At 35.1% G+C, this 66,757-nt stretch overlaps 1 protein-coding gene across 1 annotated transcript; it reads left to right on the top strand.

The window, feature by feature from the left end:
• Positions 1–23,922: 23,922 nt before the first annotated feature.
• LOC131166574 (probable polygalacturonase At3g15720) lies at positions 23,923–45,563 on the top strand. The gene is made up of 11 exons (XM_058125164.1): positions 23,923–24,070; positions 24,198–24,343; positions 24,956–25,009; positions 41,896–42,024; positions 42,261–42,398; positions 42,618–42,773; positions 43,233–43,440; positions 43,583–43,664; positions 44,026–44,134; positions 44,273–44,401; positions 45,336–45,563. The coding sequence occupies exons 1-11, from the start codon at positions 23,923–23,925 to the stop codon at positions 45,561–45,563; spliced, it is 1,527 nt and encodes a 508-aa protein (XP_057981147.1).
• Positions 45,564–66,757: the final 21,194 nt, after the last annotated feature.

Here is a 66,757-nt window from a genome sequence, read left to right as displayed (position 1 = left end):
TAAATGGGGTGATTGGCGATCTTCATTGTTGGCTAAATGATGCGTAATTATAATGTATGGGGTATGTCAAGTCTCTAACTTATATCTTGGGGATGTGGTCTCATATTCTGAGTGGAATTTCATTTACCGAGAGAAAGCTATTGTGAAGTGAGTTACAAAAATTGAGATGCAGGTATAGTCGCTGGTTTTGCTGCGCGGACATCATGGAATTTTGAAGCCGAGATCAATCGATTGGGATTTTTTTGTTTTGTTTTTTTTTTTTTTTTTTTTTTGAGGAATTTCCTCATGAGGATCACTACATTCAGTGCTTTAGATAAACTTATTCTTATTAACATTAGATTGATATTAATCATCATTATGTAATCCCTAGATGGATTAAGTTTGGGGTATCTTCAATTGATAGTGTAAAACAGTCGCTGCTCCCGTTGATGTAGACAATTTTCAAAGCACTTAAATTCTTGTGTCTTTTTGATAATTACTTCATTGATTCGCATTGTTTGAGTGATTTTCTAGGTTCATATAGTTCATCATCAATTGCTCGCTTGCTTGTTCATTGATTGTTCATGAGAGTTCTGTGTTGAGGTCTTCCACTGCGCACACTCAGCCACCTACAATTGGTTTTCTGAGAAATGATTTTTGAGAACAACAATTAGTATCAAACCCGGGTTTGTTGGTGTGGTGAACAACAAGTTTGTATCAGAGCTATTGGTTTCTCATGGCTGGATTTTCATTGCAAGGTTTTCAAGGTTTATAAGTTTGATGGAACAGGGAGCTTCAGGTTGTGGCTGAGGAGGGTGAAGGACTTGTTGGTGCAGCAGGGATGGGGTGAATGGTCTATATGGAAAAAAGTCTAAAGAAATGGAGATCGCAAGTTGAAGGGAACTAGATAGCGAAAGTTGTGTCCATCTTTCAGTGTTAGTCTGGCCATTGACGTTTATATCACGTCATGGATGAAGTGAGTCGCTAGCAGTGGTCTCATCTAAATTGGCGCGCCGGGTACATTGTCCAAGTCATTAAAAGCAACAACTGTATCTAAATAAAAAATTATATTGGCTAAAAGATGGAGGGTTCGGTACTTGACTAGCACAGCAACACATTTGTATTCAGATCATTGGTGATTTGGGGCAGTTTATGTGAAGTTCGAGGACGAGGACTAATTATTGATTGCTTCTAATTCCTCCTACTCGTCTACATACGAAACTTTTGGTTACGACGTTGACCTTGGGGTAAAAGAAACCCTTGAGTTGTGGAGGACATCATAGTGCATGTCTGGGGGTTCCATCAAAGGAATATGGACAGCGATGAGTTCACATAGGGATGGGCTCTGTGCGCAGGGTTAATTAGATTATGAGATGCATTCTTGAGTGATAATTGTATAAATACCTCAGTCCCGGAGGAGGAGACGTTTGCTATTTTAAAGTGGGCGGGAAAACTAGTGCACATAAACCGGCCAAAAGCTGACAAGGGTTCATCAAAATCTACTAATGTAGTGGAAGAAGGTGACTTAGGGAGCGTGATTCTGAAATGCTTTCTGTTTCATCAGTGTTTAGAATGCCTCCACGGGTTCTTGGATCCTAGACTCGAGATGTGTCTTTTCACATGCATGCCGAACAAAGCTTGGGTTCACACTTTAATAGATTGGTGAGTCCTGATTCCATTCTGATGGGAACGTGCGATCTGGTCAAAGTTTTCAGAATAGTAGATGATATCAGATCAAGATGTACGAAGGTGTTGTATAGGACCTTGTGTGAGGTAGGACATGTACCTATCTACAGAAGACGTGATATCATGGTGCTTTGGTTGGTAAAGAGTATAGTTACAAGTCTAAGGCGGGACGATGGTGGGTGATGGCGTATTGGTGGTGCTGAAAGGACAGAAATATTAGGGAATTCTTAGGCATGACAGGGTTAACCATTGTAGGTGGAATTGCAGCTGAGGTTCGGAGTCGTGTAATAGCGCTTTGTGTAATTATACAACCCAATGGGGGGTATTCTTAACTCCATTGTTTAAAGTTTGGAGACCGGTGAGGGAAGTATCACAATTTTGTACATGGGGTAATTTCATGAGGTTATCATGTAAGGTCTAGGGGGGGGGGTTTTATCTCAGCGACACAAGTGAGAGATGTTTTGCCAATGTAATTGTGGTTGATGGTGGAGTCCCAACCGAGAGAGAGTTCTTAGGTAAGATATTTGTGGTTTGAGTAGGCTGGTGTTTCAAGGATTTTTATGAGCAGGGCTGGTGGTCGTGGAGGGCTTGTAAGGAAGTGCGTGGTAAAGTCAGCGACTATGACGTCTGTCGCAGTAATCACTCACCAAGGTAGCATTAGATGGGAGAGTTGGTAGTAGGGGATTGGAGAGGGTTATGCCGTCTTATTCCTGGTTTGAGAGAGCTCCAGCCATGCAACGTTCTATGTGGAGTTGGGATCTAGCTTGGTGGTGATGTACGACAGTGGCATCTTTCTTGGTATATTAAAAGATGGGTGATCCAGGTCAAATAGAGTGATGATCTGGTCGAGACATGGTTTAGGTATAAAGCCATGGGACAGCAATATTCAAGTAAATAAGAGAAACGGGTGCCAGAATGTTCTAGTAACATCAATGAGCCTTGTTTGTGGCAGGTGGATTGGAGTACTCAGGGCACAAGTGCATGGAGTTCTTGCTCAGGAGAACTTGCATTATGCCACAGGATAAAGTGGAACAGAAAGGTAGTTGTGATGCAGGTGACCTTTGAGACTCCTGGTAGAGATGACATTGGTAATAATGCAATGAGTTCAAGCCCCTCCGGGAGAATCTAGCAAGATCACATGGGCTCAGGTGCCTATTCCTACCGCACATGTATAATATATGTCTTATGCAACCATTACAACAAGAAGATCCACTAACTCAAGAGGCAGTGCACGTCTAGGAGAAGGTAGGTGATAGTTGCCTATGGTGGAGGATGATTGGAGTTATTGTATAATCTAGAATCAGTCTGGGAGTGGTGGAGCTCCTATATGGGGAGAGGGAGATAGGATGCAAGTGGGCAATAATTCTATATATTTTATGTGAGTGACAATGTCGATTGTTTGGGACGGTCTGATTAGGTAAACCAGCTAGGGACTTTGTGAGAAAGGAAGTTGACATGCAGTTTTGGGTGCTGCCAAGAGTTATTCGTGGGTTGGATATTTCTAGGTAAATTACAAGGATATTGTAATTATCTCGAGGTGACTTTGTTGGTTCATAGCTGCAGGGAGATTTTGTGTTGTTTATGTAGGGTGGTTTTTTTTGGACAAAACTACATAGAGATTATGGCTTACTCAGGTTGGTAGGTCGTTTTGTGGATAAGGTGTTGGAGAGGTTTAACATGGTTAATGTTGAACCGGTTCACTTTGTACACCTTTGGTGAATCTAACTAACCAATCTTACCACTCGTACGCAGGACCACGATATTGTTCGGTTTTTGCATGTCAAGGTTTCCTACACTAGTGCAGTTGGGTATTTAGCATGTAATAGGGGATCCGTCAGTATCTAGGTCGTAGATGAGGCTACACAAGGTGACTTCGAATGATATGAGGCTTGTAACGGGGTAAATGTTGTGGGAAGGCCTAATTGTTGGAAGTCTAGGATATAGTCCTCAGAGTGTGCTATTACACTTAGATCGAAGTTCTTGCAGAGGTAGAGACTGCCAAGGTGCTTTGTGGTTCGATGATTCATTCAGCGTTGAGTGTTTAGTTATGTGGAGTTGCTATTACAACGTCAAATTCAAGCGTTTCTTGACTTGTTTACGTCTACAAGTGTTAGACGAGATGGCGGTCCCAATCTAGATTGGCTCTAGGTGGAGCAACGGGATTATTGCTTTTCAATTCTACAAGTTGTTAATATTCGCCAAGGTGGAGATTGTTGGGGATGTGCTTATATTTTGAGTGGACACTTGTACTAGCAGAAATGCATCGTGAAGGTGCAGCATTGAGGGCAAACCATTTCACGTTTTGGGTTTAACCATTGAGGGTTTCAGGCAGTGCTGCAAGGGCACTTCTTCTTCGGCTTCAAATCACACGGTTTGATCCTAATGTCTATGGTTTCGCTCACGACGTTCACGGCAGTTCAAATCCAAGATCAGTAGCTTGAGAGTTTTTTTAGAAAATTTCTTTTCGGGGGATGGCTACAAAGTTTTTTTTTTTATAAGTATAGTCTTCTGTATGCATTAGATTGATATAGACTCATCATTATGTAACGCTAGATGGATTAAGCTTGGTGTAAGCTTCATTGATAGTGAATACAACTGCTACTCCCATGGACGTAGGCAGTTACCGAATCAGTAAATTTCTTGTATATTTGGTTATTGTTTCATAATTCTTATTGTTGAGTTATTGTTAGGTTCGTATAGTTCCATCGTCGAGTGCTTGTTTGCTTGTTTCATGATGTTCGTGTGAGGTCTTCTGCTGCGAATACTCCGCACCGATAATTGGTTTCTGAGAGCTAATTGTTGAGAATAATAATTGGTATTAGACCCGGGTGATTGTTTGGTGTGGTGAACAATACTTTCCAATGCACATATAATTATGCAATCACCACATTGCCTCAAGAGTTCTATGCAACGAGATATTTCTCACCTATCTTTGTTGGTAGGGTGGAGTACTTATTTATGATTGGAGGAAAAGTTTATGAATTTTTTTTTTTCTTTTAAAAGTGAATAGGCATGGACATTGAAGAGAAAGCACAAAGGATTCTATTTTGACACTTCCATTAAATGAAGGATCATTAACCTTCAACCATGCTACATATAGGTTATGAGGATTTCAATTGCTTAGGTTAGCATGGGAAAGAGGGGTACTCATTGTGCCAATAGTGGACTAGGGTTCGAGAGTTTCAATTTAGGAATGACAATAGTGAAAATAAGAGCGAGAAATAAGTTAATATGAATCAATGGAATATATTATCACTAATCTATTAGTTATTTTGGTGCGACTATATCATATAATATTACTAATTATTTGACCTTTAAACTAAAATTACTTTCAATGAATCAATAGTTTCACTCTACTAAATTATAGGAAAGTTTAGGAATGATGAGTTTTTACAAAATTGGGGTTATGAAAAAAACTAAAAATAGAAATGAGGTTGATAAAAAAAATTATAAGAGTGGGGTGGTTTGCACTTTCAAAATACTGAAATCTAAAAAAATAATGGGTTTCTTGTCAGCATGCTGAAGTCGTGAACGCCAAACAGTCGTCCGCAGTTCCAAAATGCGGATAGAACATGCTGCTCCAGCTAGTTTTTTATATTTATATCATTAAATATAAAAGTATAATAATATATTTTAATTTTATATTATTTAGTACAATATAATATACAAAACAATATAACACTATTATATAATAAATTATAATGTTATGATATTTCTTTATTATATTATTATTTAATAAAACTACAAATACTTATAAGATATTTATCATTAATATAATTAATTTAATATTTTAAATTTAAGTATATTAACAAATAATATTTTATTTTTGTTAAAAATATCATTTAAAATGATCCAGCACACTTATAATGATATTGACTTTTCATAATATACGAGCCAAACCTATGACCATTTAAAAATATCGAGTAATGTTATAGGCCACAACTTGTAACTATTATGGACCCACATTGGAGTAGAAGAAAATATTAATAGATATATGAGTCACATGCACCATCTTTTTGAGCAAAAGAGCACCGAGCAATACACAGATAAGACTTATTTAAATAACTTGAAAGTTCAATACATAATAATAATATTGTTCTATATTATTTTACTATTAAATTTAATTAAATATTTAGACTTAATTATATTAATAAATAAAATTTTATTTTATTTTAAAATTATATATATAAGGATATATAAATCAATAATCATATCACAGTTATATGATTATATTTATTTAACTACTTGCATTGATAAATATCATAATTACTAGAAATTGACTTTTTAAAGAAAAATTTTTTTTTTATAAAATCTTTTTTAAGGGTTGCTTCAGTGTGAAAAGAAATTTTTATTTTTTTTATTTTTAGTTTCCCAATAATTATAAAGATTTCTATTTATTTTTTGTATTAAATGATTCATATTAAAAGGATAGAAAAATAAAGGTCCTTTTCATTGTACAAATTAATTTTTATTTTCATTTTTAGATTTTATTTTTTTTTTAAATTAATAAGGCAATGTATAGGAACGTAAATTTTAGGTTTTGGATTTAGATTTATTTGGGTTTGGAAGGAATTCAACATAATTGTATACTATATTTTGTTAATCCATATAAATTTAAATTTAATATCTAATTTCGTGCCCTTAGATGCAAGGTAAGAAATAAAAACATAAAATACAATGTAAAAAAAATATTTTTCAACTTCCCTATACAAATTTAAAAAATAATGTGGTTTTTGTAATTATTTAAATTATTAAGAATAAAAGATAAAATTATTTTCACACACAAAGTGACAAATTTTTTTACTTTTTATTTTTTATATAAACCATGCACAACTAGAATTATCTAGTTCTTTTATAATTATTTGAAAATTTTAAATAAAAAATAATGAAAAAAATTTTCCACAACCATTCTAAATGGGTTCTTACTTTTTTTTTTTTTATAAAATAATTTTTATTTTCTAAATAAAGACATGTTTTATCTATTTATTTATTTATTATATTATGTCAAAATGGCTATTTGTTTAATGCAATAAATTATTTGTCACAGCAATAAAACGACAGCAATTGACCTACGATATGTGAGGCACATCCCATTTCGATATAATAAAATTCAACCATATTTTGTTATGGATATATATTTTTAGTAATAATTAATAATTGTTGATTTTGTACTTCTCATCGGATCTTATTGCTACGAATGGGATTTTGCGAATCAATATAGAACTATTATGCTCTATTTTCTTTCTCATGATTCCAAACCAAAAAGAAAAAGTGGTGTTCCTTCACATTTATTTCTTTTTCTTAATATTTTTTTCACCTTCCAAACCCGGCTTTAATTGCATATTAGTTCCTCTCTTTTATGTCCCTAGTGTTGGAAGCCTCGGAACGGATGGAGAAAATGCTGTCCTAGAAAGGGTATATGTAACACCCTAACCTGGGTTTGTCAGGGAGCACTGCGTCTCTCCCTCCTCCACCTAGACTAGACAATAGGGGGTGGATCTATCAAGACTAATGACTGGCCCCACAAACCAGTGTCATTTTCAGTGTGTGTTGTCCTCACTTACACACTTCCCGAGAAAACTTCCCAGGTGGTCACCCATCCCAAGATTGCTCCAAACCAAGCACGCGCTTAACTATGAAGTTTTTATGGGAAGGCTCCCGAAAAGAAAGGTACGATATGGGTAGTAATATCTAATCATTTTAAGTCTTTCATCCATTAGGATATCATATTCTCCCCACTTATAGAATGCAACGTCCTCATTGCGAACCAACATTTCCAAATCCAGGAGATGTGAATCTAATCACACTTCTGGCTCGTGTTTGCTCTGATATCATTGTAACACACCAACCTGGGTCTGTCAGGAAGCACTGCGTCTCTCCTCATCCACCTGGACTAGACAACAGGGGGCGAGCCTTATCAGACTAATGACTGGCCCCACAAACCAACATATGTCCTTTTTAGTATGTTTTGTCCTCACTCACACACTTCCTGAGAAAACTTCTCAGGTGGTCACTCATCCTAAGATTGCTCCAAGTCAAGTACGCTTAACTATGAAGTTTTTATGAGAAGGCTCTCGAAAAGAAGTGTGCACATTGTTGATATGGCTAGTAACATCTAATCCTTTTAAGCCTTTCATCCATAGGGTATCACAGTACATGTGCAAAATTGTACTTTCAGTGGGACTCTAAATGGAGCAAGGATCAAGACACTGGCCAGTAAAGCTCTTAATAAAAACCCATTAGAATAATTAATTAAGAACAATACTCTCTTAATTGTGTTGCTACATATGAAATTTTCTTATGTCGCCATTTAATTTAATACATTCTCTTTGATTAGTGTAAATATCTTGATTCCCTTTCTCAAGTTTTGAACCCGAAGAAAATTTGTTATTTAGGGAGGAGTAATAAAGAGAGAGGTAAATGGAATCAGTAATAGAAGGAGGCAGGCGTTCGTCGACGACATTGCATTTTGGAGATAAAAATTTTAAGGAATTTCCAGGCTTTGTTGACGAATACAAGGGTTCGTCGACGAAGGTTCTTCAGGACCTCGTCGACGAGTTCCCGTCTCGTCGACGAGAAAATACAGTGAGAAGAATTTGGGCTACTCTGAATTTTGTCGACGAAGGATAAGGTTCGTCAACAAAATTACTTAAGGACTCATCGACGAGATGACTTGGCTCGTCGATGAATCCTGCAGTATAAATAGCCCTAAACTGATTTTAATCGTAGAAATTCGCCACAGTCTCTCTCTCTCTCTCTCTACCCCTACTGCTCCTCCCTCTTCTTCCTTCGATTTCAGCCCCGTCAGTCGCTGGATCGATGATCTGAGGCCACCACAACGTTCGTGGTAGAGTTCTCTTCAAATTTGTCAGAGTGGATCGTTGGTGAAACGAAGTTGGAATTCATCCCAAATCCAGGGTAAGGTCTTTCATTCAGTGTTTGGCCTTCTGGTAGTTGTAGGAAATAATGTAGGCCAAGAAATATTGATGTTTTGTTCTGAGATTTATGGTTTTAGGGTGTTGAGTGGAGAACCCTGCAGGTGTTGGACCCGTTATAGTAGGGGATTTTTAACAGGAAACCGGTAAGAGAAATATGCTATGCTAGGTTATTCGAGCATAATTTTAGTATAAAATTATATATATATATATATATATATGTCGACACCCCAATTTTAACCAGGCCTTTCCGAGGAGACCTCATGTCAAAACCTTTCCACATGGTTTGTGGACCCCACTTCTCCTGGTACGCTAGCTCGGATTCCTACATCCGATGCACGTTACCTCTTTTGGCATGCTTGTGCCTGCTAGCTCGGGTCCCTATAACCCTTAAATGGCTTGTGGACCCCACACATCTTTTTAGGTCCCACATGGCTTGTGGGCCCCACATATCTCAAATTGGGTCCCACACGGTTTGTGGACCCCACTTCTCCTGGTACGCTAGCTTGGATTCCTACATCCGATGCACGTTACCCTCTTTGGTACGCTAGCTCGGATTCCTACATCCGGTGCACGTTACCCCCTTTGGTACGCTAGCTCGGATTCCTACATCCGATGCACGTTACCCGCTCTAGTACGCTAGCTCGGATTCCTACATCCGATGCACGTTACCTCTTTTGGCATGCTTGTGCCTGCTAGCTCGGGTCCCTATAACCCTTAAATGGCTTGTGGACCCCACACATCTTTTTAGGTCCCACATGGCTTGTGGGCCCCACATATCTCAAATTGGGCCCCACACGGTTTGTGGACCCCACTTCTCCTGGTACGCTAGCTTGGATTCCTACATCCGATGCACGTTACCCTCTTTGGTACGCTAGCTCGGATTCCTACATCCGGTGCACGTTACCCCCTCTGGTACGCTAGCTCGGATTCCTACATCCGATGCACGTTACCTGCTCTGGTACGCTAGCTCGGATTCCTACATCCGATGCACGTTACCTCTTTCGGCATGCTTGTGTCTACTGGCTCGGGTTCCTATATCCCTTAAATGGCTTGTGGACCCCACACATCGTTTTAGGTCCCACATGGCTTGTGGGCCCCACATATCTCAAATTGGGCCCCACACGGTTTGTGGACCCCACTTCTCCTGGTACGCTAGCTTGGATTCCTACATCCGATGCACGTTACCCTCTTTGGTACGCTAGCTCGGATTCCTACATCCGGTGCACGTTACCCCCTCTGGTACGCTAGCTCGGATTCCTACATCCGATGCACGTTACCTGCTCTGGTACGTTAGCTCGGATTCCTACATCCGATGCACGTTACCTCTTTTGGCATGCTTGTGTCTACTGGCTCGGGTTCCTATAACCCTTAAATGGCTTGTGGACCCCACACATCTTTTTAGGTCCCACATGGCTTGTGGGCCCCACATATCTCAATTGGGCCCCACACGGTTTGTGGGCCCCACTTCTCCTGGTACGCTAGCTCGGATTCCTACATCCGGTGCACGTTACCCCCTCTGGTATGCTAGTTCGGATCCACATATCCGGCGCCTTGCTAGCTCGGGCTTTTGTAACCCTCAAACGGCTTGTGGACCCCACATGGCGCGTGGGACCCACACATCTCCAATGGGCTCCACACAGCTTCTAGAACCCTCATATTATTATTATTATTATTATTATTATTATTATTATTATTATTATTATTATTATTATTATTATTTATTTATTTTAATTTGTCAAATGCAAGCATACTTTGTTCCCCCATCATCACTCACCACATGTCATGTTTCCTCCCTTTATCAATCTTCCCATACTATATTCCCTTCATAATTCTTCATCCCATACTTTGTCCCCCCATCATCACTCACCACATGTCATGTTTCTTCCCTTTACCAATCTTCCCATACTATATTCCCTTCATAATTCTTCATCCCATACTTTGTTCCCTCCATCATCATTCACCACATGTCATGTTTCTTCCCTTTACCAATCTTCCCATACTATATTCCCTTCATAATTCTTCACCCCATACTTTGTCCCCCCATCATCACTCACCACATGTCATGTTTCCTCCCTTTATCAATCTTCCCATACTATATTCCCTTCATAATTCTTCATCCCATACTTTGTTCCCCCATCATCACTCACCACATGTCATGTTTCTTCCCTTTACCAATCTTCCCATACTATATTCCCTTCATAATTCTTCATCCCATACTTTGTCCCCCCATCATCACTCACCACATGTCATGTTTCCTCCATTTATCAATCTTCCCATGCTATATTCTCTTCATTATTCTTTATCCCATACTTTGTTCCCTCCATCATCACTCACCACATGTCATGTTTCTTCCCTTTACCAATCTTCCCATACTATATTCCCTTCATTATTCTTCATCCCATACTTTGTTCCCTCCATCATCACTCACCACATGTCATGTTTTCTCCTTTTATCATTCTTCCCATGCTAATTTCCCTTCATCATTCTTCCTCCCATACTTGGTTCCCCCCATCATGACTCCCCTATGTCTTCTTTCCTATGCTTGCCCCAAGCTAAGCCTATAAATAGCCCTCTCATTTCAAGCACAAAGGGGGAGCTCTTAGTGGTGGTAAGGAGAAGATTTCAAATATTGAAGTTTTCTATCACGAGTTTGTGAAGTTAGTCTTTTTTTTTGAGTAAAAATCAAGAGGTCGACTAATCCCGTTTCCTATCGGTGTTGAGTCACCCCATTTGAAGAAGGCACCCCGTAGTGCCTCAAATCAGAGCTCAAGAACAACTCTCGGGAAGACGTTGTAGAGCGGCCCTAGTAGACTCATCAGCAGGAAAAGAAGACCGGAGCAGAGGAAAACGAAAGAAGATCAAGCGATCGATTGATCCCTTTTCCTACCGGTACCGGGTCACTCAATTTGAAGAAGGTACTCCCTAGTGCCTCAAATCAGAACTCAAGAACAACCCTCGGGAAGGCGCTGTAGACTAACCTTGCGGATTCACAGACAGGAGAAGAAGACCGAAGGAGAAAAAGACGATAGGTAAGACCAATGAACTTTCTCTTCCTATGTTACATTTCCGTCCCCCTTTCCCTAATCGGCCTCTGTTGGTTTATTTGACTTTATTTCACTTTTCTTTACTTTAAATAGCTTCCTTTTAACTCATAAAAAAACAAAAAACAAAAAAAATTTCATAAAAGACACAAAAATTCAAAAAAAAAAAATTTCAAAGAAAATTCAAAAATTTTTAAAGCTTTGAAACTTATTTACCTTTGAAAATTTTTGAAGAAAATCCAAGAAAGTTTCTAACATGTTTGGCAAAGGTTAGATTTGTTTCCCTACATTCAAGATTTTCAAAAATACATTCTAAAGGCATATCTTTAAAACCATGACTTTCGTGATTGTTGTCTAAAATTCTGTTGTATTCGGAAGGACATTGGAAAATTCCGGAAAATCATTGGTCTCGACCAAGACCTTAAACTGGTTTTTCCCCCCCCACACTGGTCAACGTTTGACCGGCTCACCATTCCCAAACTGGTTCACCCCAGTTTTCTCCATTTCGCTTGCATATTATTGTTGTATCCATAAAATTCACAAAAATCATGAAATTTTCAAAAATTCCAAAAGTATTTTCACATTTTGGTTTCAATTGATTTCATTTGTGTTATTTTGAAAGTTTGGGAAAAATATCAAAAATCATTTTCACACTTGGGAAAAATCACAAAAATATCTTTTTAGGCATAAGAAAAATTCATTCCAATCCCGAACCAATCTCAAAAACCTCCCGAAATAGTATTTTTGATACTTAAAAAAAAAAACCTATAGATTTCAAAATCCTCGGGAGCGTATTTTGTATCCTATTTTCGATTTTCCTTCCCGATGATTGCAAACGAGAACATTGACTCTTCGGAGTACTAGATTGCCCCGGTTCTGAGGGAATACCTATATAGTATTTTCATTTTGTTTTTGACTTTTGAAAGGGAGTGATCTTTAAAGGCTTATTACATTTATTTCGGGAAAACTCTTTATTAATCTGGTACCATTCGTAAGAACGGGCGTGTAGGGGGTGCTAATACCTTCCCCTTGCGTAACCATACTCCCGAACCTAACTTTGGTGACGTAGACCGATTCTACCCCTAACGGGGTAGTAATCAAGTGTTCTAACCACACTTCAAAAGGTTAGTGGCGACTCCACCACACATCGTTTTTCACGAAAATTCACATTTTCAAAATACACATTCATTTTTCCCAGTTCGCAAGCCGAACCCATTTTTAAACCAGAGATTGGTTCTCTGGGCCGGGTCCGGGACGTCGCGACAATATATATATATATATTCTACCAGAATATTATTCACCGTAGAGATTTATACAGTTTATCAAGTATGATTAATATGTGTTAAAATTACTATATGGCTTGAGAATATAAATATAGTATAGAAACATGGTTTATAGTATTTTTCGGAGATGTGTTTTACAAAATATACAAATAGTGAATGTATTTTATAGCAATTATAAAAATACCATGATTATACAGTTTTACAGTACCATGACATACAGAATTATAGTTAATTACAGAAACACAGTTGATATAGATATAGTTTTCTATAGGGTCATGGTTTATACAGATTTACAAAATCATGGTAAAACAGGTAGATGTATATAGAGATGTATTATATAGTATCAGACCCTATTGGACCATATAGTTTACAGAGCACGGTTCCGTAACTACATACAATTTATAGAGTGCAACCACCTATTCAGATAATACGTGGTATAAAAGTCGATTGCATAGAGCCCACGAGTGGACAGACTCCCCATTAGATATGGGTTGAGGAGGGCTGATCAAACTATGGAGTATAATGATTTATTTTTGGTAGGACAGCCAGGGTAAATCTCGTCTACGAGCCGCACAAGCCTGTCATAAGGGATTAAATCATGACACACAGTTATCCACAGGGAAGTTTACAGTTATTACCATGTTTATACAGGTTTACAGAAACAGAAAATATATATATACATAATAGCAGTATTTTGAGTATAAACCTAAAGTACAGAAATGTTAAGTAACAGGTAAAAGATGAAGATTTATATTACTGGTATTGTACTGTACAGATTCAGTGATACATAACTATGTAGTAATAGATTTTCACAGTATTGTAACTTATTACCACACACTGGTAATAGCATATTTTGTCTTACTGAGCTTCGCCTCATCCAGTGTTGAATTATTTTTCAAGTGAGTCAGTTGGGCGAGCAGACCAGGCTCGCAGATAGAGGGGCCACAGTACTGCCCTCTCAGAAAGAGTGAGTATATTTTTGGGAGTATTTTTGTATAGCCCTCACCAGTTGATGATATTTGGGGAACAGTCATATATGTATATTTTGGGAAACCTGTTAGCACTCTAGTATTGTATATAATTATATATGGATATGTTTATTTGATTTCCGCTTCTCGCTGCTTAGGTTGATGATTGGGTTCAATCCAGTGTGGTATGAGAGCATGTTAAATGTTATAGTATATATATATATATATATATATATATATATATATATATATATAAACCCATTTAATAGCAGGTTGTTACAGAGAAGCCTTATACTGGGGAACAAATTCCTATACTCGGGAACAAATCCCTACTGTGCTCATAAAGAGCCTTCGCCAAATGGTTCACAAAGAACCTTACAACAACCAGTTCATAAAGAACCTTACAAGATGATGGAAATACAAACCAATGCTCCTCAAATGAGCTAATATGAAATACAAATCAAATCTCTCACTTTTCTCTCAAGGAATGAATCAAACACAATTAATGAGCAAGAGAGAATGAGCACATGTGAATGAATAACTAAATACAAAGTGTTAAGTGCTTATATTTTGGTATTTAAAGATATATTTCGCTAAAATGATCAAGAACGATACTAAAAAATTCTATGGACTTGTATTTATAGCCAAAACACCCAACTAGTTGTTATTGGACCATTGGGAACAACTTCGAAAACAAAACTAGCTAGTCGTTTTCTGCGCGTTGTTACGCTGTTCATGAGACCACTGGTCGACTAGTCACCTTCACCGGTCGACTAGTCACCCCCACTAGTCGACCAGTCCCTTATACCGGTTGACTAGTCACCCCACTAGTTGACCAGTCCCCTGCACTGGTCGACTAGTCACTGGCAGAAAGATATGTTTTAGCTACTAGATATCCCTGGTCGACTAGTCTCCTGCTCTGATCGACTAAACCCCTGAATCAGAAAAAATTCATCAACATAAAAGTTGTGATATTTTTTCTTAGCTTTCCATTGACACTAAGATCGTTATTTTTGGACTTTTCTAGCAAAAGTTATGCTTCAAATACCAAAAGGTGTTCAGAACTCAAGGCTGCACTACATTAGTCGATGATTGCTCTGTTTTCTTTATCAAAACCCCTTGTAATCTCTTAAAACATTCTTGAACAAAAGTCTGTAAAATATATTAAGTCTAATAAAGTTTAATACTTGTTTAAAAGAGTTTTCCTTTAAATATAAGATAGCTTGTTTTATGAAAACACATTTGAAAGTTCATTTGATATCTTATATGCTTAGTATGTCCTTTATAAAAATATGCTTGACTTTCTTTGAACCTTTAGGACATAAATCTTGTTTTGACACGATTGAGACCAAATATGTAAATGTTTATAAAACCAAGATGTTTGAAAAATTGTCCCTTTAGAAAACATATTTGAGTTTATGATTCATTTGACAAACTCTTTAATTTAGCTTTGAGAACTATGAAAGTTGAGTTTTGTGACTTAAAGGTGAAATCCTATAAACTCATGTGTCCTAGTATGCATGCATTTGCTCAACTCTTACTCAGAAATCATGTAAGAAACAAAACAAGCAAGAGTTATAAAATAGACTACCTCAAACACACCCTATTGTCAATAAACAATTTAACATTAAGCTTCCTTAGGTGCTTAAGTCCTTTCGAGTGAGTGTCCATTTGATCTTTCCTTCTCGACCTCAATTCGGTCCGATCTTTGCCTTCGATCCAGCACTTCACGAATTCGTCACTAGAACGTGTACTGAACATGATTAGCAAAGATAGGAGACATTAGGAACAACATATAGGTTAATATCATCAAAACATATGAAATATGATTATGTAGCCTACGAAAGCTAACAACACTCGCTCAAAAGAACTCAAGCACATCCAAGGAAGAAGAAGACCCTTGGTACTAAAAAGTCGAACTTGTATTCTTGGAAATGGGAGGATCCAATTGAGTTCCGGTCTATTTCAAAATTAAGTATCGGAATTTTTAATTTGAGTTTCAGTATCCGATCGAGTCCCTACTATTCTGGTCATGTTAAAGTCAAGCCGGCAACCCAACACGGCGACGTTGCCTCTTACTGGCCTGAGAATTTGAGTTTACCATTAAAGTGATACAGGGAATCTCCGGTGCCTCTGTTCGGGTTGCGTTTGAAGGTGAACTGCTATCCTATGCTAGTTCAGATGAGAGAACTGTAGAGATACATGCATGTTCGCCTTGTTGGAATTTTAAAGGGGGTAAATTCTCATTTTCCATCTCACTCAATCTCGCTGTCCACTGTCACACTCATGCAGCACCCACTGTAAGCACCACCCATGCACAACGCACACAAGTGCACGTATAGTTTTTTTTTCCTTTCTTTCTCTTTCCTATTTTGATTATTTTCTTGTTTTGATTTAATCTAATGTTGGGGTCTTCATTGTATATGCAGCTAGGATATGCTCAGGTTGTATTTATTATATATATATATATATATATATATATATATATATATTAAATGATTACTATTCATCTTGCAGGGTTTTTATATTTATTTTAATATTTAATATTTATGGTAAGTTTTTTGTTCTATTTGTTATATAGGTTAATTGTTTTATTATTATTGTTGTGAAATTTTTATAGTTGGAATTTGTTTTGATACCTTTTGTATTCGTTGAATTATTAATATTATTATTGTAGGATCCTTAATGTTATAATATGTGGCTCTATTTCTAGTATTCATGTTGCAGGTTTTTATTATTATTATAACTATTTTAATATTCAATTGTCATATTTACAGTCGTTTTTATTATTATTGCATATTTAATATTTATGTATTTAGAATAGCTGTTATTATTGTACTTATTTACTTAAGGACGTTATTGTTTGATATTTATATGTTTAGGGCTTTTTATGGTATGTTATACGTAAGGTTCACATTAGGGTTATATCCAATATTAGAATTTAGGGTTCTTGTCATAATTAATGTTCACATGTAGGATTATTATTATTCATATGTAGCATGGTAATTTTTAGGGTTGTACATCAATCTTTGATTTGATTTATTTCCATAATTTTCCATTTAATGGTCATATTGAATATTTACATATTAGCATGAATTTTAAATTATTTCCATAATTTCACTATTCGCTTACCCTTGTATAATGACCCACTAAATTTAGAGTTAGTTAGTTAATTTATAAAGTAATTAACCGTGCATAGAATGAAATCTATGTTACTACTTCCACGTATTAAATACTATATTGCATTATGGGACAAATTAAATGCACCAAAAATGTGAAATATGAATTTAATTATTAAACAAAGTCAAAAGTTACATAACAATAAAATTAATTAAAATAAATTTATTAGATATATAAGGAAATGAAATTACCTAGCTGAATTTGGCTTTAAAGCAAGTGGTTCTAAAGATTTATAGAAAATCAATGACTTTGTTGTATGTTACATAGCTTCCAAATATGTTTCTGGTTTCAATTTTTATTCTTTTTTAATTTTTAATTTTATATTTTCTACTTTCATAACTTTTGGTACGGACACCAAACAATACTTTAAATTTTAAATAACTTTCAATTAATGATTATCAATTTTTTAGGTCACTAAAAGTCCATTAGGAACATGAAAAATATTAAGGCATGGACATTAAAGAAATATATGAGAGAATTCATTTTTTAAATGTCTAGTTATCAAAGAAATTGAAAAATAAAATAAAATATATATCAAATCAGTAAAAAAAAAAAAAAAGAATTGATTTTACACTTCATTAACATGTCATTTTGTCTTAATTTTTAATTATATTGCAACAAATTTTTTTAATTGTATTTAATAAAAAGAGAAACTATAATGAAAATAGATTTATTTTCCCTAAAAAAAAAAAAATCCTAGACCCAATGGATCCTAAAAGGCGTAGAATATTATTAATTGTGAAAAATATGTGTTTGCATAACCTAATAATTTCTCTATACATAAGTGTATTTAAGTAACAATTTTCGTCCCAACTACAGTGAGGTATTATCCACTTTGATTTATTAGTTTCACAGCGTTGTCCTACAAAAGCCGTCCCACATAATTGGAGTCTAAATTATCCTTATAAGTCCTCAAAACAGGATCTCATATCATAGTACCCCAAGAGTGGCTCTAATATTAAAAGTAAAAGTCTTGAATACAACTCCAATAAGATATCATCCGCTTTAACTCACAAATTTGTCCCATAATAATTGTTTCATGTAATTATAATCCAAACTATCTTTATGAGTCCAAATTTTCCTTGTGTGACTGCGACAACAACCAAGTCCAATGCTAAACTTACACTTCGAGTTATTTTGGAAAAAAAATTACCTTAAATAATTAACTTACATTGAAAATAACAATCACCAACCACATTTTACACTCTTTTACTTAGGAAAAAAAAAAAAGTTACCTTAAATAATTAACTTACAATTAAAAATATTTAAAATCAAAGTATTCAATTACTTACCCAAAGTGCAACATGATTAAATACTTCAATATAATTACTTCCATATTTGAATGTGTAAAGAAAAAAAAATGGTCAATCTCCAAATTTGGGTCCAGAAACAACGTCTAAGAGACAAAATGAAACCCTATAAATAGAGAGTTGAAATTGATATACATGTGCAATTAACTTCATCTTTTATTTCTCGACTGCCCTACGTCTATTTTCAACAGAAAATGGTGAGAATGAGCAAAGACCATTGCTTTCGCTCATTGAGTTAATCTTTATATTCTTTACTAAACTCTTTTGTACTCGATGATGCAGGATGTATTAGCAATTGCTCTCCTATTATGCATCACTCTATTTAACGTAAGTAGCGGGCTAGTTTATTCAAATGTATTCGACGTGATGGAGCATGGAGCCGTTGGAGATGGCCAAAGCGATGATTCCCAAGTAAGTTTTTTATTTGTGTCGCAATGGTAGTTACATGCATTTTGATTTCTTTCTTAATCAATCTTGGCCTGATTAATTTTTTCGCCTAAGTCGAAAACAAATTACACTTTACAAAAAACTAAATATATGTGTTTGACAAAAAAATAGTTATTTAATTTTTTTATAGTAATTTCTTAAGTAGAATGACCTAATTATGTTTTTTTTTTTTGGGTTATTTGTACATTTTGAAAGGCTTTTGCAAAAGCTTGGGAAACCTTATGCTCTGGTTCTGGAGGGAGCAATGCCTTAATCGTACCAAGTGGGAAGACATTCAGATTGCAGCCTACCAGGTTTGCTGGTCCGTGCAGGGCAGAGAGAGTCCATGTGCAGGTATGTGAGACACCAGACAAGAGATTTCAGCATTTTGAAATTTAAATTTTTACAAAGCTAAGAAATTTTTTTAAATACACAATAAATTAATAAATTCGGAGGATCCAAGATCCCGTAATATTGCATGTGGACCGGGACATGGCATTAGGTTATTCTCAAATTTAATTTTTTGTTACCTTTGCATTTCATTCGGAGAAATTATTAGGTAGACTGATGGGTCTTTGATCAAGAAGTTTCTTTGGGAAAAGGAATAAAAATAATATTGAAAAAGGAAGTGTCCCTTTGATCAAGAAGTTTCTGGGAAAAAGGAATAAAAATAAATAGGAAATTCATTTTTATTACATTTCCTTCCAAAATCATATACAATTAAAGATAAAAATTTATTCTAAATGGTTAAAAATTAAGAAAATAAATAAATAATTATGTACAAATCAATTTTTGTTGATTGATTTAGTATTATTGTTTTCCTAAATTTGAAAAAAATAAAATTATTCATATATTTTTCTTAAATTTTAGCATTGGAAGCCTTGGGCACAACAGACAAGAAGATACCGTAGCAGGGGTATACGTGGGAAATTGTATTTTCACTGGGACTCAAAATGGAGCAAGGATCAAGACGTGGCCGGTAATTTAATTTATAAAAATAATTGATTATGAACATTAATCCTTCTAATTATTCAATTACTATGCATAAATTTTCATTATTAATGTTAATTTTTGCTTAATTTAATACAACTTCTTTGATAAATATTTATATTTACAGGGCGGTTTAGGGTATGCCAGACAAATCACTTTTGAGCACATTACATTGGACAAAGCTCAAAACCCTATCATAATTGATCAAAATTATTGTAATGGTTTACACAATTGCAGAACTTCCGATGATGCGAAGGTTTGTTCTATTCCCTTTTATGTTTTTCTTTTTCATCTTTTTAAAAATATATATATATATATATATATATATATTTAGGTTAAAGTTACGAAAATTAACTGATCCTAATCTTGGGAGAGTCCGTACATTTAGATTCATGTCGATTTAAATAAAATAAAATATGAAATTATGTTGAACTTTATTCAAATCTGTTTCAAGATCTAAAATTCAGGCTAACAAATGTAGCATAAGTTTTCTATGATAGAAACCAGATGACCAATTTTGACTTGATGTGAAAAAGACTCATTATCCCGCACCCACTAATTTTGAATTGGTTAAAAAAAGTTTACAAAATATCCAAAGTGATTAAGTTAATCCATGATCACATGTAATTACTATAAATTATAAAATTTAATTTATAGAAATCTATTAAACTTCAAATGAAATGATTTTTCATTATATACATGCTCGATCTCATGTTATTATATTAAATCAAGCCAAACACTTTTCATTGGTTTAACTCGATTTCATATTATATTAAGGTTTGGTTATGGTTTGATATTTTTAGAAAATGAATAATTTGATTCGGGTTGCTATTTTAAATTCAACCAAATCTCCAAACAAACATACATATACCTTAAGTATTTTAAATATTTTTTTTTTGCTGTATATTTGTTTGATCTATGTGTGCAATTTCATATATAAAAAATTAAATTAATTAAAATTCAAATTTAAGGCCTAAATCAATAATATAAACCAATAGTTCATAATTTCTCCAAATCATAAAAAATAGGTTTGGTTTTGATTTTATACTGAAAGTGACCCAAACCAACCGAGGCTCACATTTATCATGATCAAGACATTAAATTATTCTAAAAAAAGGTTCTCATATATGATTTTATGTTGAAGCAAATTTTGTCAATGCACTAACTAAAATGTATATTAAATCAATGGTTCAGCAATCGGATGTGGAAGTGAGTGACGTGACATTCAATGATTTTCATGGATCATGTGCGGGTGAAGAAGCTATTAGCTTTAAATGCAGCTCAAGTGTACCATGTAGTGGTATTAAAGTAAGCAATGTTCGCATAAGCTCAATCGATGGACAAAAACCTAATGTCATCTGTAGTAATGCTAAAGGAACATGTACCTCTTCTATACCTGAAGTATCTTGCTTGTCCTCTTAGTGATTTTGAAAAATCGATGTATCAATATATAATAGTCATCAACATTTCTCTTTTTTTTTTAATCCCTTTCAATAATGTAGTGGCCCTCTTCAATAATGGACATTTAGGCCCTATACAATAATTTTTGACCAATTCCTAATTTATATATTATAGTAGTAGCCACACTTCTTGATGTGTATTCTTTCTATAATCTTATTATTATTACAGTATAACTGAGATATCCATGTTGAAAATTATGATATATCTTCTGTTGTGCAGTTTAAGTTCAACATAATTTTACTAAAGAACCTAAAAAAAATTAACTAGTAAGTCAGACTTTAGGGAACTAATATAATCCTAATCATCAATAGTCATTAAAATTCATGGGTCTTTCTCAAAAACTAGATTATAGTTGAAAATGATGGAAATTCTATAGTGGAGAAAATTCAAGAGTTTTGAAAATGCATCTTATAGGGCGATTGTAGTTATTGAACTACGTTGTTATGGAGAAAATGAGGTGATTGGCGATCTTCATTGTGGGCCAAATGATGTGTAATTATAATGTGATGAGGTGTTGTCTAGTCTCTAACTTTATGTTGGGGATGTAGCTCATATTCTGAGTGGAATGCATGTACCGGGAGAAAGCATCGTGAAGTGAGGGACAAAGAGAGAGAGATGCAGGGTATAGTCGACGGTTTCGCTCATAGACATCATGAAATTTTGAATTCGAGATCAGTAGATTGGGAGTTTTTGGAGGAATTTCCTCATAGGGATCACTACAGAAGCGCTTTAGATAAACTAATGGTCTTCTGTATGCATAAGATTGATATATAATCATCATTATGTAACCTTGGATGGATTAAGTTTGGTGTAAGCTTCATTGATAGAGAAAAACAGTCACTGCTCCCGTGGACGTAGACAATTTGCCGAACCACGTAAATTCTTGTGTCTTTTGATTATTGTTTTCATTGATTTTCATTGTTGAGTGATTGCTAGGTTCATATGGTTCATCATCGAGTGCTCGCTTGCTTGTTTCAATGATTGTTCATGAGAGTTCGTGTGAGGTCTTCCACTGCGCACACTCAGCACCTACAATTGGTTTTTGAGGGTTGATTGTTGAGAACAACAATTGGTATCTAACCCAGGTGATTGTTGGTGTGGTGAAAAACAAGTTGTATCAGAGCTATTGGTTCTCAATGACTAGGATTTCTTTTGCAAGGTTCAAGGTTAGTAAGTTCGATGGAACGGGGAACTTCGAGCTATGGCAGAGGAGGGTGAAGGACTTGTTGGTGCAGCAAGGGATGGTGAATGGTCTATATGGAAAGAAGTTAGAAAGAATGGATGACGCAAGTTGAAAGGAGCTAGAAGCGAAGTTGTGTCCACTTTCAGGTTATGTCTGGCCATTGACGTGTTGTATCACGTCATGTATGAGGACTCACTTGCAATGGTTTGGTTGAAACTGGAGCGCCGGTACATGTCCAAATCATTGACGAACAAATTGTATCTAAAGAAAAAATTATATTGGCTAAGGATGAAGGAGGGTTCGGACTTGACTTCGCACATCAACACATTTGATTAGATCATTAGTGATTTGGGGCGAGTTGATGTGAAGTTTAAGGAAGAGGACAAATTATTGATGCTTTTAAATTCCCTACCTACGTCGTCTACATACGAGAATTTGGTTACGAAGTTGACTTGGGGAAAAGAAACCCTTGAGTTGGAGGACATCATGAGTGCATTGCTAGAGTTCCATCAAAGGAAGACGACCAGCGATGAGGGTTCACATAGGGAAGGGCTCGTGGCGAAGGGTAATTAGGATCATGGGAGAGGCAAGTCCTTGAGTGGATCAAGTGGTAATAAAACTCAGTCCAGGAGGAGGAAGGACGTTCACTATTTTAAGTGTGGGAGGGTTCATCAAAATCTACTAATGTAGTGGAAGAAGGTGACTTAGGGAGTAGTGATTATGAGATGCTTTCTGTTTCATCAGGTTTAGAACGCCTCACGGGTTCTTAGATCCTAGACTCGAGATGTTCTTTTCATATGATGCCGAACAAAGCTTGGTTCACCACTTATAGATTGGTGAGTCCTGATTCCATTCTGATGGGAAACAGTGCGGTCTACAAAGTTGTCAGAATAGGAGATATGAAGATCAAGATGTACGAAGGTGTGGTAAGGACCTTGTGTGAGGTATGACATGTACCTGATCTACGGAAGAACGTGATATCATTGGGTGCTTTGGATTGTAACGAGTATAGTTACAAGTCTAAAGGCGGGACGATGGTGTGTGATGGCGTATTGATGGTGATGAAAGGATAGAAAATATTAGGGAATCTTCATGCATGACAGGGTAACACAGTTGTAGGTGGAACTGCAGCTGAGAGTTCTAAGTTAGGTAATATCGTTTTGTGTAATATAACCAACACAAAATGGTGAGTATTCTTAACTACATTGTTATAAATGTTTGGAGACCGATGAGGGAAGTATCACAGGTTAGACATGGGTATTTTATGAGGTTATCATGAAAGGTTTAGGGATATCTCATGCGACACAAGTTAGAGATGTTTGTCAGATGTAACTTGTGGTTGAGGTGGAGTACCAGACCGAGAGAGAGTTCCTTAGGTAAGATATTGTTGCTGAGTATGCTAGTGTTCAAGGAGTTTTATGAGCAGGGCATGGTGTGTGCAGGGCTTGTAAGGAACTTCTCGGTAAAGTCAGCGAGTATGACGTGTTTCTCGGTTAATCGATCACCAAAGGTATCATTAGATGGGAGAGTTGTAGGAGAGGATTGGATAGGTTATGCGGTAGACTTCTTTGGTTTGAGAGAGGGTCCAGCCATGCACGTTTCTAGTGGAGTAGGATCTAGGCTTGGTGTGATGTCCAAATAGTGCATCTTTCTGGTATATAAGAAAGATGGGTGATCCAATGGCAAATAGAGTGATGATTGGTCGAGACATGGTTTTAGGTATTAAAGCCATGTGACAACATATTCAAGTAGATGAAGAGAAACGGGTGCCAGAAAGTTCTAGTAGCATCAATGAGCCTGTTTTGCAGGTGGAGTTGGGGACTCAGGACACAAGTGCAGGGAGTTCTAGCTCAGGAGACTTGCATTATCACAGGAGAAAGTTGGACAGAAAGGAGATTGTGATGCAAGTGGAGTTTGAGACTCAGGGTAGAGATGACATTGGTCATAATGCAATGAGTTCAAGCTCGGGAGACCAGCAGGATCACAATGGGTTTAGGTGCACTATTAGGCTACCGCCCAGGTATGATATGATGTCTTATGCAACCATTACAACCAAGAAGGATCCTACTAACTTTCAAGAGGCAGTGCACGTCTAGGAGAAGGGTAGGTGGACAGGTGCTATGGTGGAGGAGATGGAGTTATTGTATAAGCTAGAATCAGACATGGGAATTGGTGGAGCTCTTAGAGGGGGAGGGGGAGGGGGAGATAGGATGCAAGTGGGCAATAATTCTATTATTTTATGTGAGTGACATGTCGATTGTTGGGAAGGTTCCGATTTAGGTAAACCAGCTGGGGACTCTTTTGAGAAAGGAAGTTGACATGCAGGTTTTGGGTGCTACCAAGAGTATTCTTGGGTTGGAGATTCATAAGGATAAATTTACAAGGATATTACAATTATCTCGAGGTGACTTTGTGGTCATAGCTGCAGGGAGATTGGTGTTATCATAGGGTGGTTTGTGGACAAAACTACATGGAGATTGTGGTTAACTCAGGGTGGTTTTGTGGATCAGGTGTTGGAGAGGTTTAACATGGTTAATGTTAAACTAGTCACTGGTACACCTTTGGTGAATCTAACTAAACTATCTACCGCTTAGTACTCAAGGACCGACTGTGATGTTGAGGGTATGTCAAAGGTTTCCTACACTAGTGTTGTTGGGTACTTTAGCAACTAATAGAGGGATTTGTCAGTTGTGAGGTTCGCAGATGGAGGCTACACAAGGGACTTAGAAGACAGGAGGCTTGTAAGGGGGTATGTTGTGGGAAGGCCTAATTGTTGGGAGTCTAGGGTACAGTCTTAGGGTGTGCCAGTTACAATTAGATCGAAGTTCTTGGCAGAGGTAGAGGCTGCCAAGGTAGCTTTGTGGTTTATATGGTCATTTAAGGAGTTGAGTGTTTAGTTAGGTGGAGTTCCTATTACCACGATCAAGTTCAAGCATTTCTTGGACTTGGTTTACGTCTCCAAGTGTTAGAAGGGAGGCGGGTCCCAATCTATTGGCCTGGGTGGAGCAGTGGGATTATGCTTTCAAATTTCTACTAAGTGGTGAATATTCGCCAAGGTGGAGATTGTTGGGGATGTGACTCATATTCTAAGTGGAACACATGAATCGGGAGAAAGCATCGTGAAGTGAGGGACAAAGAGAGAGATGTAGGGTGCAGCCTTGAGGGCAAACCATTGACGGTTTGGGGTGTAACCATTAACGGTTTTAGGCAGTGCTTCCAGGGCAATCTTCTTGGCTTCAAACCATCGATGGTTTGACCTAAGCTGTTGACGATTTCTCTCACGAACGTCACAAAATTTCGAATCCGAGATCAATAGATTGAGAGTTTTTAGAGAAATTTCCTTTGGGAGGTCGCTACAAAAGTGTTTTATATAAATTATAGGTCTTCTCTATGCATTAGATTGATATATAATCATCATTATGTAACCCTAGATGGATTAAACTTGGTGTAAGCTTCATTGATAGTGAAAACAACCGCTGCTCCCATGGACGTAGGCAATTTACCGAATCACGTAAATTCTTATGTCTTTTGGTTATTGCTTTCATTGATTCTCATTATTGAGTGATTGCTAGGTTCATATAGTTCATCATCGAATGCTTGCTTGCTTGTTTCATTGATTGTTCATGTGAGGTCTTTTGCTGCGCATACTTGGCACCGACAATTAGTTTTTGGGGGCTAATTGTTGAGAACAATAATTAGTATCAGACCTAGGTGATTGTTGGTGTGGTGAACAACACTTTCCAATACACATATAATTATGCAATCGCCACATTCCCTCAAGAGTTCTATGCAACGAGATATTTTCTCACCTATCTATGTTGGTAGGGTGAAGTACTTATTTATGATTTGGAGGAAAAGTTCAAGAATTTATTTTTTTATTTTAAAGTGAATAGGCATGAACCTTCAACCATGCTACATATAGGTTATGAGGATTTCAGTTGCTTAGGTTAGCATAGGAAAGAGGGGTACTCATTGTACCAATACGCAGACTAGGGTTTGAGAGTTTCAATTTAGGAATGGCGATAAGTGAAAATAAGAGCGAGAAATGAGTTAATATGAATCAATGGAATATATTATCACTAACCTATTATTTATTTTGGTGTGACTATATCATATAATATTACCAATTATTTGATTTTAAATTAAAATTACTTTCAATGAATCAATAGTTTCACTAAATTGGGGTTATGAAAAAAACTAAAAATAGAAATGAGGTTGATAAAAAAAAAATTATAAGAGTGAGGTCATTTGCACTTTCAAAATATTGAAATCTTAAAAAATAATGGGTTTCTTGTCAGCATGTTGAAGTCACGGACGTCAACAGTTGTCTGTAGTTCCAAAACGCGGATAGAACATGCTGCTTCAGCTAGTTTTTTATATTTATATTATTAAATATAAAAGTATAATAATATATTTTAATTTTATATTATTTAGTACAATATAATACTATTATATAATAAATTATAATGTTATGATTTTGCTTTATTATATTACTATTTTATAAAACTACAAATACTTATAAGATATTTATCATTAATATAATTAGTTTAATATTTTAAATTTAATTATATTAACAAATAATATTTTATTTATGTTAAAAATATCATTTAAAATGATCCAGCACACTTAATAATGATATTGACTTTCATAGTATATGAGTCAAACTATGACCATTTAAAAATATCGAGTAATGTTATAGGTTGTAACTATTATGGACCCACATTGGAGTAGAAGAAAATATTAAAATAGATATATGAGTCACATGCACCATCTTTTCGAGCAAAAGAGCACCGAGCAATTCACAGTTAAGTCTTATTTAAATAACTTGAAAGTTCAATACATAATAATAATATTGTTTCTATATTATTTTACTATTAAATTTAATTAAATATTTAGACTTAATTATATTAATAAATAACATTTTATTTTATTTTAAAATTATATATAAGGACATATAAATCAATAATCATATCACAGTTATATGATTATATTTAATTAACTACTTGCATTGATAAATATCATAAATTACTGGAAAATTGACTTTTTAAAGAAATATTTTTTTTATAAAATCTTTTTTAAGGGTTGCTTCAGTGTGAAAAGAAATTATTATTTTTTTTATTTTTAGTTTCCCAATAACTATAAAGATTTCTATTTATTTTTTTGTATTCAATGATTCATATTAAAAGGATAGAAAAATAAAAGGTCCTTTTCATTGTACAAATTAATTTTTATTTTCATTTTTAGATTTAAATTTTTTTAAAAATTAAAAAGGCAATGTATAGGAACGTAAATTTTAGGTTTTGGATTTAGATTTATTTGGGTTTGGAAGGAATTCAACATAATTGTATACTATATTTTGTTAATCCATATATATTTAAATTTAATATCTAAATTTCGTGCTCATAGATGCAAGGTAAGAAATAAAAAACATAAAATACAATGTAAAAAAAATATTTTTCAACTTCCCTATATAAATTTAAAAAATAATGTGGTTTTTGTAATTATTTAAATTATTAAGAATAAAAGATAAATTTATTTTCACACACAAAGTGACAAAATTTTTATTACTTTTTATTTTTCTTATAAACCATGCACAACTAGAAATTATCTAGTTCTTTTATAATTATTTGAAAATTTTAAAATAAAAAATAATGAAAAAAATTTTCCACAACCATTCTAAATGGGTTCTTTCTTTTTTTTTTAAATAATTTTTATTTTCTAAATGAAGACATGTTTTATCTATTTATTTATTTATTTATTTATATTATGTCAAAATGGCTATTTGTTTAATGCAATAAATTATGTCACAACAATAAAACGACAGCAATCAACCTACGATATGTGAGGCACATCCCATTTCGATATAATAAAATTCAACCATATTTTTTTATGAATATATATTTTTAGTAGATAATTAATAATTGTTGATTTTGTACTTCTCATCGGATCTTATTGCTACAAATGGGATTTTGCGAATCAAATAGAACTATATGCTCTATTTTCTTTCTCATGATTCCAAACCAAAAAAGAAAAAGTGTGTTCCTTCACATTTATTTCTTTTTCTTAATATTTTTTTCACCTTCCAAACACGGCTTTAATTTGCATATTAGTTCCTCTCTTTTATGTCCCTAGTGTTGGAAGCCTCGGAAGTGATGGAGAAAATGTTGTCCTAGAAAGGGTACATGTAACACCCTAACCTGGGTTTGTCAGGGAGCACTACGTCTCTCCTCCTCCACCTGGACTAGACAACAAGGGGCGGACCTTATCAGACTAATGACTGGCCCCACAAACCAACACGTGTCATTTTTAGTGTGTTTTGTCCTCACTTACACACTTCCTGAGAAAACTTCTCAGGTAGTCACCCATCCCAAGATTGTTCCAAACCAAGCACGCTTAACTATGAAGTTCTTATCGGAAGGCTCCCGAAAAGAAAGGTACACCTTGTTGATATGAGTAGTAATATCTAATCCTTTTAAGTCTTTCATCCATAGGGTATCGAATTCTCCTCCACTTATAGAACGCAACGTCCTTGTTGCGAACCCACATTTCCAAACCCAGGCAATGTGAATCTGTTAGCTTTACCGTGATCCCAAGAGGGGGGGTGAATTGGTATTTTTTAAAATTTAAACCCTAGGTATTCCTCCTATCAGTAGTATGTTCACAACCTTATGGTCAATCTAATGCAAATTATATAAATATATCAGAAATTAAAATAAGCAGTTTAATTAATCGCACAAGCACCAAAAAGTAGTAAATAAAGGGTGACACAAAGATATGTTATCGAGGTTCAGCCAACTGCCTACGTCCCCACCTTGGCTAACTAGCACAAGGATTATCACACTAACTTGCTCACTTGAACGGGTGGAGTGACACCTATACAAATCAGGTCAAATTATCACAGGGCTGACCTCAACCTTAACCAATCCTTATCGATTTGGATTACCGCCCCCTTAGACCACGCCTGGAATCTCTCAGATATACAATCAAAAGGTACAATGTATGAGTGCTTTCACATAAAGTAAATTTGTATCACAAATGCGCACAATCACACACACGACAAATGATTTAATAATGTAAGATCAGTGTGGTCCAAGTAGTTCAACTCTCAAATAGATTTTCTATCGGTGTAGTATGCACGGAGAGTGTCAATAATAATCTGTGTATTTCAAAATATTCAAACAAACATGTTCACACAGAATATCAACCAAGCCTTAAGAATGTCAATCAGTAGAATATCTCAATCACACAAATATGTATATGCTTGGACTTGCAAAATATATATGATCTTTGTTTTTAGCAAAAATATATGATGAGTGAATAAATATTGCAACAAAGATGTTTCACTTCAACCACAAATATCTCCTCAAATGGTTTTCAAAATAAAGAGAAATAGATATCTGTAAATGATTTTAAAAAAAATATTTCGCAACCAAAAGCAAATATGAGCTTCTCAAGATATTGCAACGAATATGCAATCTTAGAAGACCTAGTAAAGTCTTCTTAGGATGAACTTATTGGCTAAGTCCCCTAAGAATCTTTTTGGTTCAGCTCTCAATAAAAATAGATCAATCTCACAACCAAGAGAGAGCAAACCTACCTATCTAAACACTCAAGAACACTTACAGATGATTTAATGAGTTTTGAATGTAAGCTAGAGTGTATTTGGAAGAGTATGAGCAAATGGGAATTAAAAGAGAGTATTTTTGCTTGAGAAAAATTTTCTTAATCTTTTTGCTAATACCTATTAATTCTCCCAAATGAAAGAGTATATATAGACATGCAAAAATATTTGACTGTTGGGGACCTATTAGGGATTGTTGAAAAAGTTTAATGATGTTTAAAGTATTTTAACCCTGTTTGAAAATATTTAACCCGCGGTAAAAAGGATGGCAACCCGAGAGGTTCGATCGACCAAAAATGTTTCGGTCGACCAAGTCTCAAATGGTTCGATTGACTAGGGAAATATTGAACTAAGGGCACGGTCGACCAAAAGAGGGCGATTTCCCAATTTTCAGAGTTTCGGTTGACCAGGCCATTTTGAACTGGTTGGTTCGGTCTACCAAACAGCTAGGAATTCTCTCGAGGACCCTCCGGTCGACCAGGTAGTTGGAGAACAAAAGTGCTCGGTCGATTAGATGGTCAAAATGTTGACCAGGGAGAGTTTCGGTCGACCAGGGATTTTTGAACTGAGTTAGTTTGGTCGACCGGGACCTTGATCAACAGTTGACCCAAGTTAGGTTCGATCGACCAGGCCATAAATGAACTGATTTGGCCGGTCGACCAAAAGTGCACCAAGTGTGCATTTCAGTCCCGTTTTGACACAATCAAACCCTATTCTAGTGCGTAACAAACATATATGCAAATTTGTGTGTCTTAGGGTCATTTGGGGTCCAATTTGAAGACACCGAAAAAGTCTGGTGTCGGTCGACCAAAGGGTACACCCTAAGGTCATTTTGCATTATGATTTAGTTTAAGCTTACAAGATAAACCATGCATGTGTTGTGTGTGCTTATTACAAACCAAATGTCCTAATTACTATTACAGACCAAATAGACTACTAAATATATTACAACTGAAGATACGAACTGGTCTTCAAGCTTTAAGCTTTTCACATGTCATTAATGATCTGCTAATATAGACCTGCACATGAACTGGATATTTATTAAATATAAGTGTATTTGTCATTATCAAAACTAGGGTGTGACCTATAAGGTCAACAGAATCTAATCACACTTCCGGCTGGGTGTTTGCTTTGATACTATTTGTAAAACCCCAACCTGGGTCTGTTAGGGAGCACTGCGTCTCTCCTCCTCCACCTGGACTAGACAATAGGGGGCGGACCTTATCAGACTAATGACTAGCCCCACAAACCAACACACATCATTTTCAGTTGTTTTGTTCTCACTTACACACTTCCGGAGAAAACTTCCGAAGTGGTCACCCATCCCAAGATTGCTCCAAATCAAGCACGCTTAACTATGAAATTCTTATGGAAAGGTTCTCGAAAAGAAAGGTACACTTTGTTGATATGGATAGTAATATCTAATCCTTTTAAGTCTTTCATCCATAGGGTATCACATTTTCCCCCACTTCCCACATTTCCAAGCCTAGGCGATGTGAATCTAATCACACTTCTGGTTAGGTGTTTGCTCTGATATCATTTGTGAGGCTCTCGAAAAGAAATGTGCAACTTGTTGATATTGGTAGTAACATCTAATCCTTAATCTTTCATCCATAAGGTATCACGGTACATGTGCAAAATTGTACTTTCAGTGGGACTCTAAATGGAGCAAGGATCAAGACATGGCCAGTAAAGCTCTTAATAAAACCCATTAGAATAATTAATTAAGAACAATACTCTCTTAGTTGTGTTGCTACATATGAAATTTTCTTATGTCGCCATTTAATTTAATACATTCTCTTGATTAGCGTAAATATCTTGATTCCCTTTCTCAAGTTTTGAACCCGAAGAAAATTTGTTATTTAGGGAGGGTAATTAGCGATGAGTATTGATTTGGTCAAATCGTAAAATCAACTAAACAAAGCATTTTGCAGTAGTTTGATTGTTAAACCTTGATGACATGTATAACTTAAATATTTTTAAATATATATTTTAAAAATAATAAACTATTTAATGTGATTTTAACAAATCAATATATAGGAAATATGAAATTAAATATGTAACTTTTTATTGCATGTCTATGGACGCTAAGTTTTAGATCTCATTTAACTTCAAGGTTATTCTTTGTATGATAAACTATTTATTTATGTACTAACTTGAGAGGATTATAATACAAAGAATAGATAATTTTTTTGTTTTTTTGAAAAATAACTACTTATTTGGAGTGTTTTTAGTTATATATTTGTTTGATCAACTTTGTTAAATGAAATTTTAATAGAATGAAACTTCAAATTTAATATCTATCTATTGATCTAAATTAATCATATTGTCAAATTGCCAATTTGAGCTGTAGCAATTTTGTTACAGTTTATAATTTCTTTACACCATCGAAAGTTGGTTTGTTTTTATTTTGTAGTGAAATTGATATAGATAGACTCACGTTTACTTATATTGTGATCAAATTAGTAGATTATTCACAAAAACATTTCTTATCTATTAGGTAGAACCAAAAAAACTTGTCTACGCACTAACCAAGATGTCTATTAAATCAAATTCAGCAATCAAATGTGGGAGTGAGTGGCGACATACAATGATTTTCAAGGCTCATCTGCTACTATAATTAGTATTACGAATGAACCAAATTGCTCACGAGCAACTTATCAGCTTAACTTGGTAGTTGGTAAGATAGACTCATTCACTGTACAAATGAACGTAATTCCAAATTGCATAAACTTAGTTAATATGAAATGTACTTAAAAAGAAAAAAAGAATTCACATATCAAGATTAATAACTTGAAGATGCATTTCCTTTTCCACTATGCATTGACGGTCAAACATAAACTCTTACCTTGCGAGCCATATTAAGAATAAACTTTTCACTAACCGAATATAATCCATTCACAATAAATTTAGCTTGAAGACCTAAAGAATCGTAGCAAATAAACCTAGTTTGTGAAATGAAACCAAAGTAGAATGAATTAGATATCATATAAAAAGGTAATAGGTTCAAACCATTGTTGTGAAAAGCCACTTTGTACCATAAAAAAATAGTCATTCAACTATGATAAAAATACATAGCATTGAATTTTACACAATTATTTGTCATGTAGTAGCATTATTATTTTTAACAAACTATTTATATTAACTTTTATACTATTCTATTCTACAAACCAAACCAAACATAACCTTAGCGTAACAAGTGACATACAAAACAAAATACAATATTTGTTTTAAATTATTTTAACTGCTCATTGTTTAACAAGAATAGCCATTTCATTTTTATCTTCATTGTATTCTATGAACTAAACATAATCATAATATACCAAATAAGATAATACATACGTAAAGTGTTGTATGTGAAACTATTTTGATTGCTCACTGTTGACACTATGGGCAGCCCTCCCCATCAAGAAAACCGTTGCCCAGTCATACATGTACATCAGAAATGGGAACTGAAAACTTGTTCTACATCATTCAGCATTTACATATTGAAATGCAGATTCTGGCCTATGCACAACTCCTCGCAAAATAATAATAATAATAAAATGTATAGGCATGAAGGCGACGGGCAGCTCTTGTACTACGAAAACTTGATCATGCACCTCATTAACTTTTCACAAACCTTGAAATTTTGAATCACCTACTCATGGTATAATGCCCAAACGCAATGGTCCATAATTGCAGATGTCTAACAAAGTTATTCCTTTTCACCCTTATCCCTCTTAATATATAAATTGTACATGAGGAAACATAACAGCACGGCGTATCTCAGATCCTGCACACAGTTACGTTACCAGGTGGGGATGCTAGAGATGGCAACAGTATGGGCAGCTGCTTATCCATCGGTCTTTTCTACAGTGTATCTGTTTGAAAATCTGGAATTATGCTGAACAAATCCTCTCATCCAGTCCGGCGCTTTGACCTTCTACGCTTCCCAAGAAGTTTTAGCAGAGTTTTTTCCCGTTTTAATTTTTTTTAAAAAAGAATATATTAAATAATACCGCATTCTGGGAAGTATTTCCCAGAATAACTCTGACGTAATCTCGCTACTCCAAGTAGCGATATTTAACCAAATCTCGCTACTTGGACTAGCGAGATTTACTTTTACCTGAAGGGCTCGTGCTAACGTGTGGCAAATCTCGCTACTCCAAGTAGCGAGATTTAATTGGGAGAAATAATGCTCTGCCAGCCGCCTTTCGACGCGTGGTAAAACTATTTTAAAATTTTTTCAAAAAAAAAATTTGTTGAATTATCACGATTTTTCCAAGAACTAGTCAACACTGAGGAATTTAAGGTATGATTCTTTTACACAACACTCGGGTAAGAGTTTTATTTGATTTTGGTTCTACCCACTCCTACATTGTTGCTTCCTTTGCTAATATGTTGTCTTCATAATTTGAACATTTAGAGTATTGTCTGGTGAGTTGCTTCACTCGTGGGGAAGACTACAAATGTGGACAGAATATGTAGACCTGCATTTTAAAATATTAGTGGAAATGACTTCCCAGTTGATTTATTAACATGGATATTGTAGATTATAAGGTAATCCTATAGATGGAGTGGTTATCTATTTATCATACATTTAATTGATTGTTTCCAAAAGAAATTAGTATTCGGAGATCCAAATGGAAAGACGGTTTCCTTCCAACTAACAAGCTCTCATTTTTGATATCTTGAGTGCTTGTGAAAGGATGGAATTTGGGTTCATGTCTCGGGTTATATTCAGCAAATTTCGAGGACGAAGTTTCTATAAGGAGGAGAGAATGTAATGACTCCAAAAATAGTTATACAAGATTAGTGGAATGATCCTAAAAAAAAAGTTAATTAATTAATATATTAATATAATATAATATAAAAATTATATTTATATATATATATATATATATATATATGTGCTTCTAAGCATTTCATTTTCTAAAAGGTTCCCCCCCCCCCCCCAGTTCACTCTCTCTCGTCTCTCTACTCTCACCCTCTCTTGGCTTCTCTCTGCGCTCTCTCTCGCCACACTCTTTCTCTCTCCTCAATTTTTTCAGCAAAACGTGCGTCGATTAAAGAACAGAAAATATCCCTGAGTTCCAATTTCAGTTACCAATGTTTTAACCGAAGTGAATTCGTCATTTGGACGTCGTAGGCACCACTCCTGGGATAAGGTAAGGGGAATAAATTATGTCAGACATTTTGAAAATTAACTGATTAATTTAAAGCATGAGAGTATAAAAATATTGTATATGATTTTCTGACTTATCAGGCATATGAAAATAGTGGTTTTGGATTATCATATATTTTTTTGGGCAATAATTATATTATGAAATATTACTTAAAATTTGTGTGGTATGAGAAATGGTTTTGTTATTGTACAATAAACATGTGTGAATATTTTATAATGAAATGTGATTTTATACAGGTTTGTGAGAAATATTGAAAATACGGCAGATATTGTGAAATAATGAAATATGATTTTATATTAGAATATGTGATGACAGTTTTATACCGAAATAAAGACATGCTATTTTTGATACTGAGATATGTGATGACGGTATTATACCGAGAAATGAAATGACAGAAATGACAGTTTTTATACTAAGATGTGGAAATTAGAACTCCGATGGACCAATGATGTACATGAGAGTATGGTACCGTTGCTAGTGAATGAGTTAATACAACCACACTACTTAAAGAGAGTTTTGATATTAGAAGTCGATTGGGCCTACAAAGAAATGTTGACCGCCCCTGGATCAAAGGCAAAGATCATGCCGAATAAACGTCAACTAGGAAAGATCAAAATGACACTTGTTAGACGTCCCAACCCGAGAGTAAATAGTCTAAGAGGGGGGGGGGTGAATGGACTTTTTTCGCAGAATGCGTATTCTTCTACAAAAGAAAAACTCTTAACAAGATACAAAAAAATTATATCACAATATAAATATAAATTATGCGCAAGATATAAAATAAAGAGTGTAAGGGAGAGAAAGAACAACACTAGTATTTTTACGTGGTTCAGGAACCAAGCCTATGCCTCAGGACCAACCCAAGGATTCCACTATAAACTCCTTCACTGGCGGAGAATGTAACGACTCGAAAAATAATGGTATTTAGATAATAAAGAGAGAGGGAAATGGAATCAGTAACAGAAGGAGGCAGGCGTTCGTCGACGACATTGCATTTTGGAGATAAAAATTTTAAGGAATTTCCAGGCTTTGTTGACGAATACAAGGGTTCGTCGACGAAGGTTCTTCAGGACCTCGTCGACGAGTTCCCGTCTCGTCGACGAGAAAATACAGTGAGAAGAATTTGGGCTACTCTGAATTTTGTCGACGAAGGATAAGGTTCGTCAACAAAATTACTTAAGGACTCATCGACGAGATGACTTGGCTCGTCGATGAATCCTGCAGTATAAATAGCCCTAAACTGATTTTAATCGTAGAAATTCGCCACAGTCTCTCTCTCTCTCTCTCTACCCCTACTGCTCCTCCCTCTTCTTCCTTCGATTTCAGCCCCGTCAGTCGCTGGATCGATGATCTGAGGCCACCACAACATTCGTGGTAGAGTTCTCTTCAAATTTGTCAGAGTGGATCGTTGGTGAAACGAAGTTGGAATTCATCCCAAATCCAGGGTAAGGTCTTTCATTCAGTGTTTGGCCTTCTGGTAGTTGTAGGAAATAATGTAGGCCAAGAAATATTGATGTTTTGTTCTGAGATTTATGGTTTTAGGGTGTTGAGTGGAGAACCCTGCAGGTGTTGGACCCGTTATAGTAGGGGATTTTTAACAGGAAACCGGTAAGAGAAATATGCTATGCTAGGTTATTCGAGCATAATTTTAGTATAAAATTATATATATATATATATATATATATATATATATTCTACCAGAATATTATTCACCGTAGAGATTTATACAGTTTATCAAGTATGATTAATATGTGTTAAAATTACTATATGGCTTGAGAATATAAATATAGAATAGAAACATGGTTTATAGTATTTTTCGGAGATGTGTTTTACAAAATATACAAATAGTGAATGTATTTTATAGCAATTATAAAAATACCATGATTATACAGTTTTACAGTACCATGACATACAGAATTATATTTAATTACAGAAACACAGTTGATATAGATATAGTTTTCTATAGCGTCATGGTTTATACAGATTTACAAAATCATGGTAAAACAGGTAGATGTATATAGAGATGTATTATATAGTATCAGACCCTATTGGACCATACAGTTTACAGAGCACGGTTCCGTAACTACATGCAATTTATAAAGTGCAACCACCTATTCAGATAATACGTGGTATAAAAGTCGATTGCATAGAGCCCACGAGTGGACAGACTCCCCATTAGATATAGGTTGAGGAGGGCTAATCAAACTATGGAGTATAATGATTTATTTTTGGTAGGACAGCCAGGGTAAATCTCGTCTACGAGCCGCACAAGCCTGTCATAAGGGATTAAATCATGACACACAGTTATCCACAGGGAAGTTTACAGTTATTACCATGTTTATACAGGTTTACAGAAACAGAAAATATATATATACATAATAGCAGTATTTTGAGTATAAACCTAAAGTACAGAAATGTTAAGTAACAGGTAAAAGATGAAGATTTATATTACTGATATTGTACTGTACAGATTCAGTGATACATAACTATGTAGTAATAGATTTTCACAGTATTGTAACTTATTACCACACACTAGTAATAGCATATTTTGTCTTACTGAGCTTCGCCTCATCCAGTGTTGAATTATTTTTCAAGTGAGTCAGTTGGGCGAGCAGACCAGGCTCGCAGATAGAGGGGCCACAGTACTGCCCTCTCAGAAAGAGTGAGTATATTTTTGGGAGTATTTTTGTATAGCCCTCACCAGTTGATGATATTTGGGGAACAGTCATATATGTATATTTTGGGAAACCTGTTAGCACTCTAGTATTGTATATAATTATATATGGATATGTTTATTTGATTTCCGCTTCTCACTGCTTAGGTTGATGATTGCGTTCAATCCAGTGTGGTATGAGAGCATGTTAAATGTTATAGTATATATATATATAAACCCATTTAATAGCAGGTTGTTACAGAGAAGCCTTATACTGGGGAACAAATTCCTATACTCGGGAACAAATCCCTACTGTGCTCATAAAGAGCCTTCGCCAAATGGTTCACAAAGAACCTTACAACAACCAGTTCATAAAGAACCTTACAAGATGATGGAAATACAAACCAATGCTCCTCAAATGAGCTAATATGAAATACAAATCAAATCTCTCACTTTTCTCTCAAGGAATGAATCAAAAACAATTAATGAGCAAGAGAGAATGAGCACATGTGAATGAATAACTAAATACAAAGTGTTAAGTGCTTATATTTTTGTATTTAAAGATATATTTCGCTAAAATGATCAAAAACGATACTAAAAAATTCTATGGTCTTGTATTTATAGCCAAAACACCCAACTAGCTGTTATTGGACCATTGGGAACAACTCCGAAAACAAAACTAGCTAGTCGTTTTCTGCGCGTTGTTACGCTGTTCATGAGACCACTGGTCAACTAGTCACCTTCACCGGTCGACTAGTCACCCCCACTAGTCGACCAGTCCCTTATACCGGTTGACTAGTCACCCCACTAGTTGACCAGTCCCCTGCACTGGTCGACTAGTCACTGGCAGAAAGATATGTTTTAGCTACTAGATATCCCTGGTCGACTAGTCTCCTGCTCTGGTCGACTAAACCCTTGAATCAGAAAAAAGTCATCAACATAAAAGTTGTGATATTTTCTCTTAGCTTTCCATTGACACTAAGATTGTTCTTTTTGGACTTTTCTAGCAAAAGTTATGCCTCAAATACCAAAAGGTGTTTAAAACTCAAGGCTGCACTACATTAGTCGATGATTGCTCTGTTTTCTTTATCAAAACGCCTTGTAATCTCTTAAAACATTCTTGAACAAAAGTCTATAAAATATATTAAGTCTAATATAGTTTAATACTTGTTTAAAAGAGTTTTCCTTTAAATATAAGATAGCTTGTTTTATGAAAACACATTTGAAAGTTCATTTAATATCTTATATGCTTAGTATGTCCTTTATAAAAATATGCTTGACTTTTTTTGAACCTTTAAGACATAAAGCTTGTTTTATGTCTATGTAAAATAAGCCCATGCGCACATAAAAAAAAAAAAAAAAAGCCCAGCCGGCAACCCAACACGGCGACGTTGCCTCTTACTTGCCTGAGAATTTGAGTTTACCATTAAAGTGATACAGGGAATCTCCGGTGCCTCTGTTCGGGTTGCGTTTGAAGGTGAACTGCTATCCTATGCTAGTTCAGATGAGAGAACTGTAGAGATTCATGCATGTTCGCCTTGTTGGAATTTTCAAGGGGGTAAATTCTCATTCTCCATCTCACTCAGTCTCGCTGTCCACTGTCACACTCATGCAGCGCCCACTGTAAGCACCACCCATGCACGACGCACACAAGTGCACGTATAGTTTTTTTTTTTTCCTTTCTTTCTCTTTCCTATTTTGATTATTTTCTTGTTTTGATTTAATCTAATGTTGGGGTCTTCATTGTATATGCAGCTAGGATATGCTTAGGTTGTATTTATTATATATATTAAATGATTACTATTCATCTTGCAGGTTTTTATATTTATTTTAATATTTAGTATTTATGGTAAGTTTTTTTTGTTGTATTTGTTATATAGGTTAATTGTTTTATTATTATTGTTGTGAAATTTTTATCGTTCGTTGAATTATTAATATTATTATTGTAGAATCCTTAACGTTATAATATGTGGCTATATGTCTAGTATTCATGTTGCAGGTTTTTATTATTGTTATAACTATTTTAATGTTCAATTGTCATATTTAGGGTCGCTTTTTGTTATTATTGCATGTTTAATATTTATGTATTTAGAATAGTTGTTATTATTGTACTTATTTACTTAAGGGCGTTATTGTTTGATATTTATATGGTTAGGGCTTTTTATGGTATGTTATACGTAAGGTTCACTTAGTAGAATTTAGGGTTCTTGTCATAATTAATGTTCACATGTAGGATTATTATTATTCATATGTAGCATGGTAATTTTTAGGGTTGTACATCAATCTTTGATTTGATTTATTTCCATAATTTTCCATTTAATGGTCATATTGAATATTTACATATTAGTATTAATTTTAAATTATTTCCATAATTTCACTATTCGCTTACCCTTGTATAATGACCCACTAAATTTAGAGTTAGTTAGTTAATTTATAAAGTAATTAACCGTGCATAGAATGAAATCTATGTTACTACTTCCACGTATTAAATACTATATTGCATTATGGGACAAATTAAATGCACCAAAAATGTGAAATATGAATTTAATTATTAAACAAAGTCAAAAGTTACATAAGAATAAAATTAATTAAAATAAATTTTATTAGATATATAAGGAAATGAAATTACCTAGCTCAATTTGGCTTTAAAGCAAGTGGTTCTAAAGATTTATAGAAAATCAATGACTTTGTTGTATGTTACATAGCTTCCAAATATGTTTCTGGTTTCAATTTTTAATTTTATATTTTCTACTTTCATAACTTTTGGTACGGACACCAAACAATTCTTTAAATTTTAAATAACTTTCAATTAATGATTATCAATTTTTTAGGTCACTAAAAGTCCATTAGGAACATGAAAAAAATTAATGAATGGACATTAAAGAAATATATGAGAGAATTCATTTTTTAAATGTCTGGTTATCAAAGAAATTGAAAAATAAAATAAAACATATATCAAATCAGTACAAAAAAGAAAAGAATTGATTTTACACTTCATTAACATGTCATTTTGTCTTAATTTATAATTATATTGCAACAAATTTTTTTAATTATATTTAATAAAAAGAGAAACTATAATGAAAATAGATTTATGTTCCCTAAAAAAAAAAAATCCTAGACCCAATGGATCCTAAAAGGCGTAGAATATTATTAATTGTGAAAAATATGTGTTTACGTAACCTAATAATTTCTCCATACATAAGTGTATTGAGGTAACAATCTTCGCCCCAACTGCAGCGAGGTATTATCCACTTTGATTTATTAGTTTCACAGAATTGTCCTACGAAAGGCGTCCCACATAATTGGAGTCTAAATTATCCTTATAAGTCCTCAAAACAGGATCTCATATCATAGTACCCCAAGAATGGCTCAGATATCAAAAGTAAAAGCCTTGAATACAACTCCAATAAGATATCATCCGCTTTAACTCACAAATTTGTCCCATAATAATTGTTTCATGTAATTATAATCCAAACTATCTTTATGAGTCCAAATTTTCCTTGTGTGACTGCGACAACAACCAAGTCCAATGCTAAACTTACACTTCGAGTTATTTTGGAAAAAAAATTACCTTAAATAATTAACTTACATTGAAAATAACAATCACCAACCACATTTTACACTCTTTTACTTAGGAAAAAAAAAAGTTACCTTAAATAATTAACTTACAATTAAAAATATTTAAAATCAAAGTATTCAATTACTTACCCAAAGTGCAACATGATTAAATACTTCAATATAATTACTTCCATATTTGAATGTGTAAAGAAAAAAAAATGGTCAATCTCCAAATTTGGGTCCAGAAACAACATCTAAGAGACAAAATGAAACCCTATAAATAGAGAGTTGAAATTGATATACATGTGCAATTAACTTCATCTTTTATTTCTCGACTGCCCTACATCTATTTTCAACAGAAAATGGTGAGAATGAGCAAAGACCATTGCTTTCGCTCATTGAGTTAATCTTTATATTCTTTACTAAATTCTTTTGTACTCGATGATGCAGGATGTATTAGCAATTGCTCTCCTATTATGCATCACTCTATTTAACGTAAGTAGCGGGTTAGTTTATTCAAATGTATTCGACGTGATGGAGCATGGAGCCATTGGAGATGGCCAAAGCGATGATTCCCAAGTAAGTTTTTTATTTGTGTCGCAATGGTAATCACGCGCATTTTGATTTCTTTCTTAATCAATCTCGGCCTGATTAATTTTTTCGTCTAAGTCGAAAACAAATTACACTTTACAAAAAACTAAATATATGTGTTTGACAAAAAAATAGTTAGTTAATTTTTTTTATTGTAATTTCTTAAGTAGAATGACCTAATTATGTTTTTTTTCTTTTTTTGGGTTATTTGTAAATATTGAAAGGCTTTTGCAAAAGCTTGGGAAACCTTATGCTCTGGTTCTGGAGGGAGCAATGCCTTAATCGTACCAAGTGGGAAGACATTCAGATTGCAGCCTACCAGGTTTGCTGGTCCGTGCAGGGCAGAGAGAGTCCATGTGCAGGTATGTGAGACACCAGACAAGAGATTTCACCATTTTGAAATTTAAATTTTTACAAAGTTAAAATATTTTTTTAAATACACAATAAATTAATAAATGCGGGAATCCAAGATCCCGTAATAACTACAATTTTACCATTACAATTTTATTTAAAAGCTTAACATGTTAGGTTGTGGATAATAATATATATCGAACTATATAACACTCAAATCTGCCAAGCAGATATTGGGGAGTCTTGTAGCACCTGCGGCTCCCGGTGATTGGGATGGATGTGTAGACGGCAGCTGGCTTTCCTTCTCGGGAGTAGAGGGCCTCACGATCGATGGATCAGGAACGATCGACGGCCAAGGTTCACTTTGGTGGCAAAATCCAAATGCTGTGAGTACTTCACAATAGCGTGGAAGACAATTTTTATTTTTTAAATAATTACAAAAAACATCGCAATATTTTTTAATTTTTCAACATTTATATGAGACATCTAAATAATTTTCAATTTTTTAATACAATTGTGTAAAATAGAAAGTAAAGGGGTATTTTTGTAATTATTTTTAAAATAAAAAAATAAAAAAAATATTTATCATAATTGAACAACCTTGACTTTTTTTTTTTTTTCTTTTTTTTGTTCTTATAAGATAATTTCTCTATGTATATCTCTTAAAAAAATATGTTTCGCCTTACTAATCAAATAAAGCTACTAATGATCCTTATTATATTTCAGGGGCCAAGCAACTGCAATCGACCTACGGTACGTTAAGTGCACATTCCGTTTAAAACTAAAAAAATGAACCTTATTTTTGTATGAGTACATTTACTGAATTTTGATGTGGCGGTGTATAGGCTTTGCACTTCAATGCATGCAATAATCTTCTACTAAAGGGATTGACTCATATGAATAGCCCAAGAAATCATATCAGCATTACTAATTGCAAAGGTGTTATGGTCTCCAATCTCAAGATAGTTGCACCAGAAAAAAGCCCCAACACTGATGGCATTGATATTAGTCAATCAGATGAAGTAACTATCCAACATTCTTCCATAGGAACAGGTTCGCAAATTTTTCATTATTTATGTCATATATATTATTTATTATCAAACTATTATTTAGTTCTTAGTTTATTTCTCGGCTTCATTGCCTATAACCTCTGACATGAAAATTTTGCTTTCGAATTAACTTTTAATGAATGTAGGTGATGATTGTATCGCTATTAATACTGGGAGCACCAATGTCAATATCACTAATATTGCATGTGGACCGGGACATGGCATTAGGTTATTCTCAAATTTAATTTTTTGTTAGCTTTGCATTTCATTCAGAGAAATTATGAAGTTTCTTTGGGAAAAGGAATAAAAATAAAATTGAAAATGGAAGTGTCCCTTTGATCAAGAAGTTTCTTTGGGAAAAAGGAATAAATACAAATAGGAAATTCATTTTTATTACATTTTCCTTCCAAAATCATATACAATTAAAGATAAAAAATTATTCTAAATGGTTAAAAATTAAGAAAATAAATAAATAATTATGTACAAATCAATTTTTGTCGATTGATTTAGTATAATTTTTTTCTTATATTTTCTTGATAACCAAACATGAAAAAAATAAAATTATTCATATATTTTTCTTAAATTTTAGCATTGGAAGCCTTGGGCACGACGGACAAGAAGATACCGTGGTAGGGGTATACGTGGGAAATTCTATTTTCACTGGGACTCAAAATGGAGCAAGGATCAAGACGTGGCCGGTAATTTAATTTATAAAAATAATTGATTATGAACGTTAAGCCCTGTAATTATTCAATTACTATGCATAAATTTTCATTATTAATGTTAATTTTTGCTTAATTTAATACAATTTTTTTGATAAATATTTATATTTACAGGGCGGTTCAGGGTATGCTAGGCAAATCACTTTTGAGCACATCACATTGGACAAAGCTCAGAACCCTATCATAATTGACCAAAATTATTGTAATGGTTTACACAATTGTAGAGCTTCCCATGATGCGAAGGTTTGTCCTATTCCCTTTTATGTTTTTCTTTTTCATCTTTTTTTTTTAAAAAAAAAATATGTATATTTTTAGGTTAAAGTTACAAAAATTAATTAATCCTAATCTTGGGAGAGTCCGGACATTTAGATTCATGTCGATTTAAATAAAATAAAATATGAAATTATGTTGAACTTTATTCAAATCTGTTTCAAGATCTAAAATTCAGGCTACCAAATGTAGCCTAAGTTTTCTATGATGGAAACGAGATGACCAATTTTGACTTGATGTGAAAAAGACTCATTTTCCCGCACCCACTAATTTTGAATTGGTTAAAAAAAGTTTACAAAATATCCAAAGTGATTAAGTTAATCCATGATCACATGTAATTACTATAAATTATAAAATTTAATTATAGAAATCTATTAAACTTCAAATGAAATGATTTTTCATTATATACATGCTCGATCTCATGTTATTATATTAAATCAAGCCAAACACTTTTCGTTGGTTTAACTCGATTTCATATTATATTAAGGTTTGGTTATGGTCTGATATTTTTAGAAAATGAATAATTTGATTCGGGTTGCTATTTTAAATTCAACCAAATCTCCAAACAAACATACATATACCTTAAGTATTTTAAATATATATTTTTTTTTTGCTGTATATTTGTTTGATCTATGTGTGCAATTTCATATATAAAAAATTAAATTAATAAAAATTTAAATTTAAGGTCTAAATCAATAATATAAACCAATAGTTCATAATTTCTCCAAATCATAAAAAATGGGTTTGGTTTTGATTTTATAGTGAAAGTGACCCAACCAACCGAGGCTCACATTTATCATGATCAAGACATTGAAATATTCTAAAAAAAAGTTCGCATATATGATTTTATGTTGAAGCAAATTTTGTCAACGCACTAACTAAAATGTATATTAAATCAATGGTTCAGCAATCGGATGTGGAAGTGAGTGACGTGACATTCAATGATTTTCATGGATCATGTGCGGGTGAAGAAGCTATTAGCTTTAAATGCAGCCCAAGTGTACCATGTAGTGGTATTAAAGTAAGCAATGTTCGCATAAGCTCAATCGATGGACAAAAACCTAATGTCATCTGTAGTAATGCTAAAGGAACATGTACCTCTTCTATACCCGAAGTATCTTGCTTGTCCTCTTAGTAATTTTGAATAATCGATGTATCAATTTATAATAGTCATCAACATTTCTCTTTTTTTTTATCCCTTTCAATAATGTAGTGGCCGTCCTAAATAATGGACGTTTAGGCCCTATACAATGATTTTTGACATACTCCTAATTTATATATCATAGTAGTAGCCACACTTCTCGATGTGTATTCTTTCTATAATCTTATTATTATTACAGTATAACTGAGATATCCATGTCGAAAATTATGATATATCTTCTGTTGTGTAGTTTAAGTTCAACATAATCTCTAAAGAACCTAAAAAAACTAACTAGTAAGTCAGACTTTGGGGAACTAATATAATCCTCATCATCAATAATCATTAAAATTCATGGGTCTTTCTCAAAAACTAGATTATAGTTGAAAATGATGGAAATGCTAAAATGGAGAAAATTCAAGAGTTTTGAAAATGCATCTTATAGGATAGTTGTATTTATTGAACTACGTCGTTATGGAGAAAATGGGGTGATTGGCGATCTTCATTGTGGGCTAAATGATGCGTAATTATAATGTGATGGGGTATTGTCTAGTCTCTAACTATATGTTGGGGATGTGGCTCATATTTTGAGTGGAATGCATGTATCGGGAGAAAGCATTGTGAAGTGAGGTACAAAAAGAGAGATGCAGGGTATAGTAGACGGTTTCGCTCGCGGACATCATGGAATTTCGAATCCGAGATCAATCGATTGGGAGTTTTTAGAGGAATTTCCTCATGGGGATCACTACAGAAGTGCTTTAGATAAACTATAGGTCTTTTGTACACATTAGATTGATATATAATCATCATTATGTAACCCTGGATGGATTAAGTTTGGTGTAAGCTTCATTGATAGTGAAAACAGTCGCTGCTCCCGTGGATGTAGACAATTTGTCAAAGCACATAAATTCTTGTGTCTTTTGGTTATTACTTTCATTGATTCTCATTGTTGAGTGATTACTAGGTTCATATATTTCATCATCGAGTGCTCGCTTGCTTGTTTCGTTGATTGTTCATGAGAGTTCGTGTGAGGTCTTCCACTGCACACACTCAGCACCTACAATTGGTTTCTAAGAAATGATTGTTGAGAATAACAAGTAGTATCAAACCCGGGTGATTGTTGGTGTGGTGAAAAACAAGTTGTATCAGAGATATTGGTTCTCAATGGCTAGGATTTCTTTTGCAAGGTTCAAGGTTAGTAAGTTCGATGGAACGGGGAACTTCAGGTTGTGGCTGAGGAGGGTGAAGGACTTGTTGGTGCAACAAGGGATGGTGAATGGTCTATATGGAAAAAAGTCATAAAGAATGGATGACGCAAGTTGGAAGGAACTAGAAGCGAAAGTTGTGTCCACTTTCAGGTTATGTCTGGCCATTGACGTGTTATATCACGTCATGGATGAGGACTCGCTCGCAGTGGTTTGGCTAAAATTGGAGCGCCGATACATGTCCAAGTCATTGACGAACAAACTGTATCTAAAGAAAAAATTATATTGGCTAAAGATGGAGGGTTCGGACTTGACTTAGCACATCAACACATTTGATCATATCATTAGTGATTTGGGGCGAGTTGATGTGAAGTTCAAGGAAGAGGACAAATTGTTGATGCTTCTAAATTCCCTACATACATCGTCTACATACGAGAATTTGGTTACGACGTTGACTTGGGGAAAAGAAACCCTTGAGTTGGAGGACATCATGAGTGCATTGCTGGGGTTCCATCAAAGGAAGACGGACAGCGATGAGGGTTCACATAGGGATGGGCTCATGGCGAAGGGTAATTAGGATCATGGGAGAGGCAAGTCTTGGAGTGGATCAAGTGGTAATAAAACTCAGTCCAGGAGGAGGAAGGACGTTCGCCATTTTAAGTGCGGGAAACTAGGGCACATAAAACCAGGCAAAAGCTCAAGAGGGTTCATCAAAATCTACTAATGTAGTGGAAGAAGGTGACTTAGGGAGCAGTGATTATGAAATGCTTTCTGTTTCATCAGGTTTAGAATGCCTCACGGGTTCTTGGATCCTAGACTCGAGATGTTCTTTTCACATGATGCCGAACAAAGCTTGGTTCACCACTTATAGATTGGTGAGTCCTGATTCCATTCTGATGGGAAACAGTGCGATCTGCAAAGTTGTCAGAATAGTAGATATCAAGATCAAGATGTACGAAGGTGTGGTAAGGACCTTGTGTGAGGTATGACATGTACCTGATCTACAGAAGAACGTGATATCATTGGGTGCTTTGGATTGTAAAGAGTATAGTTACAAGTCTAAAGGCGGGACGATGGTGTGTGATGGCGTATTGGTGGTGATGAAAGGACAGAAAATATTAGGGAATCTTTAGGCATGACAGGGTAACACAGTTGTAGGTGGAATTGCAGCTGAGAGTTCTGAGTCGGGTAATATCGCTTTGTGTAATATAACCAACACAAAATGGTGGGTATTCTTAACTACATTGTTATAAATGTTTGGAGACCGGTGAGGGAAGTATCACAATTTGGACATGGGTATTTCATGAGGTTATCATGAAAGGTCTAGGGGTATCTCATGCGACACAAGTTAGAGATGTTTGCCAAATGTAACTTGTGGTTGAGGTGGAGTACCAAACCGAGAGAGAGTTCCTTAGGTAAGATATTGTTGTTGAGTATGCTGGTGTTCAAGGAGTTTTATGAGCAGGGCATGGTGTGTGGAGGGCTTGTAAGGAAGTTCTTGGTAAAGTCAGCGACTATGACGTCTTTCTCAGTTAATCAATCACCAAAGGTATCATTAGATGGGAGAGTTGTAGGAGGGGATTGGATAGGTTATGCCGTATACTTCTCTGGTTTGAGAGAGGCTCCAGCCATGCACGTTTCTAGTGGAGTGGGATCTAGGCTTGGTGTGATGTACGGACAGTGCATCTTTCTGGTATATAAGAAAGATGGGTGATCCAATGGCAAATAGAGTGATGATTGGTCGAGACATGGTTTTAGGTATTAAAGCCATGGGACAGCATATTCAAGTAAATGAAGAGAAACGGGTGCCAGAATGTTCTAGTAACATCAATGAGCCTGTTTTGCAGGTGGAATTGGAGACTCAGGGCACAAGTGCAGGGAGTTCTTGCTCAGGAGACTTGCATTATCACAGGATAAAGTGGAACAGAAAGGAGATTGTGATGCAGGTGGACTTTGAGACTCAGGGTAGAGATGACATTGGTAATAATGCAATGAGTTCAAGCTCGGGAGACCAGCAAGATCACAATGGGCTCAGGTGCACTATTAAGCTACCGCACATGTATAATATGATGTCTTATGCAACCATTACAACCAAGAAGGATCCTACTAACTTTCAAGAGGCAGTGCACGTCTAGGAGAAGGGTAGGTGGATAGGTGCCATGGTGGAGGAGATGGAGTTATTGTATAAGCTAGAATCAGACATGGGGATTGGTGGAGCTCCTATAGGGGGAGAGGGAGATAGGATGCAAGTGGGCAATAATTCTATAATTTTATGTGAGTGACATGTCGATTGTTGGGAAGGTTCTGATTTAGGTAAACCAGCTAGGGACTTTGTTGAGAAAGGAAGTTGACATGCAGGTTTTGGGTGCTGCCAAGAGTATTCTTGGGTTGGAGATTCGTAAGGATAAATTTACAAGGATATTAGAATTATCTCGAGGTGACTTTGTGGTCATAGCTGCAGGGAGATTGGTGTTATCGTAGGGTGGTTTTTTGGACAAAACTACATAGAGATTATGGCTAACTCAAGGTCGTTTTGTGGATCAGGTGTTGGAGAGGTTTAACATGGTTAATGTTGAACCGGTCACTGGTACACCTTTGGTGAATCTAACTAAACAATCTACCACTCAGTACTCAAGGACCGACGATGATGTTCGGGGCATGTCAAAGGTTTCCTACACTAGTGCAGTTGGGTACTTTAGCATGTAATAGAGGGATCCGTCAGTTATGAGGTTCGTAGATGGAGGCTACACAAGGGACTTCGAAGATAGGAGGCTTGTAACGGGGTATGTTGTGGGAAGGCCTAATTGTTGGAAGTCTAGGATATAGTCTCAGAGTGTGCTAGTTACAATTAGATCGAAGTTCTTGGCAGAGGTAGAGACTGCCAAGGTAGCTTTGTGGTTTAGATGATCATTCAAGGATTTGAGTGTTTAGTTAGGTGGAGTTGCTATTACCACGGTCAAATTCAAGCGTTTCTTGGACTTGGTTTACGTCTACAAGTGTTAGACGAGAGGCGGGTCCCAATCTATTGGCCTAGGTGGAGCAACGGGATTATGCTTTCAAATTTCTACTAAGTGGTGAATATTCGCCAAGGTGGAGATTGTTGGGGATGTGACTTATATTTTGAGTGGAACACATGTACTAGCAGAAAGCATCGTGAAGGTGCAGCATTGAGGGCAAACCATTCACGGTTTGGGGTGTAACCATTGATGGTTTCAGGCAGTGCTGCAAGGGCAATCTTCTCGGCTTCAAATCATCAACGGTTTGACCTAAACTGTCGATGGTTTCGCTCACGAACGTCACGGAATTTCAAATCCAAGATCAGTAGATTGAGAGTTTTTAGAGAAATTTCTTTCGGGGGATGGCTACAAAAGTGTTTTTTTTTATAAATTATAGGTCTTCTGTATGCATTAGATTGATATAGAATCATCATTATGTAACGCTAGATGGATTAAGCTTGGTGTAAGCTTCATTGATAGTGAAAACAACTGCTACTCCCATGGACGTAGGCAGTTTACCGAATCATGTAAATTCTTGTATATTTTGGTTATTGTTTTCATTAATTCTTATTGTTGAGTTATTGTTAGGTTCGTATAGTTCATCGTCGAGTGCTTGTTTGCTTGTTTCATTGATTGTTCGTGTGAGGTCTTCTGCTGCGCATACTCAGCACCGATAATTGGTTTCTGAGAGCTAATTGTTGAGAATAATAATTGGTATTAGACCCGGGTGATTGTTGGTGTGGTGAACAATACTTTCCAATGCACATATAATTATGCAATCACCACATTGCCTCAAGAGTTCTATGCAACGAGATATTTTCTCACCTATCTTTGTTGGTAGGGTGGAGTACTTATTTATGATTTGGAGGAAAAGTTTATGAATTTTTTTTTTTCTTTTAAAAGTGAATAGGCATGGACATTGAAGAGAAAGCACAAAGGATTCTATTTTTGACACTTCCATTAAATGAAGGATCATTAACCTTCAACCATGCTACATATAGGTTATGAGGATTTCAATTGCTTAGGTTAGCATGGGAAAGAGGGGTACTCATTGTGCCAATAAGTGGACTAGGGTTCGAGAGTTTCAATTTAGGAATGACAATAAGTGAAAATAAGAGCGAGAAATAAGTTAATATGAATCAATGGAATATATTATCACTAATCTATTAGTTATTTTGGTGCGACTATATCATATAATATTACTAATTATTTGACCTTTAAACTAAAATTACTTTCAATGAATCAATAGTTTCACTCTACTAAATTATAGGAAAGTTTAGGAATGATGAGTTTTTACAAAATTGGGGTTATGAAAAAAACTAAAAATAGAAATGAGGTTGATAAAAAAAAATTATAAGAGTGGGGTGGTTTGCACTTTCAAAATACTGAAATCTAAAAAAATAATGGGTTTCTTGTCAGCATGCTGAAGTCGTGAACGCCAAACAGTCGTCCGCAGTTCCAAAATGCGGATAGAACATGCTGCTCCAGCTAGTTTTTTATATTTATATCATTAAATATAAAAGTATAATAATATATTTTAATTTTATATTATTTAGTACAATATAATATACAAAACAATATAACACTATTATATAATAAATTATAATGTTATGATATTGCTTTATTATATTATTATTTAATAAAACTACAAATACTTATAAGATATTTATCATTAATATAATTAATTTAATATTTTAAATTTAAGTATATTAACAAATAATATTTTATTTTTGTTAAAAATATCATTTAAAATGATCCAGCACACTTAATAATGATATTGACTTTTCATAATATACGAGCCAAACTATGACCATTTAAAAATATCGAGTAATGTTATAGGCCACAACTTGTAACTATTATGGACCCACATTGGAGTAGAAGAAAATATTAAAATAGATATATGAGTCACATGCACCATCTTTTTGAGCAAAAGAGCACCGAGCAATTCACAGTTAAGTCTTATTTAAATAACTTGAAAGTTCAATACATAATAATAATATTGTTTCTATATTATTTTACTATTAAATTTAATTAAATATTTAGACTTAATTATATTAATAAATAAAATTTTATTTTATTTTAAAATTATATATATAAGGATATATAAATCAATAATCATATCACAGTTATATGATTATATTTATTTAACTACTTGCATTGATAAATATCATAAATTACTAGAAAATTGACTTTTTAAAGAAAATTTTTTTTTTATAAAATCTTTTTTAAGGGTTGCTTCAGTGTGAAAAGAAATTTTTATTTTTTTTATTTTTAGTTTCCCAATAATTATAAAGATTTCTATTTATTTTTTTGTATTAAATGATTCATATTAAAAGGATAGAAAAATAAAAGGTCCTTTTCATTGTACAAATTAATTTTTATTTTCATTTTTAGATTTTATTTTTTTTTTAAATTAATAAGGCAATGTATAGGAACGTAAATTTTAGGTTTTGGATTTAGATTTATTTGGGTTTGGAAGGAATTCAACATAATTGTATACTATATTTTGTTAATCCATATAAATTTAAATTTAATATCTAAATTTCGTGCCCTTAGATGCAAGGTAAGAAATAAAAAACATAAAATACAATGTAAAAAAAATATTTTTCAACTTCCCTATACAAATTTAAAAAATAATGTGGTTTTTGTAATTATTTAAATTATTAAGAATAAAAGATAAAATTATTTTCACACACAAAGTGACAAAATTTTTTTTACTTTTTATTTTTTATATAAACCATGCACAACTAGAAATTATCTAGTTCTTTTATAATTATTTGAAAATTTTAAAATAAAAAATAATGAAAAAAATTTTCCACAACCATTCTAAATGGGTTCTTACTTTTTTTTTTTTTATAAAATAATTTTTATTTTCTAAATAAAGACATGTTTTATCTATTTATTTATTTATTTATATTATGTCAAAATGGCTATTTGTTTAATGCAATAAATTATTTGTCACAGCAATAAAACGACAGCAATTGACCTACGATATGTGAGGCACATCCCATTTCGATATAATAAAATTCAACCATATTTTTTTATGGATATATATTTTTAGTAAATAATTAATAATTGTTGATTTTGTACTTCTCATCGGATCTTATTGCTACGAATGGGATTTTGCGAATCAAATAGAACTATATGCTCTATTTTCTTTCTCATGATTCCAAACCAAAAAAGAAAAAGTGTGTTCCTTCACATTTATTTCTTTTTCTTAATATTTTTTTCACCTTCCAAACCCGGCTTTAATTTGCATATTAGTTCCTCTCTTTTATGTCCCTAGTGTTGGAAGCCTCGGAACGGATGGAGAAAATGCTGTCCTAGAAAGGGTATATGTAACACCCTAACCTGGGTTTGTCAGGGAGCACTGCGTCTCTCCTCCTCCACCTAGACTAGACAATAGGGGGTGGATCTTATCAGACTAATGACTGGCCCCACAAACCAGTGTCATTTTCAGTGTGTTTTGTCCTCACTTACACACTTCCCGAGAAAACTTCCCAGGTGGTCACCCATCCCAAGATTGCTCCAAACCAAGCACGCGCTTAACTATGAAGTTTTTATGGGAAGGCTCCCGAAAAGAAAGGTACGATATGGGTAGTAATATCTAATCATTTTAAGTCTTTCATCCATAGGATATCATATTCTCCCCCACTTATAGAATGCAACGTCCTCATTGCGAACCAACATTTCCAAATCCAGGAGATGTGAATCTAATCACACTTCTGGCTCGGTGTTTGCTCTGATATCATTTGTAACACACCAACCTGGGTCTGTCAGGAAGCACTGCGTCTCTCCTCCTCCACCTGGACTAGACAACAGGGGACGGGCCTTATCAGACTAATGACTGTCCCCACAAATCAACATGTGTCCTTTTCAGTGTGTTTTGTCTTCACTCACACACTTCCTGAGAAAACTTCCCAGGTGGTCACTCATCCTAAGATTGCTCCAAGTCAAGTACGCTTAACTATGAAGTTTTTATGAGAAGGCTCTCGAAAAGAAGTGTGCACATTGTTGATATGGCTAGTAACATCTAATCCTTTTAAGCCTTTCATCCATAGGGTATCACAGTACATGTGCAAAATTGTACTTTCAGTGGGACTCTAAATGGAGCAAGGATCAAGACATGGCCAGTAAAGCTCTTAATAAAACCCATTAGAATAATTAATTAAGAACAATACTCTCTTAATTGTGTTGCTACATATGAAATTTTCTTATGTCGCCATTTAATTTAATACATTCTCTTTGATTAGTGTAAATATCTTGATTCCCTTTCTCAAGTTTTGAACCCGAAGAAAATTTGTTATTTAGGGAGGAGTAATAAAGAGAGAGGTAAATGGAATCAGTAATAGAAGGAGGCAGGCGTTCGTCGACGACATTGCATTTTGGAGATAAAAATTTTAAGGAATTTCCAGGCTTTGTTGACGAATACAAGGGTTCGTCGACGAAGGTTCTTCAGGACCTCGTCGACGAGTTCCCGTCTCGTCGACGAGAAAATACAGTGAGAAGAATTTGGGCTACTCTGAATTTTGTCGACGAAGGATAAGGTTCGTCAACAAAATTACTTAAGGACTCATCGACGAGATGACTTGGCTCGTCGATGAATCCTGCAGTATAAATAGCCCTAAACTGATTTTAATCGTAGAAATTCGCCACAGTCTCTCTCTCTCTCTCTCTACCCCTACTGCTCCTCCCTCTTCTTCCTTCGATTTCAGCCCCGTCAGTCGCCGGATCGATGATCTGAGGCCACCACAACGTTCGTGGTAGAGTTCTCTTCAAATTTGTCAGAGTGGATCGTTGGTGAAACGAAGTTGGAATTCATCCCAAATCCAGGGTAAGGTCTTTCATTCAGTGTTTGGCCTTCTGGTAGTTGTAGGAAATAATGTAGGCCAAGAAATATTGATGTTTTGTTCTGAGATTTATGGTTTTAGGGTGTTGAGTGGAGAACCCTGCAGGTGTTGGACCCGTTATAGTAGGGGATTTTTAACAGGAAACCGGTAAGAGAAATATGCTATGCTAGGTTATTCGAGCATAATTTTAGTATAAAATTATATATATATATATATATATATATATATATGTCGACACCCCAATTTTAACCAGGCCTTTCCGAGGAGACCTCATGTCAAAACCTTTCCACATGGTTTGTGGACCCCACTTCTCCTGGTACGCTAGCTCGGATTCCTACATCCGATGCACGTTACCTCTTTTGGCATGCTTGTGCCTGCTAGCTCGGGTCCCTATAACCCTTAAATGGCTTGTGGACCCCACACATCTTTTTAGGTCCCACATGGCTTGTGGGCCCCACATATCTCAAATTGGGTCCCACACGGTTTGTGGACCCCACTTCTCCTGGTACGCTAGCTTGGATTCCTACATCCGATGCACGTTACCCTCTTTGGTACGCTAGCTCGGATTCCTACATCCGGTGCACGTTACCCCCTTGGTACGCTAGCTCGGATTCCTACATCCGATGCACGTTACCGGCTGTGGTACGATAGCTCGGATTCCTACATCCGATGCACGTTACCCTCTTTGGCATGCTTGTGCCTGCTAGCTCGGGTCCCTATAACCCTTAAATGGCTTGTGGACCCCACACATCTTTTAGGTCCCCACATGGCTTGTGGGCCCCACAATATCTCAACTTGGGGCCCACACGGTTTGTGGACCCCACTTCTCCTGGTACGCTAGCTCGGATTCCTACATCCGATGCACGTTACCCTCTTTGGTACGCTAGCTCGGATTCCTACATCCGGTGCACGTTACCCCCTCTGGTACGCTAGCTCGGATTCCTACATCCGATGCACGTTACTGCTCTGGTACGCTAGCTAGGATTCCTACATCCGGTGCACGTTACCTCCTTCGGCATGCTTATGTCTACTGGCTCAGGTTCCTAAAACCCGAAAATGGCTCGTGGACCCCACACATCGTTTTAGGTCCCACATGGCTTGTGGGCCCCACATATCTCAAATTGGGCCCCACACGGTTTGGACCACACTTCTCCTGGTACGCTAGCTTGGATTCCTTCATCCGATGCACGTTACCCTCTCTGGTACGCTAGCTCGGATTCCTACATCCGGTGCACGTTACCCCCTCTGGTACGCTAGCTCGGATTCCTACATCCGATGCACGTTACCTGGCTCTGGTACGTTAGCTCGGATTCCTACAATCCGATGCACGTTACCTCTTTTGGCATGCTTGTGTCTACTGGCTCGGTTACCTATAACCCTTAAATGCTGTGGACCCCACACATCTTTTTAGGTCCCACATGGCTTGTGGGCCCCACATATCTCAATTTGGGCCCCACACGGGGTGTGGGCCCACTTCTCCTGGTACGCTAGCTCGGATTCCTACATCCGGTGCACGTTACCCCCTCTGGTAATGCTAGTTCGGATCCACATATCCGGCGCCTTGCTAGCTCGGGCTTTTGTAACCCTCAAACGGCTTGTGACCCCACATGGCGCGTGGACCCACACATCTCCAATGGGCTCCACACAGCTTCTAGAACCCTCATATTATTATTATTATGTATTATATATTATTATTATTATTATTATTATTATTCTTATTTTTTATTGATTTATTTTTATTTTTGTCAAATGCAAGCATACTTTGTTCCCCCATCATCACTCACCACATGTCATGTTTCCTCCCTTTATCAATCTTCCCATACTATATTCCCTTCATAATTCTTCATCCCATACTTTGTCCCCCCATCATCACTCACCACATGTCATGTTTCTTCCCTTTACCAATCTTCCCATACTATATTCCCTTCATAATTCTTCATCCATACTTTGTTCCCTCCATCATCATTCACCACATGTCATGTTTCTTCCCTTTACCAATCTTCCCATACTATATTCCCTTCATAATTCTTCACCCCATACTTTGTCCCCCCATCATCACTCACCACATGTCATGTTTCCTCCCTTTATCAATCTTCCCATACTATATTCCCTTCATAATTCTTCATCCCATACTTTGTTCCCCCATCATCACTCACCACATGTCATGTTTCTTCCCTTTACCAATCTTCCCATACTATATTCCCTTCATAATTCTTCATCCCATACTTTGTCCCCCCATCATCACTCACCACATGTCATGGTTTCCTCCATTGATCATTCTTCCCATGCTATATTCTCTTCATTATTCTTTATCCCATACTTTGTTCCCTCCATCATCACTCACCACATGTCATGTTTCTTCCCTTTACCAATCTTCCCATACTATATTCCCTTCATTATTCTTCATCCCATACTTTGTTCCCTCCATCATCACTCACCACATGTCATGTTTTCTCCTTTTATCATTCTTCCCATGCTAATTTCCCTTCATAATTCTTCATCCCATACTTTGTTCCCCCATCATCACTCCCCTATGTCTTCTTTTCCTATGCTTGCCCCAAGCTAAGCCTATAAATAGCCCTCTCATTTCAAGCACAAAGGGGGAGCTCTTAGTGGTGTAAGGAGAAGATTTCAAATATTGAAGTTTTCTATCACGAGTTTGTGAAGTTAGTCTTTTTTTTTGAGTAAAAATCAAGAGGTCGACTAATCCCGTTTCCTATCGGTGTTGAGTCACCCCATTTGAAGAAGGCACCCCGTAGTGCCTCAAATCAGAGCTCAAGAACAACTCTCGGGAAGACGTTGTAGAGCGGCCCTAGTAGACTCATCAGCAGGAAAAGAAGACCGGAGCAGAGGAAAACGAAAGAAGATCAAGCGATCGATTGATCCCTTTTCCTAACGGTACCCGGGTCACTCCATTTGAAGAAGGTACTTCCCTAGTGCCTCAAATCAGAACTCAAGAACAACCCTCGGGAAGGCGCTGTAGACTAACCTTGCGGATTCACAGACAGGAGAAGAAGACCGAAGGAGAAAAAGACGATAGGTAAGACCAATGAACTTTCTCTTCCTATGTTACATTTCCGTCCCCCTTTCCCTAATCGGCCTCTGTTGGTTTATTTGACTTTATTTCACTTTTCTTTACTTTAAATAGCTTCCTTTTAACTCATAAAAAAACAAAAAACAAAAAAATTTCATAAAGACACAAAAATTCAAAAAAAAAAATTTCAAAGAAAATTCAAAAATTTTTAAAGCTTTGAAACTTATTTACCTTTGAAAATTTTTGAAGAAAATCCAAGAAAGTTTCTAACATGTTTGGCAAAGGTTAGATTTGTTTCCCTACATTCAAGATTTTCAAAAATACATTCTAAAGGCATATCTTTAAAACCATGACTTTCGTGATTGTTGTCTAAAATTCTGTTGTATTCGGAAGGACATTGGAAAATTCCGGAAAATCATTGGTCTCCGACCAAGACCTTTAAACTGGGTTTTCCCCCACGCACATGGTCAAAACGTTTGACCGGCTCCCCATATCCCAAACGGTTTCACCCCATTTTTGCTCCCATTTCGCTTGCATATTTTGTTGACCTTAAAATTCACAAAAATCATGAAATTTCAAATTCCAGAAGTATTTTCACATTTGGTTTCATTGATTTCAATTTGTGTTATTTTAAAGTTTGGGAAAAATTTCAAAACTTTCACACTGGGGAAAAATCACCAAAATAAATCTTGTTTAGCTAAGAAAAAATTCATTCATCCGGAAACCAATCTCAAAACCTCCCGAAATAGGTATTTTTTGAATACTTAAAAAAACAACCTATAGATTTCAAATCTCGGAGCGTATTTTTGTATCCTATTTTCTATTTTCCTTCCCGATGATTGCAAACGAGAACATTGTCTCGTAGTACTAGATTGCCCCGGTTCTGAGGGAATACATATATAGTATTTTCATTTTGTTTTTGACTTTTGAATAGGGATTGGAGTCTTAAAGGCTTATTAATTTATTTCGGGAAACACTTTTTTAATCTGGTACCATTCGTAAGAACGGGCGTGTAGGGGGTGCTATCCCTTCCCCCTTGCGTACCATACGCCCGCCCCTAACCTTTGGTGACTTAAGACCGATCTAGCCCCTAACGGGTAGTATCAAGTGTTTCTAACCACACTTCAAAAGGTTAGGTGCGACCCACCACACATCCTTTTCACGAAAATTCAACATTTTCAAATACACATTCATTTTCCCAGTTTCGCAAGCCTAACACCATTTTTCAAACCGAGATTGGTTCTCTGGGGGCCGGGTTCCGGGACGTCGCGACACTATCTATATATAATATTCTACCAAATATTATTCACCGTGGAATTTTACAGTTTATCGGTAATGATTATATGTGTTTAAATTACTAATAATGCTTGAGAATATAACTAGTAGAAAACAGGTTTATAAGTATTTTCGGAATGTGTTTTTACAAAATATCAAATACGTGAATGTATTTTTATAGCATAATACCATCCATTATTAATAACAGTTTTTACAGTACCATGCATACAAATTATAGTTAATTACAGAACCACAGTTGATATAGATATATTTCTTTTCTATAGGGTAATGGTTTATAGCAGATTTACAAAAATCATGGTAAACATGTATAATGTCTATGAGATGTATTTATTTAGTATCAGACCCTATTGGACCATATAGTTTACAGATCACAGTTCCGTACTACATACATTTATAGAGTTGCAACCCCCTATTCAATAATACTGGTATAAAAAGTCTATGCATAAGCCACCCACGGTGGACAGACTCCCCATTAAGATATGGGTTGAGGAGGCTGATCAACTATGGAGTATAATATTTATTTTTGGTGGGACATGCCAGGTAAATCTCGTCTACGAGCCGCAACAAGCCTGTCATAGGAATTAATCATGACACCCAGGTTATCCACAGGGAAGTTTACAGTTATTACCACCATGTTTTACAGTTACAGACATAAATATATATATACATAATAGCAGTATTTTGATTATAAACTAAAGTACAGAACTGTAAGACATGTAAGATGAAGATTTATATTACTTGGTATGTAACTGTTCCGATTCGTGTACATAACTAGTATTAATAAGATTTTCACAGTATTGTAACTTTATTTACTCCCCCACACTGGTAATAGCATATTTTGTCTTAACTGAAGCTTCGCCTCAATCCAGTGTTGAATTATTTCACAAGTGATCAGTGGGCGAGCGACCAGGCTCGCAGAAGAGGGGCCACCGTACTCCCTCGTCAGAAAGTGAGTATAATTTTTTTGGAGATTTTTGTATAGCCTCACCAGTTTATGATATTTGGGGACAGTCATATATGTATATTTTGGGAACACTGTTCGCCTCTAGTATTGTATAATACTGTATAGGTATGTTTATTTTGATTTCCTCCTCTTCTCGCGCTTATGTTGATGATGGTTCATCCGGTGTGTAGGAGACATGTTAAATGTTATAGTATATATATAATATTATAGTCTTATATATTAATAAACCCATTTAATAGTCAGGATTGTTTACAGGAAGCCTTATACTGGGAACAAATTCCTATATACTCGGACCAAATCCCTACTGTGCCTCATAAAGAGGCCTCTTCGCCAAATTCACAAGAGCCTTACAACAACCAGTTCATAAAGAACTTACAAAGATGGAAATACAACCAATGCTCCTCAAATGAGCTATCTGACTACAAATCAAATCTTCTCACTTTTTTCTCTCAAGAATGAATCAAACACAATTAATAGCAAGAGAGAATGAGCAACATGTGAATGAATAACTAAATACAAAGTTTAAGTGCTTATCTTTTGGTATTTAAGATATATTTCGCTAAAATGATCAAGAACGATACGACTAAAAATTCTATGGACTTGTATGTTATAGCCAAAACACCCAACTAGTTTGTTATTGACCATTGGGAGACAACTCGAAAACAAAACTATCTAGTCGTTTTCTCTCTGCGCTTTGTACCTGTTTCATGAGCCACTGGTCACTAGTCACCTTCACCGGTCGACTAGTCACCCCACTAGTCCGACCAGTCCCTTATACCGGGTGACTAGTCCCCCCCACTAGTGTGACCAGTCCCCTGCACTGGTCGACTATTCACTGGCAGAAATATATTTTTTACTACTAGTATCCCTGGTCCGCTGTCTCCTGCTCTGATCGACTAATCCTGAATCAGAAAAATTCATCAACATAAAGTTGTGATATTTTTTCTTAGCTTTTTCATTGACACTAATCGTTCTTTTTGGACTTTTCTAGCAAAAGTTATGCTTCAAATACCATAAAGGTGTTCAGAACTCAAGGCTGACTACATTAGTCATGATTGCTCTGTTTCTTATCCAAACCCTCCTGTAATCTCTTTTTTTTAAAAAAAAAAAAACAAAAAAACAAAATTTTCTTGACAAAAGTCTGTCAAATATATTAAGTCTAATAAATTTAATACTTGTTTAAAGAGTTTTTTCCTTAAATATAAGGATAGCTTGTTTTATGAAGGCGCATTTGAAAGTCATTTGATATCTTATATGCTAGTTAGTGTCCTTATAAAATATCTTGACTTTCTTTGAAACCTTTAGGACATAAATCTTGTTTTGACATTCGATGAGACCAAATATGTAAATGTTATAAACCAAGATTGTTTTGAAAATTGTCCCTTTAGAAAACTATTTTGAGTTTATGATTCAATGTGACAAACTCTTTATTTAGCTTTGAGAATATTAACGTTGCGTTTTGTGACTAAAGGTGAAATCCGCTAAACTCATGTTCCGAGTATGCATGCATTTGCTCAATCTTACTCGAAATCAGTAAGAACCAAAAAGCAAGAGTTATAAAATAACTACCTCAAACCCCCTATTGTCCAATAACAATTAACATTAAAGCTTCCTTAGTCTTAAGTCCTTTTCGAGTGCGTTGTCCATTGATCTTTTTCCTTCCGACCTCAATTCGGGTCCTATTCTTTGCCTTCGATCCAGCACTTCAACCAGAATTCGCACTATAACGTGTACTGAACAACATGTTAGCAAAGATATGATACGTTAGGGGGGGGGGGGAACCACATATATGTTAATATCATCAGAACATATGAAATATGATTATTAGCCTACGACATCTACCATCACTCGCTAAAAGAACTCAAGCACATCCAGGGAAAAAGAAGACCTTGGTACTAAAAAGTCGAACTTGTTATTCTTGTAAATGGAGATCAATTGAGTTCCGGTCTATTTCAGAAATTAAGTATCGGAATTTTTAATTTGATTTTCATTTCCCGATCGGTCCCCACTATTCTGGTCATGTTAAGTCAGCCGGCAACCAACACGCGACGTTGCCTCTTACTGGCCTGAGAATTTGAGTTTACCTTAAAGTGCTACAGGCATCTCGCGGTGCCTCTGTTCGGTTTCTTTTGAAGGTGAATGCTATCCGATCTAGTTCAGATGAGAGAACAGAGATACATGCATGTTCGCCTTGTTGGAATTTTAAAAAAGGGGGTAAGTTCTCATTTCCATCTCACTCAATCTCGCTGTCCACTGTCACACTCATAGCAGCACCCACTGTAGCACCCATCCATTCACAACGCCACAAGTGCCACGTATGTTTTTTTTTCCTTTCTTTCTCTTTCCTATTTTGATTATGTTCTGTTGTTGATTTAATCTAATTTTGGGTCTTCATTTATATGCAGCTAGGATATGCTCAGGTGTTTTACTTATATATATATATATATATATATATATATATATATATTAAATGAATACTATTCATCTTGCAGGGTTTTTCTTTTTTTAATATTTAATATTTATGGGTAAGTTTTTGTTCTATTTGTGTTTAATAATTAAATTAATATTTTACTTTTTGGTGCATTTAGTTGTCCATAATGCCAATATAGTTATTTAATAAGTGGAAAGTAGTAACATAGTTTCATTTATGCACGGTAATTACTTTATAAATTAATTAACTAACTAATCTAATTTAGTGGGCATTATACGAGGGTAATGAATCCTAAAATTAGAAATCCTTTAAAATTAATACTCCTTGTAATATTCAATATTCATCATTAATGGAAATAGGAAATAAATCAAATCAAAGATTGATGTACAACCCTAAAAATTACCATGCTACATATGAATAATAATAATCCTACATGTGAACATTAATTATGACACGAACCCTAAATTCTAATATTGGATATAACCCTAATGTAAACCCTAAGTAAATAAGTACAATAATAACAACTATTCTAAATACATAAATATTAAACATGCAATAATAACAAAAAGCGACCCTAAATATGACAATTGAACATTAAAATAGTTATAACAATGATAAAAACCTGCAACATGAATACAAAAGGTATCAAAACAAATTCCAACTATAAAAATTTCACAACAATAATAATAAAACAATTAACCTATATAACAAATACAACAAAAAACTTACCATATATATTAAATATTAAAATAAATATAAAAACCTGAGCATATCCTAGCTGCATATACAATGAAGACCCCAACGTTAGATTAAATCAAAATAGGAAAGTGAAAGAAAGGAAAAAAAAAACTATACGTACACTTGTGTGCGTTGTGCATGGGTGGTGCTTACAGTGGGCGCTGCATGAGTGTGACTGTGGACAGTGAGATTGAGTGAGATGGAGAATGAGAATTTACAGTTCTCTCATCTGAACATTCCAACAAGGCGAACAGAGGCACCGGAGATCCCCTGTATCACTTTAATGGTAAACTCAAATTCTCAGGCAAATAAGAGGCAACGTCGCCGTGTCGGGTTGCCGGCTCGGCCTTTTTTTTTCTTTTTTAATGTGCGCATGGGCTTATTTTACATGGCCCATGTGCAACTCTCTATTGTTGGCCCAACCCAACTTAAATTCCCGTAAAAGAGGATCCAAACTCAATCTAAAATAAAAACAACTCAATAAAATACCAAATCGAAGAAACTCCATTTTTATAATTTAAAAGACTCAATTTGAAAGACTCCATCTAAAAATTAAAAAGCGCAATTTAAAGACTCAATGAAAAACTTAAAAATTAAGAGACTCCATTTAAACATTAAAAGACTCGATTTTTAAAACGATCGGAACTCGATTTTATTCAAATAACTTAGACTTTAACATGACCAGAATAATAGGGACTCGATCGGATACCGAAACTCAAATTAAAAATACCGATACTTAATTTTGAAATAGACCGGGACTCAATTGGATCCTCCCATTTCCAAGAATACAAGTTTGATTTTTTAGTACCAAGGGTCTTCTCAGAACGACCTGGTTAAAATTGGGGTGTCTACAGTTGCAATGAATACTACCTCAAACACTTCCAATGACATATAATCTACATTAAGCTTCCTTAGATGTGCTTGAGTTCTTTGGAGCGAGTGTTTTTAGCTTTAGTAGGCTACAAAATCATATTTCATATGTTTTGATGATATTAACCTATATGTTGTTCCTAATGTCTCATATCTTTGCAGATCATATTTAGTACAGGTTCTAGTACGAATTCGTGAAGTACTGGATCAAAGGCACAGATCGGCCGAGTTGAGGTCAAAAAGGAAAGATCAAATAAACACTCACTCGAAAGGACTCAAGCACCTAAGGAAGCTTAATGTTAAATTGTTTATTGATAATAGGGTGTGTTTGAGGTAGTCTATTTTATAACTCTTGCTTGTTTTGTTTCTTACATGATTTTTGAGTAAGAGTTGAGCAAATGCATGTATACTAGGACACATAAGTTTATAGGATTTCACCTTAAGTCACAAACTCAACTTTCATAGTTCTCAAAGTTAATTTAAAGAGTTTGTCAAATGAATCCTAAATTCAAATATGTTTTCTAAAGGGACAATTTTTCAAACATCTTGGTTTTATAAACATTTTCATACTTGGTCTCAATCGTGTCAAAACAAGCTTTGTGTCCTAAAGGTTCAAAGAAAGTCAAGCATATTTTTATAAAGGGCATACTAAGCATATAAGATATCAAATGAACTTTCAAATGCGTTTTCATAAAACAAGCTATCTTATATTTAAAGGAAAACTCTTTTAAACAAGTATTAAACTTTATTAAACTTAATATATTTTATAGACTTTTTTCCAAGAATGTTTTAAGAGATTAAAAGGTATTTTGATAAAGAAAACAGAGCAATCATCGACTAATGTAGTGCAGCCTTAAGTCCTAAACACCTTTTGGTATTTGAGGCATAACTTTTGCAAGAAAAGTCCAAAAAGGACGATCTTAGTACCAATGGAAAGTTAAGAAAAAATATCACAAGTTTTATGTTGATGACTTTTTTCTGATTCAGGGGTTTAGTCGACCAAAGCAGTGGACTAATCGACTAGGGATATCTAGTAGCTAAAACATATCTTTTTGACAGTGACTAGTCAACCAGTGCAGGGGACTGGTCGACTAGTGGGGTGACTAGTCGACTAGTACATGGGACTGGTCGACTAGTGGCGGTGATTAGTCGACTGGTGAAGGTGACTAGTCGACCAATGGTCTCATGAACAGCGTAACAACGGGCATAAAACGACTAGCTAATTTTGTTTTGGGAGTTGCTCCCAATGGTCCAATAACAATTAGTTGGGTGTTTTGGCTATAAATGCAAGTCCATAGAATTTTTTAGTATCGTTCTTGATCATTTTAGCGAAATATATCTTTAAATACCAAAATCTAAGCACTTAACACTTTACATTTAGTTATTCATTCACATGTTCTCATTCTCTCTTGCTCATTAATTGTGTTTGATTCATTCCTTAAAAGAAAAGTGAGAGATTTGATTTGTATTTCATATTAGCTCATTTGAGGAGCATTGGTTTGTATTTCCATCATCTTGTAAGGTTCTTTGTGAACTGGTTGTTGTAAGGTTCTTTGTAAACCGTTTGGCGAATGCTCTTTATGAGCACAGTAGGGATTTGTTCCCGAGTATAGGAATTTGTTCCCCAGTATAAGGCTTCTCTATAACAACCTGCTATTAAATGGGTTTATATATACTATAACATTTAACATGCTCTGATACCACACTGGATTGAACCCAATCATCAACCTAAGCAGCGAGAAGCGGAAATCAAATAAATATATCCATATATAATTATATACAATACCAAAGTGCTAACAGGTTTCCCAAAATATACATATATGACTGTTCCCCAAATATCCTCAACTGGTGAGGGCTATACAAAAATACTCCCAAAAATATACTCACTCTTTTTGACAAGGCAGTATTGTGGCCCCTCTATCTGCGAGCCTGGTCCGCTTGCCCAACTGGCTCACTTGAAAAATAATTTAACACTGGGATGAGCCAAAGTTCAGTAAGACGAAATATACTATTACTAGTGTGTGACAATGAGTTACAATACCATGAAAATCTATTGCTATATAGTTATGCATCATTGAATCTGTAAAGTACAATACCAGTAATATAAATCTTCATCTTTTACCTGTTGCTTAACATTTCTGTACTTTAGGTTTATACTCAAAATATTGCTAATATGTATATATATATATTTTCTGTTTCTGTAAACCTGTATAAACAAAGTAATAACTGTAAACTTCCCTGTGGATAACTGTGTGTCATGATTTAACCCCTCATGACAGAGTTGTGCAGCCCGTATGCAGGATTTACCCTGGCTGGCTTACCAGAAATAAATCATTATACTCCATAGTCTGATCAGCCCTCCTCAACCTATATCTGATGGGGAGCATGTCCACTCGTGGGCTCTATGCGATCGACTTTTATACCACGTATTATCAATAGGTGGTTACACTCTATAAATTGTACGTAGCTTCGGTACCGTGCTCTATAAACTGTATGGTCCAACAAGGTCTGATACTATATAATACATCTCTATATACATCTACCTGTTTTACCATGATTCTGTAAAATCTGTATAAACCATGACACTGTAGAAAACTATATCTATATCAACTGTGTTTCTATAATTAACTATAATTCTGTATGTCATGGTACTGTAAAACTGTATAATCATAGTATTTCTATAATTTCTATAAAATACATTCACTGTCGGAATATTCTGTAAAACACATCTCTGAAAAATACTATAAAACATGTTTCTATATTATATTTATATTCTCAAGCCATACAGTAATTTTAACATATATTAA

This window comes from Malania oleifera, chromosome 10, assembly GCF_029873635.1.
Source record: "Malania oleifera isolate guangnan ecotype guangnan chromosome 10, ASM2987363v1, whole genome shotgun sequence".
NCBI lineage: Eukaryota > Viridiplantae > Streptophyta > Magnoliopsida > Santalales > Ximeniaceae > Malania > Malania oleifera.
Note: the sequence above shows the minus strand (reverse complement) of the source record. Positions and strands in the feature narration are given on the sequence as shown.

Bases quoted from the DNA above. Each gene is read 5' to 3' on its own strand.
- LOC131166574 (XM_058125164.1), top strand. From the start codon at position 23,923: ATGACGTGTTTCTCGGTTAATCGATCACCAAAGGTATCATTAGATGGG. The intron at 24,344-24,955 runs GTGATGCAAGTG...TTTGTGGATCAG, and splicing joins AGTTGGACAGAAAGGAGATT to GTGTTGGAGAGGTTTAACAT. The intron at 43,665-44,025 runs GTTATTCTCAAA...CTTAAATTTTAG, and splicing joins GGACCGGGACATGGCATTAG to CATTGGAAGCCTTGGGCACG.